The 70,983-nt window shown below is 35.1% G+C and overlaps 6 protein-coding genes across 8 annotated transcripts; 3 read left to right on the top strand and 3 right to left on the bottom strand.

Moving 5' to 3' along the window:
• Positions 1 to 1,360: 1,360 nt before the first annotated feature.
• LOC140767719 (uncharacterized) lies at positions 1,361 to 4,795 on the top strand. Of its 2 annotated transcripts, none has more exons than XM_073107736.1 (5): positions 1,361 to 1,694; positions 2,681 to 2,717; positions 2,840 to 3,076; positions 3,170 to 3,217; positions 4,052 to 4,795. In XM_073107736.1, the coding sequence occupies exons 1-5, from the start codon at positions 1,444 to 1,446 to the stop codon at positions 4,526 to 4,528; spliced, it is 1,050 nt and encodes a 349-aa protein (XP_072963837.1). In that variant the 5' UTR covers positions 1,361 to 1,443; the 3' UTR covers positions 4,529 to 4,795. The 2 variants fall into 2 exon arrangements, with proteins under 2 accessions (XP_072963837.1, XP_072963827.1); XM_073107726.1 differs by having other exon boundaries at positions 1,366 to 1,745.
• Positions 4,796 to 11,010: 6,215 nt separating this feature from the next.
• On the top strand, positions 11,011 to 12,836 carry LOC140761989 (BTB/POZ and TAZ domain-containing protein 2-like). Its single transcript, XM_073099571.1, has 5 exons — positions 11,011 to 11,241; positions 11,336 to 11,469; positions 11,562 to 11,883; positions 12,044 to 12,339; positions 12,570 to 12,836. The coding sequence occupies exons 1-5, from the start codon at positions 11,122 to 11,124 to the stop codon at positions 12,727 to 12,729; spliced, it is 1,032 nt and encodes a 343-aa protein (XP_072955672.1). The 5' UTR covers positions 11,011 to 11,121; the 3' UTR covers positions 12,730 to 12,836.
• A 5,135-nt stretch (positions 12,837 to 17,971) lies between these two features.
• Positions 17,972 to 20,626, bottom strand: LOC140765353 (3-dehydrosphinganine reductase TSC10A-like). 2 transcript variants are annotated; one of them, XR_012105175.1, is made up of 4 exons: positions 20,043 to 20,626; positions 19,327 to 19,474; positions 18,188 to 18,565; positions 17,972 to 18,014 (listed from the first exon to the last, which is right to left on the bottom strand). XR_012105175.1 is itself a non-coding variant. In XM_073104405.1 (3 exons), exons 1-3 carry the CDS (start codon positions 20,589 to 20,591, stop codon positions 18,252 to 18,254), a joined length of 1,011 nt encoding a protein of 336 aa, XP_072960506.1. In that variant the 5' UTR covers positions 20,592 to 20,626; the 3' UTR covers positions 18,131 to 18,251. The 2 variants fall into 2 exon arrangements, 1 of the variants encoding a protein (XP_072960506.1); XM_073104405.1 differs by lacking the exon at positions 17,972 to 18,014 and having other exon boundaries at positions 18,131 to 18,565.
• A 5,110-nt stretch (positions 20,627 to 25,736) lies between these two features.
• On the bottom strand, positions 25,737 to 27,561 carry LOC140760789 (BTB/POZ and TAZ domain-containing protein 1-like). Its single transcript, XM_073097803.1, has 5 exons — positions 27,321 to 27,561; positions 27,098 to 27,231; positions 26,676 to 26,997; positions 26,204 to 26,514; positions 25,737 to 26,121 (listed from the first exon to the last, which is right to left on the bottom strand). Exons 1-5 carry the CDS (start codon positions 27,456 to 27,458, stop codon positions 25,962 to 25,964), a joined length of 1,065 nt encoding a protein of 354 aa, XP_072953904.1. The 5' UTR covers positions 27,459 to 27,561; the 3' UTR covers positions 25,737 to 25,961.
• Positions 27,562 to 36,547: 8,986 nt separating this feature from the next.
• Positions 36,548 to 41,355, bottom strand: LOC140762263 (mitochondrial inner membrane protease ATP23). The gene is made up of 5 exons (XM_073100001.1): positions 41,177 to 41,355; positions 40,927 to 41,051; positions 37,686 to 37,823; positions 37,511 to 37,594; positions 36,548 to 37,029 (listed from the first exon to the last, which is right to left on the bottom strand). Exons 1-5 carry the CDS (start codon positions 41,295 to 41,297, stop codon positions 36,895 to 36,897), a joined length of 603 nt encoding a protein of 200 aa, XP_072956102.1. The 5' UTR covers positions 41,298 to 41,355; the 3' UTR covers positions 36,548 to 36,894.
• An 8,812-nt stretch (positions 41,356 to 50,167) lies between these two features.
• Positions 50,168 to 70,637, top strand: LOC140765581 (T-complex protein 1 subunit epsilon). The gene is made up of 9 exons (XM_073104740.1): positions 50,168 to 50,502; positions 51,859 to 52,177; positions 54,571 to 54,919; positions 55,223 to 55,355; positions 55,438 to 55,490; positions 60,483 to 60,585; positions 63,692 to 63,858; positions 63,930 to 64,043; positions 69,905 to 70,637. The coding sequence occupies exons 1-9, from the start codon at positions 50,304 to 50,306 to the stop codon at positions 70,073 to 70,075; spliced, it is 1,608 nt and encodes a 535-aa protein (XP_072960841.1). The 5' UTR covers positions 50,168 to 50,303; the 3' UTR covers positions 70,076 to 70,637.
• The last annotated feature ends 346 nt before the right edge of the window (positions 70,638 to 70,983 follow it).

Here is a 70,983-nt window from a genome sequence, read left to right as displayed (position 1 = left end):
AATTAATATATTTTACAACAAACGTAATAAATCTTATATGGATACTTAATTATCATAGTAGGATTATCGATTGTTGTGAATCGGGCTAAGGTTAGTTAATTTGTAGAGATGGTGGTAGCAATTTGGCAGTGGATTTAATGGAGATTATGAGATGTATAGGATGGGAGCGAAAGAGATAATAGTGATGATGATGATGATGATGTAGGATAAATTTGTGATTTAGAAAGGAAGAATGGGGAGAAGATGGTCAACCTCAGAGAAGAAGGGGGACCAATGGATGAGAAGGGAGGAGCTAATCGGTGGCTAGAGTTTGAGAGAGGAGGGAGAAGATTGGCATTCAAATGCCATTGGTCAGGCTATCGTCTCGGGTTTGGGCGTTCGAACGTCGTGTTGTTTTTATTCGAATGCCAAAACCAAAGAGCACTCAACGGGGGCAATGACGTTCGAACGCTGAGCTACCCATTCAAAAGGCCAAAATCTAAGAGCATTATTCTTCAACGGAGACTTGGTATTCAAACGACATCTAGTATCATTCAAACCCTATTACCCAAGACTGCTACAATTAAAATAGAAATCTCGATGATAACCTAGTTTGTCCCGACAAATCCAAATATCTCATATAAAGTGATCCAATCGGGCCCGGAGCACACACCACAGATTAAAGTTTGACGTCAGATAGATCAAAATTCTATCTAGATTTATTTTGTGAATCTACAACATGCGGTGTAGTCATTGAAATATCAGTAAATATACACAAAAAAAATTAGATATAAGAAAGTTTTTGTATCACTAATTTAAAATATTTGTTTTATAATTTGAATGTTACAATGTCCACTTCGTACTTTTATTTGCCAATCAACCTAATTTACTTTTAATATACAAATAAAATTAATTTCTCTTGCAAAATTGGTCACATATTCCAGTTTATTAAAGTGAGTCGCCAAATTAATTTCTTGAGAACTATTTAATAATTGATCTTAATAATTGCCATAAATTATTACTTATCTGATATCTCCCTCGCTCCCCCATCACATCACACATACCCCATCGCATCACACACACTGCATCTCTAGTTATCTTTTTTTTATATATAATTTTGATTGTTCGCACCCTACCTTTTCAATATTTAGATTTTGAGCCCCGATTTTGGACTTTGGTCTCATTTGAGTTAAATACGATCGTCCCGAATTACCTCACCCTGTTCTATCTCAAATTCTTCTCTTTATTAATCTTGGGTAAACAATTAATATGGGATTTTTTTTAGAGTAAAGTGCAAAAATTGAGGCTAGAAGTGTAATATTGAAAAGAGTAGGGTGTGAACTGTAGATTCGTAAAAGTGTAGGGTGTGAAACGTAAGTTTCCCTCTTCTGAAACCAAAGTAGAGAAGAACTACTCCTCGATCTCTTGTTAGCTTTCGTTCCATTTCTAGCATCAATCCAGGGAATGGGAGGAGTCACGTCGTCAGTGGCGGCGAAGTTGGCCTTCTTCCCGCCAAATCCGCCGTCATACGAAGTGATCGCAGAGCCATTGACCGGTCTTCTCACTCTCAGCCGCTTCCCCCACCGGGAAAACGTCGACGTGCTCCGCCTCCCAACTCGCCGCGGCAGTGAGATCGTGGCTGTCTATGTCCGCAATCCGGCGGCCGCCTCCACCCTCCTCTACTCCCACGGCAACGCCGCCGACCTCGGCCACATGTACGACCTCCTCGTCCAGCTCAGCTTCCACCTCTGCGTCAATCTTTTGGGGTAGATACGATACTGCATCTTTTTCTTTTTTCTTTTTTGTTTGTATAGATTGTCTGGCTGTGGGTCGTGATATTGTTTGATTTTAGATTTGGGTGTGCCATCGATTATTATTCTACGGTAGTTTGGATTTAAAGCTTTTGACAATTGGGGGTACCTCCACATTGCTCTCCTTCTCTTTTTGGACGAATTCCTTGAGGCTAATTTGGAGATCTTAAAAAAAAAAAGAGGGATTTTTTAAGAGGACAGGTGTCGGTGGTGTTCATTAATTTCTGATGTGGGTTCTTCTTTTGTTGGGAATTTTGTTTCTTGTTGGATCTTGAGAGAAGAGAAGGGAGATTAAATATGGGAACAAGTATAATTGACGGATTTCTTTTGTCACTGCAGTTTAGTGTTGAAAATTTTGAGTTTGGAAACTTGCTCCATATGGGTTTGTCGTAGAGTCGTAGTTATCGCCTGGGGCTGGTATTGCTCCCATTTGTAGTTCCTACTAGTGATCCTTTGGTGAGTCTTACGAATTAGAATTATTAGGGACTTGACCATTTGGGACCAGCGTGCAGCTGTAAACTGAATCACAATTGGATGTTTCACCAATCAACTAGTAAATTTTCTGTCGGATTATTCCCACTTGTCTCTATTGAAGGCTATATGAAACATCTGGTTCGTTGCTCTTCCAGTTTAGATGCCAGTAGTTTTTCTGTTCCAGTAAACTTGGCTTTGATTTAGTGGGTTTTGCTTCCATAAAACCTACTTCTTAACTGGATTTATGTAGGATGGTAATATCCGTGGCTCTTTGTGGCTCTGATAGATATATTCAGAAAAGTTGTCAGAAATACCGCAGCCTTATGTTTCTTACATCTCATTTGAATTAACTTGTCATCCCATGAATCTTATCTTATATGCTTGTAATAGTAATGAAGGCCTTCATGCTGATACAGGTATGACTACTCTGGATATGGCCAATCATCTGGAAAGGTGTGTTTGAAAGTTCGATCTGACCAGTTGATGTAACTGATTGTTCGAAGTTGCTTATTTTGCATAAACTAACATTTTCTTTGTCTGCTTTTATACTGATATATTCTTGATTTTCCTTTTAGCCAACTGAGCAGAACACATATGCTGATATAGAGGCTGCTTATAAGTGCCTCATAGAGAACTATAGGGCTAAGGAAGAAGAGATTATTTTGTATGGCCAATCTGTTGGAAGTGGACCTACTGTAGATCTGGCTACCCGCCTACCTCACTTGCGAGCAGTTGTTTTGCATAGCCCTATATCATCAGGCTTAAGGGTTATGTATCCTGTAAAACGTACATACTGGTTTGACATATACAAGGTTAATTTCTCTGTTGTTCACCTTGCTGAATTACAATCCTTTATGCTCTTGTTAACCTTTTTCTGTTTTTTTTGTCTTTCATTGTGCTTCCAGAATATTGACAAAATCCCACGCGTCAATTGTCCTGTTCTGGTAATTCATGTAAGTATTCTGATCTGAGAATTCGTAAGACTACATTTGGAAAGTGATAGTACTTGTCCTCTTTTATAAAGGTCCAACAAGTCTTTCTTATGTTCTTCCTGAAAGTTTAAAGATACTTAATCTAAGGTGACATTTCAAGAAAAATAAAGTTATTATCAATTGGTGCTACTATATATTGGATTTAGATAGATAAAGGGGTTATGTATGACCCCGTTGTTGATAAATGTAATCTATACTTGTTACATCTCTTTCTATGCAAGAGAGTAGTAATGTGCAATTGATAAATGTGGGAGATTGGTTAGTTCAGATTATATCTACAAATATGTGCCTCCAATATGGTTACGTTTTCTGTTAGATTTATCTGAAACTCTCTGACCGGGTCTACATACTCATCTAGAACTTTAGAATTTGCATGTCTGCAAATATGGAAGGCAATTCATTTTTTTCTTATTTCTCTACTTAAAAAGGATTAAGTTGGTATAGTTATGTTTAATGCTGTGCTGGATTAGTATGCCATTTTCTTTAGATGCCCCAATGTAATGAGTGGTCTGATCTATTCTTTTAAAAACTCACAAAATATATTGTACCTGAATTGTTCAGCCTTGTTATTAACTGAAAATAGTTTTCTTGAACTACTGCATTAAACATACGACATTTATGGAATCTTCATTATGATCCTATTGAATGTAGTTGATAAATAGTTGCACTGGACATATATCTGTGCTTTTAAGATGAAAGTTTCTAGGTTCCTCCGGACTCATCTTCTTTTCCATGACTTCATGTAACTTATGACTTGGTACAACTTCAGTTACTCCTTTCTATTTCATTCTGTAGGGTACATCTGATGAAGTTGTGGATTGGTCACATGGTAAGCAGCTTTGGGAACTTTGTAAGGATAAATATGAACCACTATGGCTCAAAGGAGGGAAGCACTGCAATTTAGAACTTTTCCCAGAGTACGTTAGACATCTCAAAAGGTTTATTGCTACAGTTGAGAAATCACCCTCAGACAGAAACACATGGAGACAAAATACAGATCCTCTTGAGACATCTAGGAGGAATGCCAACTGTTCTGAACCATCCAGGAAGAGCACAGATAGGAGAGACAAATCAAGGCATAATAAAGAAAAGTTAAGAAGTAATGATAGGTGTAGCAATCTGGAGAAGTTGGATGAACTAAAGATTTCATATGACCACATTGACAAGTCCAGGAGGAGTGTAGATTGCATTGGGAAGCCTAGAAAGAATATGGATCAGCTGGACCGAGGGCGAAAAAGCGTCGACCGGTTGGACAGAATATGGGCAGGGTAAACCTTTTCACTTGTAAACTTCATACATGGGCTTGCTTGTGTTAAAAAAATTTACATGTGAATTTATTTATGTTCTCCAATCCTGTAATGTATCTGTGCAAATAGAGAAGGTGACTAAATTAGTGACAAGGTGTATCTCTGTGTAGCAGTTGGATAGTGTCTTTGTTGGAGAACTTCCATGCTATTGTACAGTCTTGTTTGCTTGTATTGTTCATGACAATAATACAATCTACAGTGTATGCTTGACTACGAGCTGTATTGCTCTCAACATATGGAGCTATATCTAACTTGCAACTTGCCACATGTGTGAGCTTTATGAACCTTAGTTGCTCTGTTTCCGGTATATCCACAATGATCATCATGTGCATTATATACAGTTCAATATGGTAATGAACATTGAACAACACATTGAAATAGTCGCTTGCTGCAAAACTCTGTTGCTATCACCATGTTTTCACTCTCCCAACTGTCTGAACACTTGACTACCTGACTATATGCTAGGATTTAAAGTTTAAACAGAGTGCATTCATATTGCATGTTGTATGAAAGATGATACATCCTGTTGTAGCTTCATAAGATTGTAACATGAGCCACTTTGCCCAACAGAGATCAGGTCAGTGTGTTGTCCTTGTTCTATGACTTTTCCATTCTTTATCACTGCAACTAAGTCGGCCTTTTCGTATTGTGGAAAGCCGATAAGACATGATTTTCTCATCATATCATCGATTGATTCTTGAGCTAAATTTTCTCATGTGATGTTATGATTGTAAGGTGATAAGTTGTTTATGTATGCACAAGTAGATGGTTATATGAATTTATGTGCGTTGGCAAGCATTGCAGTTTTAACTAACTCTGTTTCTGTGGCATTCTCATTTCCATACAAGATATTCTCACGATGCAATAATGGCAGATTTGCCAGAGGCACTATGTCCATCTATATCTTCTTGAAACTCAAATGGCTCCATTGATGACCCTCTCTGAGAATAGAATGCAGTGATGGTCCTATATATTTCACCACTGCTTTACTAGCCAACTGACTTCCCTCAACCTGCACTTCATCTTCTTTGACATGTTAGGCCATTAGAACTTTCTGCGAGCCGCCATGAGTAGTAGCGACAGGCAAATCTATAGTTCTTGTCGTCGTCGAGTCATCCAATCTCAAATTGTGATGCTGGAGGATGTTTGCAATGACACTGTTGAATGCCAGACTTAAGAAGATGTAACAATAAATTTAATTCTTGACTAGATAAGTTTCATTGACATGGAGGAAGAGTATCCTGAGAGAAGTGAACCTAAACAATATGCATTTATAGGTTGAAGCTGCTCCAAAATTAACTGCTCCAATGCAGCCTAACAATCCTCTCTTCCTCTCTGGCTTGTTTCATTCTCATCAGATGATATCGAGAAGGTTTAGGAAACTACTGTTTTACTTGCTTGATCTTTCTGAATTGTTTCCTTGGAAAACTATAAAAAAAAAGTGTGTTCTTGGATGCTATACTGACTTGAAGGTGCTGAGTTTTCCTTGCTCCTAGCTCTAAAGGTGCCTGACTTGTTCTGATATCATTACCACTGATCTACTTGTAGTTTACACTCTATATTTTTAATATTTACAAATCGAACACTAAATTTTACCAAATATTTGTAAAAAAATGTGCGCTAGAATTAGATTAACATTAACGCTAACACTGTTTAGGCATATGACATAAACAAGATCTGTTATCTTCCACTGCATACTATTCCTTTTAAAATATCTACCTATCTTCTTTCTTTTATTAGGACATGAATGTGACTTTATATTTTTTCCTTGAGAGGGACCAAATTGAACCTGGCCCAAAATGAAAAATGAGTTCTTTGTCCTCAAGCCTCCTTTCTCCTCTACCTTCTACCTTCCTCTCTCCTTTCTTCTCCTCAATCCGAAATGCATCATTATTATATCTTGTGTTAGATAAGTAAGGTTTAGGTAAGAATTTTCTCCTTTTTTTTTCAGGGATAAAGAGGTTAAGTAAGATATTTCGGGTTTGGTAAGGATATTTTAGTAGTGTAGTTAACCAACATAGGAGATTTTAGTTAAATTTAGTTAATGGATCTATCAGCAATACATTTCCTATAATTTTTTTTAAAAATTATAGGGTTCACTTTTCAAACATGAAAAATATCAGGCATAAACAAAAATATGTAACGATATAGTGTGTTAAATTACAAATTTCTCTCAATTCAAAATAATAGAATTTGAACTTAAGACCTCCGCTTTAATACCATGTAAGTTGTTGATACATGGACTAAAAGATGGTAAGCACATTAGAATTGAAAGAAACCAATGTCTTAGTTGTTACTTTTGCTTGTTGGTGGGTAAACTTATATCATAACTAATGTGTCCTTTTATATATTTTTTTTCTTAATAAAAGGTAGTATATTTGACAACTTCACCTTTATGTTGGTAGGATTTACAAAGTACCAAGTTTATCGGAAAATGAATTTATCCAAATCAACTCAAACATAATGCATTGTTTGGCATGAAGAGGTGTGTGTTCTTCCATATGAAGTAATGTGTCCTTTTATTCCAAATGAAATTATACACCATTTCGTTATGGATGTTCATTTCTATAAATAGGTTTAAAGTCTACAATAGGAAATCATTGAATTGCTCTAATATATTCGTGTTCTTTCGAGTCTTTTTATTACTGCATTGATAGAGAGAGTATTATATTGACCTAGTTTGACAAAGCGCTCAAATAACAGTTTCCTTCACATGCAAAATAGTTGTTATATCCTAAGAGATTGATGGTCATTGTTCTAAAAGCAGTCGATACATAGTAAATTGCTCTTAAGAAGATCGTGATTGTTTGAATCAGATTATTACCACCGACAACTGATCATATTAGAATGCAGCGGAGAGAAAAGAACGTGAAAATTAGCTTATTTATTTAGTTAATTGTTAATAAGATCCAAAAATGTCAAGCAAATAATCTAATACAAAGGGGGAATATTTAGAATGCTAAAAATCCAAAAAAAAAAAAAGAAGTCTATATTGTCTTTTCTCTCTTAAAAAAATAACATTTAAAAGTTAATTTTCTCTCTCTCTCTTCCTTTCTCCTCTAAAAAAACTTTAATTCAAATGACAAGAAACTATTTTCTCTCTTTTGACTTTCTTGGTGGTATTGATATCATTGCTTAAATAGAGGAGCAGACCAATCATTATCTCCCATATCTTAATCGGAACCACAAGCCCATAAATGGGAAGAGACAAAGTTGATTGAAAGATGGACAGTATCCAACCTATATATCCAAATCTTTTTAAGATTTAGATGTCGGGAAAAAAAGTTGATGTACGATTTACGATTTTATCTCTTTGTTATTAGGAGAGAAATTTTCTAGAGTTGTTGACTAAACTATACCTTATTTTTTTAATTTTTCTTTTATCAAAATATATCACTCCTAAATCTAAATGCTAAAATAAGTTTATTTTATTATAGATTATTTTATTAAAAATATTGATGAGATCAGTATTTTCTTAAGTAAAATGATAATTTTATCGGTGTTTTTGAAATCCTTTATATCTCTCGGCGTAGTGAAATTCTTATGCGTTAAGTATTTTATAAAATATTTAGTAATTAAATATTCATATTAAGGTTAACGGATCAAAAACTAACTCAAGAAATATACTCGCTTATTTTATAAACCTCTATACTTTTTTGCCGTTATTTTCTAATAGCAAACTAATTTTTATGATAGAACATAAAGTATAAAATTCGAGCGATAATTAAGTACAAATTAATTATTTATTAAATTTTTTTTTGATATTATATATAATATGTAATTAATAAAAGTGCATTCTAGCAATCTATCCATCACTCTCATTGTCTCTCAACTAAATGCCTTAAAATTTGGAAGAAATTTTTTTATATTTAATTCTTTAATAGGACAAATATATTTTATTATTGTGCACTTATGTCCAAAATTATTTTATTTTTATACTTTAAAAAGTTTTAAACTAGCCCTTATAATTATATAAGGGCTAGTTTAAAACTAATCATCGTTGTGAATCTCTTTAATAGGTCAAGCATAATGAGCCTCCCACAAAAATATTTTACTTAGCTTTCCTAAGTACTATAGTTATATAAACTAAACGACTAAAAGTCATCGAAATCGGCGAGCGTAGCGGGTCGGGTCGGATCCATTGATGAGGTGTAGGCATATATGTAAACAACCCTAACTAAAAAACAAAAGAAGCATAGATAGCAAATCACATGCAAAAGCGAGACATATGAGTTTGGTGTTGGCTCTACATCAAACACACATCTCTATAGTAACAAACCTTACAAAGCCAAGCTCTTGTTTCTCCGACTAAGGTTTTCAATAGATATCTTTCTTCATCACTAGTGTAAAATTCTTAAATCAAGACTAAAAAATAAAAAATAGGTCAACTAATTAAATTTGGAGTTTAGCCTCAGACCAAACATAGCCTTAGATACTCGTTATATTAGATGGATGAGGACTAGAGTAGAGGAGAGAAGAGAAAGATGAGAGAGAGCAATTGAAATGATAGTTAATTAAAATGATGCCTTTATAAATATAAAATAATAGTCAATAAATATAGAAATATTATATAGAAGAGAATAGGAGAGGAGAGAGAAATACGTTACTTTTACTTTTATACTTGATTTGTATTAATGTGATACATTTATCTTGGTTGATTGAGCGTGATCGAAGAGATTCACAAAGATGATTTGTTGTTTGAGAAGTTAATACTTGGAAGCGAAGATGTATTGATGACGACGTTAGATTTGTTCAATTTAAGAAAAACTATGTTTCCGTCTTAACTCAGTAAAAATATTTTTCGTTCAATTTAATTTTCTAACACAATTGAAATGTTAGATTTCTTTATATTATGATTAATTTCTTAGTTGCTTCTAATTTATAGTTTTATATCTTTATAGTTAAATGACGCTTTATTTCAAACTTGATTCAAGCTTAAATCAAACTTTATTCAAGTAAAGCTTGCTAAGATTCGAAATGGCTTAAATTAATAAGGCTTAAAATTACTAATTAATCAGCTCATTTAGGCTTGTTCAGTTCGAGTTCAAAATTGGCTCGAATTAAAATAATTTTAGTTCAAGCTTAATAAAAACTTTAGGCTTGAAATAAATTTCAGTTCAAGCTTGATCAGACCCATGCTCGATCATTACACACCTATATAAAAGGGACGAGAATAAAACGACCAAAGGTTAGAGCTTTTGACCAAACTAGCCCTTCCAAACTTATTGTTTTAAGTGATCTAATATACTTAAAAATTTAAATACAAAACTAGATGAGTTAGAAAAACGTTGATTAAGATAATAATTTTTAAATATAAATTGTTTACTATGAAAAATTTTATTTTGTTCAGCGACTTTCAAAGATAAATTGCTGACCCACTTGATTGAATTAGTAATTTATATTAAGAAAATTTCTTCTCATACTTAGTAATTTTCTTAGTAAACTTTAAATTCTCATATAAGTCGATTTATATTAGATAATTTAGAAATTACTGTCCATGTCTGGTATTATACACAGATAGAAAAGAGTTGGCGGGAAACTCGAGAAACGGTTGATCGTCACCAGTCTCGGTTGTACGAACTATTTTGCAACCGTACATGGTGGCTGACAAATCTTTACAACTCACCGATCTGAATTAAGTCATAAAGGACAGGTGGGACTTAGTTGGACCACTTGCAAGATTCCGTGATGCACAACCGCCCGTTTTTCTCATGCATGTATCATGATTGGACATCAGTCGGTGTTAATTAAATTAGAATTTTCATCTTATTCGCTATTTAATCTATCTATACTAGGGGTTTTAACTCATATTAGATTATCTTATGGGTGCCAAAGTGCGAAAAAAACACCTCTTTAAATATTTCAATTACTAATGCACAAAAAAGAAAGGGGGATTTTACATATAAGTCCTTCTATTTATATAAAATTATATAATGTTTTACTTTGCGTCCGCCCTTAGATGAGACCCGTGGAGTTAGGTGAGGCCAAGTAGCAACGTAGTGCTACTATTTTCTTTTCTAATCTCTGTGATTAATCGCTAATAAAGAATAGTCTTGTATACGTAATCATAGTTAATTTATATCAAATAAATAGCTTACAATAAGGTAGAAGCAGAGAATCGAAAGAGTTCAAACACAAGTTTGGAAAGAAGAGATTAATTAATAAAAAACGATTAGGACGACAGAAAGATAATTACAAGTTGCCAAGTGTCGTGCATTGGACCATAAAGCAAGTCATTCTGACACTTCGTACTTTGTATCCGATCCTGTGAAACGCTCTTAGCTGTTGCTGAATAGACTACTTGATCCGCCACGTCCGCTGCTAAATAATATGCTTTATTTTTTTTTATTTCTTCACGGAAATAATTTATTTCCAATCCTACCCTCCAATGCCGTCCTCTCCTCTCTATATAACCACGACTCTGCCCACGATTTAAGCTCTCTCTCCCATTTCTATCATCTCCTCCTCCTCCTCCTCCTCCTCCTTCTTCTTCTTCCAGTAGAGGAAGAAGGTAGAATTATCTTATCTAGTTTGTAAGGATTAATTCATTCCAAGGGAATGAGATTGGTGATCGATAACGTCGATGATCACGGCGCGTATAACAATGCTACGCCGCCGACCGACGTTTACGTCATCACCTCCGACGGGCGGAGCATCCCGGCCCATTCTTGCGTCCTGGTAATTGGACGATTCCTTTCTCCTCTTTCAAGATCCGATCGAGAAGATGTAAAGTTATGTTTTATGTTTTATTTTATTTTATTTTTCTCTCTAGGGTTCGGCATCGCGGGTGTTGGAGCGGATGCTCGACCGGCCGCGGAGAAGCCGGGGACCGGAGAGGGAGATCCATATACTAGGCGTCCCCTACGGCGCCGTTCTCGCTTTCTTGCATTTCCTCTACTCCTCCAAGTATTGACTGCTTTATCCCGCCCTCTCCCTCTTCCTCTTCCATCCGATTCGATCAAATTAAGTCGAATTTGACAGAATGGGAATCGATACAGGACGGCGGTTTCGACGAGGGACGGGGAGGAGGCGATGGCGGAGCACGGCGTTCATCTCCTGGCGCTCTCGCACGCGCACCGCGTCGGGTGGCTGAAGGACGCCTCCGAGGCCGCGGTGGCGGCGCGGCTGACGGCGGAGAGGGTGGTGGACGCGATCAAGCTGGCGAAGCTCTGCGACGCGCCGCGGCTATACCAGAAGTGTATGCGGCTGGCCGTCAAAGATTTCGCCGCCGTGCGGGAGTCGGAGGGGTGGCGATTCCTCCGGCGCCACGATCCGGCGCTGGAGCTTGAGATCTTGCAGTTTATGGAAGAGGTTGACCAGGTTTGTTGCGATCAGATCTTTTTCTACATTAATTTTGTGAAATTAAGCGAAAGCAACCATTTATTTATTTATTTATTTATCATGATCTAAGAATAGGAGAAATAAAATAAACTCACTAAAATTAGTTAATTACTCAAACGTAAAATTTAATTTTGGGCAGAGGAAAAAGAGGTGGAAAAGAGAGAGGGGAGCCCAGGAGGCATACCAACAACTGAGCCAAGCCATGGACTGCCTGGACCACATCTTCACCCAGACCTGCACCCAAGTGGGTCCCAGCGGCACCTGCACCAATTCTCGCACGTGCCAAGGGCTGCAGCTGCTGACACGTCATTTCGCCACGTGTAACAAGAAGGGTGCCTCAGGGGGCTGCCCTCATTGTAACCAAATGGCCCAGCTGATTCGTCTCTACTCCTTCATGTGCGATCACTCGGAATCTTGCAAGGTCCCCTTATGCAAGTAAGCAAATTTCTCTTAGGGATAAAACTTTACTTACCTCAAGTATAAAATGTGGATAATTTTTTATTTCAAGATATAAATTATAATAAAAATTAGAAAGCGTATACTGAAAAAATAAAGTGGTAATTCAATGAGTCTATCTTCGCAAATTGTTCTATATGTCCTGCATGTATATTCTCTACGTTGGGTTGCCGCACCTAACATTGCCATGTTTTTTTGGGTTTTGACAGTCAATTCAAGATGGAAATACGAACGGAGGAGAAGGTAGATAGGACGTGGAGGCTTCTGGTGAAGAAAGTGATTACGGCTAAAGTGATGTCTTCTTTGGCGAAAAGGAAGAGACCGGAATATACAGCCAAGTTAAGGTCAAGCTATAGAAGAACGAGATAGATATTATACCCTATAATTCTATTTATTTATTATAACTCCTTGATTGTATATATTGAAGGATTTGGAATTACGTGCTATAAAGAAAATAATACAAAAGAAATCTGTCAGTCCCTTTTTACGTTTTTTTTATTCGCATTACTTCATAGTAGATTGAATTTCATGTGTTATGTTAAACTATCACAGACAATCTCCCTATTGAGCTACGCAGCCAGCAACTGAATTAATCCCTCTCTCTACTACTCTTTACTAAGCTTTATAGTTTATATGCCCAATTAATTTAGTTTTTCTTTTGAAGAAATACGACGCCCACCCAATTAGTCATTCTATTCAAGACGAAAGAAAATATATTTTCAATAGAGGGGTACCTTTGTATGATGAAAAGTGACATTCATTATGGGGGCGGCGGCGGATGCAGTGCTTTCGATCAAACTAACATATTTTTTATTTTTTATTTATAGAAATACACTATCTCTCAAACTTAATTACCAAATAAAATTTAATTTACTGTGATCCTACATAAAAAAAACACTGAACTTGATACGATTCGATCCATATTGACTCTATGCGTGACATTAGGTTTATGAAAATAAACTTATTTATCTAGTTAAGTAAATAGAATCAATAAAATCTATTTTTGCCAAGGTGCGTTCGAACACAAGGACCGCGTTCGAATGGGGTAGTTCGAATGCCTGCATCACGTTTGCATCGATAGAGAACGGAATTAGCGCGTTCGAACGCACCGCAGTGAAAGTGCAGGGTAAGTTAGGGATTGTTAGGAATTAGCGTATTCGAACGCACCGCGACAAAAGTGCAGGGTAAGTTAGGGATTGTTAGGGTTGTTTGGGGTGTTTTTATATTAATTATGAAGTCCTTAGAGTCAGCCTCTATATATATGTGGAGGAAACCTAATTGAGATTTTTTTTTTTTTGGATTGGAATTGGCTTTAGCCTTATCTCTTTCTCTCTTGATTCTAGCCATTTGCGCTCTCTCCCACCTCCCTTCTTTTACCGCCCAAGTCTTTGGTTGGCCTCTTTCCGTCTCTAACATCTCTCTTCCATAACAATTTCTCCCCCTTTACACCACAAATTAACCCTAGCATCCATATAGCCATTGGAGGGCTATCAAAATAGGATTTAAGCTTCAGAACCGTTGTGGACCAGAACTGACTAGAATTTTTTCACTAACAAAAATGCTAATTAGTTTAGATTATAGATAAAAATAAAGTTTCTCTCAATACGATTGAAAATGCTAAGTTAAAAAAATATACATATACAAAATGACGATCAATTAAATGTTTTAGGATAAAAAATAAAAAATACTTAATTGATCATCATTTTTATTTTATTTTTAAAAAGTATAGATCAGTTCAATATTTTTGTTAACATTAAAATAAAATTAGATTCTATTTGATAATAAATTTAAAAGATAGTCTATTTGGGTAAAAAGTTTTTGGAATGGAGCTAATTTTGTCAAAAACAGAGGGGCGGGTAACCCACACCCGACTACGACCTTCACGGACCGCAGCAAAGCACACCTGACACGACCTTCACGGACAGCAGCAACGCACACCCGACTACGACCTTCGCGGACAGCAGCAACGCCAGTTAGTTGTTATATATCCCTCTACTGGTAAACAATGCAAGTAGTTCAATTCCACTCTCAGGTTTAAGATACCACTCCCAACATCACATTACATTAAAAAGAAAAAGAAAAAAAGTATATTAGTCTTTTTTCAAGAAGATCAAGTGCGTCTAACTCCACTCTCTTCTTTTAGATGTGATAGATATGATTAGGATATTATTTAATATTAGGAGATAGCGTTTATAGAAGATTCTCTATCTACGTATGTTATTAAATTTTAGTTTAAACCAATTGTAAACTAACAAGAAATATATATGTAAATAATTAAAAAAAAATTAGGATAGAAAATTTAATTAAACTTTGATGAAGTTAACTATAAAAAAACATAAACACCTTTATTATGATATTCAACTTTAGAAGGGTATATATGTAAATAAGATATTTTTAGGACATACATGCAAAATAAATATTTTTTAAACAAAAATTATAGTTTAGAAGCAAGTAATTGCCTATTAAAGTAACACAAGTGTAGTAGGTATCTTTCCTCGTAACTAAGAGGTTATGAGATTGACTCTAACCCAAACAATTATTATAGAAAAAATTATTTGGTAGCTTGACTTAATGACTCGACTCGGCTGATTGCTTGATAATACAGTTGGTTTGAAAGAGCAGCTCTGCAACATAATAACTTGAAGCAGATCTCAGCGATGTTTAATTCGAAGCAATTATTCAACAACGCACATAACTTGAAACTTAAACTAAATAACTTATTATATTGACTAAAGCTTTATGAGCCTTAAATGCTTTTCTAAGGACGGTTAGCCCTTTGTCGATCCTCCGTCTAGCCTTCAAGCTCATTAATGATAAAAAAAAAATTAGGACTTAAGTTTTCGGTTTTCTTATCATACTGTTTAATATATCTATATAAAATAAATATAAAATGTATGGAAGAAAAGCTCTTGATCATGGGTTGGCTTCAATTAGCCTTTGGCAGGCTTGGATGACACTAGTGATCTTCAGATTCACTGGCCCCCAATGAGCCATTGATTTCATTGACCATCTCTAATCAATCAGTGAAAAACTAAGCCCCATTCACTTATTAAACTAAGCCCCACTTGATTGCATTGATTGCATTTCAGAATAAGAAAACAGTATTTATAATTTTATAAAAAATAAAATATACTTCTTTAATCTCTTTTTTTTTCACTATATATCACATTAAAGATAATCTAATTTTGCCCTGCACTAAACGAAAATAAATAATCACAGAAACTCAAATACAAAGATATACGTAGAAACTCTCTCAATAGAAAAAATAAATCACCAAGCATCAATAAATTCACTATGCAAGATACATAGTTGAACAAATATTACTAGTTATATTATGACTCCTCATAATGAGGCCTAATCCAACGAAATAAGTATAATATATGAGTATATATATGCAAAATACATAGTTGAACTTATATAATACATCATGAAGGTCTAATCTAACAAAATTAGAAATATTTTCTGTTCTCTATTACCAATTTGTTATGAATCATGCTATCAACATTCACATAATATGCTAATTTGAGTGTGAAATATATTTGACAAATACTTAAGAATGGATCATGCTATCTAATTCGCCCGAGTAGAAAATATTAGGCCATTGTTAGAAGATATTTTACTTTTATTAGATGGCGTTTCATTTAGTTCTATTCACTACATAGTTTTTCTCTTTTAGTTTTTTCATGATCTGCAGTTATATATATGCATTATATAGTGTTTTTCATTTTATTCTTTCATGATTCCTAGTTATTCTCTCTACCCTCTTCTTTTCAAATGGGTTGAAGGCAAGTTGGGGAGGGAAAAAGAGATAAAAGCCTAACATACAATAAAAAAATAATAAAGTATGTTTTTAGTGCAAATAATCCAAATTTTCTTTACGAAGAAATTTCCAAAAATTTTAAATTATGATGAGTCGTTATGATAATTACCAATTTGTCTAATTTTGTCCAATATGTCCAATTATGACCTATTCGTCAAATTCGGATATTCCTCCACTATTTTATTTATATTTTTTCATCTTGATCTTTGATTTACATGAAACTATAACAATTAAAACTCTAACTTATAAAGCTACCATTATATAAATTTTCATAATTTTCTTACATCCATATTGGTCCACAATATCTAGTTTATAACAAAATCGAGTCTGGTCGAATCACATAATGATGTCATTAGACTTGATGGATCGAGTCTATTATCTTTTAATTAATTTACGTTTATCTCTTATGTAAGCACTTAAGGCAAGTATAATTATGTCATATAAGTCACTAAGGCAAGTACAATAAAGTCATGTAAATCTCTAAAGTAAGTTCAATTAAGTTATGTAAGTCTATAATGCAAGTCTAATTAAGTCATATAAACCTACAAGATAAGTCATAGTTCAAGTCTTATAGACCTTCAGAGCTAATCCTAATATGACTCATTATACCCGATCTCTTTATATATTAAGGTTTGGCCTTCTTTATTTAATAATCCAAGTATCCAATGAAGAATTAAAAATTATATTTTAACCTTAGACTATTTTAGGAGTAAAAGTAAGATAATTTAGGAGTAGAAGTATATTTAATAATAGCCGTTTATTTTTTCAGAAGTAAATCTTAACCGTAGAACTCTTCAGAGCTTCCAAACCTTAGCCATCGTTCTCTACCAGCAGCAATCCACCACCACCCTTGGCAGTACGTCATCCTCTGACGATCGCCACTACATCGAATAATTACTGATCTGTCAAATTTTGACTTTCCTCCATTGTTTTATTTTTAACTAACTTTTCACTCTGACCTCATAATCACGTGAAACTAGATCCATAGAACTCTAACTTCCGAGGCTACCACCATAAAAAGATTACAATTTTCTTATATGCAGATTGGTCCAGGTCTAATTCGTAATGAGATAGCAAAAAACTGGGAGGAATCGTGAAGAAAAAGACTTGGATACAAAGATAGGTATTCCTACACTGCAGTAAGCACCAATTGAATGATGCATGTCCTGATGAAAGATGAAAGGCTCATCTCCCTGCAATCGTGGTTTCATGCAGATGAGTTGGAGGAAGTAAGATTCTAGTTTCTATCATTTCATACTTGTTTGAAACCCACCATTATGGAAAATAGATCAACTTCTTGATTAATGATTTGTCATATGCACAAAAGTACTAAAATTACTTCACAAGTTAGTTGTTTCAAAGTACCTCCATATATTAAATGCACTTGGCCCTCCTTTCTCTGTCGATCCAAACTACAAGAGATTTCTGGGAACTCATTCTTTACCCCAATTAACCACAAGTAATGAAGTAAGAAGTCCTACAGTAAACTCAAATTGACTAACATAAATATAACAACTCAACTAGTTACAATCAACCTAAACAATCCATGACAAAATGAAACAATGCAACGCATAAGTACGGTAGATAATAAGCTACATGGTAATCAGTACTAACATGGAAATTTAATGAAATAGCGCAAGAACCTCCATACTGGCTAATCGATTACCAACGATAAGCTCTGAGACAATACAAAGTTGTTACTGTTCTGTTGTGTCAAGGATATGAATAAACATATAAAAAGAAAAATTCACGGTAAATTAGCATGCAAGGGATATGATTACTTGCCTCTTGTCGCATATACCATGGCTTCTACATAGATCAAGAAGGCTACATCCTACAAACAAATTTGCAGGTCACAATAATCAAACTCCATGTTATGCAATTAAACTTCCCCTCGGTGCTAACTTTTTTTAGGAGCATTATCGATTTTTATAAGAACATCTCTTACAAGGTTACTTGACATGTGATCCGACAAGATATTCCAAAGAATCAGCAGGAATAACTTACACTTCTCTAAAATTCTGGTGAATGGTGGTTGTATATGCTGAAATAAATGCAGCAGACAGCTTTGCTAGTTACTTTTATGTAACTTACTGTTCTTTTTGGCATGCCATTTCTCTATAGTGTTGAACCAATTCCACTGGAAACATAGAACAATGAAGCGCACCAAACCAGCACCGAACACCTCGAGGAATGCCATGAGGTAGGATCTCTGAGGAGACAGTCCAGAAGTTGCTATAGCCAATACAGCTCCCTCAAAGTTACAAGGGACAAAAAAGTCCCCATTTTTTATTCCATTAAGAGCTATTTTAGCGACATCCTCAGGCTTCATTCCGACAGAAGATTCCGCTATTAAATTGGTAAGCTCAGGTCTTCTCTTCTTCTCTGCATTAGTAAACACAAAACCATCATGATTCGCCATGAATTCCATGCTTATATAAAGCCAACAACAAGGAAAAGATCAAGCAGGTCTTGCTCGAAATTAGAGAAACTAAAAACCTTGTCTGTTACTAAATGCGACTCCAAACACATTACGCTGCTGACTAACTCTTACTATGTAAAACATAAGCCAGACAACCAATTCGGAGCAAGAAGATAAAGATGCCTTTAAGCAAAGGTAACAGTTATGTCTTCGCTTCTGGATTAATTTGAAATTTTTTACACATGTTGTTATTCCTAATTTCCTATAGAGTGTTAAAGTCCAAATAGCTAAACTATTATTGCGTCATCCTTCAAACCTTTTAACCCATTTCTTATTTTTCAGCTCTAAAACAACTTGTCATTATCTGATGTAAACATCATCAACTTTACAAACAAACTCAGAGCAGCATTTTTCATTCTCCTTCCTTCCTTTCTTTTCTCCACACATATTCTTGTTTTCACTTTGATTAAGCACAATAAGAGTTACCAAAGTTTGACGGGTCATAGCAATTTCCAATGATATCCAGCTCTATTGCTGACAAACTAACAAGTAACAACTAATTCAATAGTTATGAGGCTCTGTTACTACCTAACAGTTTGATTACAACATTGGCTATGTTGGCAAAGCTGAAAACCTCTCAGCAATATTTTTCAAGGAAAGCAAGAAGCAAATGATTTTCACTAAAAGCTCATAATCGATGGAAGCAAAAGGAAGAGTTTCACACCCTCAGCAAAACCTGGTGTTTGTGTATCTGAGGGAAATATCAAAGACAAATGAATATTATCGGCAATCACTTCATGTTGCAAGGCCTCCGCCAGACCACGCAGAGCAAATTTGCTAGCTGAATAAGCTGTGTAACCGTAGACACCTACCTGCAATATAGAACTCATTGTCGCAAATCAGGGTCCCTATAACATGTAGAAAAGCACACGACATAGTGTGCATTTCGATTCTCACATATATTTGGAATGATGTGTTAACAGAAGCCATTAGTATGCTTAAGGTTGCAAACACCATAATGGAAATTATGGCATTGAGGCACATGTATATGATCATACAAAATCAAAGCTTTTTATCCACCTAGAGCTGCCATCACATCTGATCATACAATAGGAGAACCCAGAAGCACATGTATTCACAACACAAATGAGAAATGTAAACGATTTGAGCATTTTTACCAAAAACTCGACTTAGGAAATGCAACAGATTGAAACTTTTCACAGATTCAAAATGAAAATTACCAAACGATGGGAAGTAGTAAAACCAGATGAACTCCACAAACCAACTCCTCCAAAATGCAAAGATCCAAATTTTCCACCCAACCCAGATTTGTCAATCATAATTTAAAAGATAATCCATATCCACATTTAGATCGCCAGATTCTATGACGCCGAGGTTTAAAGAAAGAAAGAAAAAAGAAGAAGTGGAGATTTGTTATACCTGGCCAGCCTGGGAGGACATTATTGCGATCGACGCGGGCACTCCGGTCTCCCTTGCCCTCCTCTTCATGGCCGGGAGGATGGCTTTGATGAGGTGGAAGGTCCCCATGAGGTTGACATCCACCGTAAACTTTATCACTTCCAAGTCCTGGGCTTCGAGCTCCTGAGGCACGTACACTCCCTGGTTGCAGATGAGGATGTCGACGGGTCCGGCGCCGGAGAGGGCATCGGCGACGGCGGCGGGGTCTCTGACGTCCGCGGAGAGGGCAACGGCCTCGACCCCGGTGGCGACGCGGATGGCGCCGACGGCACTGGCGAGCCGACCGGCGTCGCGAGCTAGGATAGAGATGCGCGCCCCCTCGTCGGCTGCAGCACGTGCGAGGGCGAGGCCGATGCCGCTCGAGCCGCCCGTGACGAGTACGTGACGGCCCTTGAGGGGGATGCGGACGGGACGCGGGCGGACGAGGAAGGCCAGGAGGAGGAGGACGGAGAGGGGAATAGCGAGGAAGAGGAGAAAGAGTAAGTGAGAACCCATGGAGAATATATCCATAGTCCCGGGAGGTTCGCCGGATCTGCCGTCGTGGAATCAGATCGGTGCAGTTGGCGAGAGAAAGCGGTGCGAAAGAGGACAGGAGTGTCGGAGATCATATATATATGTCCACAGTCCACGAAGCAAATGGGAGTCCAAGTCAAAGGACATATAACTGATTTAAGTCTTCAGAATTTGAACCTATCCTATTTATGAGTAAGACTTCAAGAATTTGAACGGAAACGAACTCCTTCTGCCAAAGCTAAAGCTCCACTAATTCTAGTTACAGATAGTTCAAACTCTATACAACAACATCTTAACTAATGCTTTTGTTGTTGTATTATACTCTATAAGTATAGGTCAAATGTATAGTAAAAGATAGCAGTATGAAAACATCACTTACATTTCATATTCTCTATGGTATCAGAGCTCTACTGACTAATGTCATTACGTCCATCTCTGAGCAATTTCTTCATTGCTCTGCTATTTTCGTGGCCAAGGTATTTTTTGATTTCTAGATGGCTCTATTACAGCATCATCTACTATTGTTTCAACCATTGCTACTGAAGATGCTAAGGTAATATATATTTCTAATCCTGCATATGACCAATGGCTCAAGTAGGATCAACTCAAGCCTAGCCGATCATTCCCATGCCCGGGTTGTGCAACTTGGCATTCAACTTCCCAATGTCAAGAAAGATAGCTCCTCTATTATTGAAGGATTCTTTGATGAGCTTGTCTGTGCTAGACATCCTTTGAATAACGATGACGTCCAAAATTATCTTATTGCTGGACTTGGATTTGATTATGATTCTTTTGTGATCTTTGTCACTTGTATTGATCCTTTTTCCGTTGAGGAATTATAATTTCACCGTCTCACAAATGAATCTCGACTTACACATAGTAATCAAGTCTTGAATCTTGGTTCTTCTACTAACCTTGCCACCCGCAACCCTACTAATAGCAATTGAGAATGTGGCAATGGTAATCATGGTAACAATTTCAACTACAAACCACCGGGACATATATCCCATGGAGGCAATAGACTTGGAAACCAGTCCTACTATCACTATAATAGCCAAATTGATGCACATCACATTATTTGTCAAATATTTAGCTCTTTAATGATATCATCGATTTGATCTATTTTATCAATATCATTTTATCAACACCTAACAACTATAGTCCTAATCCTCAAGCTATGGTAGCTGCTATACATTAGTTCTTTGAAAATGAATGGCATACGAACACCGGAACAACGCACCATCTTACTGCATATATGAGTAATATCAAACTGAAAATTGAAGAATATTCAAGAAATGATCCGATTCAAGTCGGTAACAATGCAGGTTTGCAAATTTTTCATATTGGTTCTTATACTCTTTCTACTCCGCATAATTCTTTGTTCTTGATCAAATTCTTTTGATATATAACATTTATAAAAATCTTTTATATATTCAAAAATTTGCACAAGATAACAACATGTTCTTTGGATGTCATGGTTTCCATTTCATGATAAATGGTTACTAGAGGAATATCTTGCATCAAGGTTCACTACATGATGGTCTTTATTACTTTCCTTTTCCACATTGATAGATAAATGCTTGGGCATTCGTCGATGTTAGTGCACGTCTTTGATAGGCTCTGATACTAAATTGATAAGTTTTGATACCAAATTGATAGGATCTGGAACCAAAAGATCGACTACGGAATAATTCCCTAAGATTTGAATTTATTATAGGAAGCAGTCCGTACAATCGTGGGAAAATATTTATCAGATATTAACCTGTAGTCATAAAATTACGAAACTAATTGGGTTTGATCCGTAACTTCCTAATCTACAACTTTTGTATTTACGTCCTTCACAAATTCGAACTGTAGCAGGGACGAAAATATAAAATAACGTGAGTGATAGTGGTGGTGACGGGTGGAGTAGATGTTAGGGTTATGAATGAGTATGGAGATGATGGTAGATTGTAGAAGTGATTAAGGGAAGTAGACGAAGGGAACGAAGTGGTCGAAATCCCAAAGAAGATGGGTGACTCGACAGATGAAGGACATTAGAAGGGAGGAGAAACCTTGCCAACGGTAGATGCGGAAGGATGGTCAAGAAGGAGGAGGGAAAAGTCTTAAGAGAAGATAGGAGGCAAGGAATCAAGAATCCAATTCCATTATGAAGTTGATTGCCATCCACATATTTATAGAGGCTAGCCAACAAGTCATAAAACAATATGAAATCTTAATTCTAGAGGATTCCCGTCGATTACGTTCGAACGCGGACGTTCACAAACGCGTTCACAAGGCGTTCACAAGCGTTCGAACACGACTCCACCTGCGTTTGAACGCGACCTACAGAAATTTTATTTTAATAAAAATAAACACCTAATGCAATAAGAAAATATCTTGACTAAATATATCAGTCTTATTCATTGGTATCAAAGAGTTGGAAACTTTCAGGAAAAAACTACGAATTGGGAGGACTTGTTGACTATCCCATTGTCAATAGAGTTATTTTTAAATTTACTCTACCGGTGTCATCAAATAACAAGTTATGAGTGTATAATGAGTGTCAAATGGCCAAGAGTCATTGTTTGCCTTTCAAAACTTCTGGTTTTCAATCCTCTGAACCTTTAGATTTAATGTGTAGATCAGTATGGAGACCTTCTTTCATGTTATCCAATAATGGATCTCAATGTTATGTAAGCTTTGTCAATGATTGCACCAAATATATTTGGCTACTTCCTCTTAAACTCAAATCTGAAGTTGAACATATTTTTCATCAATTTTAATCTTTTGTAGAACTCCAAATTTTTCAAGAAAAATAAAGCTATCCAAACATAATGAGGAGATGAATATAGAAGATTTAACTAATATTTTAAAACGCATGGCATTAACAACCGAGTGGCTCCTATGGGATTTGCCATCAAGCTGTAGAGATGGGGTTATCCCTACTTGCTCAAGCTTCCTTACCTCAAAATTAAATCTCCACATTAACTTCTTTTTGGCAAGATCCCAAATGACTCATATTCATATATTTTTGGCTACTCATGTTGGCAATATCTTAGACCCTACAATAAACATAAAATATATTTTTGATCAAAGACTTGTTTGTTTATTCATTGGCTACAGTCATAAACCATTATGACTACAAGTGTCCTGATTTGACCACTAGTAGGGTATACATGTCGCTGCATGTCATTGCCAATGGGTCTCATAATATTTCACCTTCCTCAATCAATATTTCTTCACCTCCTATATCAAGTGTTATGCAAGTTGTTCCTACTTCAAGCTCTATAGGTACTCTTATGTAACTTTTCTCACCAAACCAACTTATTACTGCTTTTCCTATGGATGTTCATTGCTCACTTTTGGCATAAGATAGATTGTCTCTTCCTCTTCCTTAAGTCACCTACTTCACCTTAGTTGCCTTTGGCTCCACTTACTTCTAAAACACAAACTATTGAGCCCATCATTGTCTTATCTCTTAAACAATCAGCTCGTACTATACATGGAATGGTAACTCAATCCAAGAACAATATTCTTAAACCTCAAGTTCCAATAGATGGAACTTTTAGGTACCCTTTTCCGCATGCTTTGCTTGCTATTTCTGACCTTAATAAATCAAAAGCATCATGTTATACCAAGGTGGCAAAGCATCCTATGGCATGAAGCAGTGAACCTTAAACTTGATGCTTTACTTAGAAATGGAACTTTGTCGCTAGTGCTACTAAAATCTAATCTTAATATAATTAGTTGCAAATGGGTATTTTAATTGAAGCATCAAGCCGATGAAACTATTAAACGATATAAGACAAGACTTGTTGCCAAGGGATATCACCAACAAGGAGTCGACTATTTTGACACATTTAGGCCGGTAATTAAACCAGCTTTATTCGTTTTGTGTTTTCTGTTGATGTGACTTCTAATTGTTGCATTCGCGAGATAGATGTTCAAAACTATTTCTCTACATAATCACCTAGATAGATGTTCAAAACTATTTCTCTACATAGTCACCTATTAGAAAAAGTCTATATGTTGCAACCTCTAAGATTTTCCCATCCTCGATTAGTTTTCTAATTATATATGTCAATTGTACAAATCCCTATAGGTTTTAAACAAGCTACAAAGGGGTGGTTCTCACAACTGAGTGATCAACTTCTAGCACTTGATTTTATTGCATCTAAAGCAGATAGCTCCTTATTTATTCTTCGACGCAAGATTAATAGTTATGTCGACGACATTATTATTACTGGTTCAAATTCTTCTATGGTTTCTTCCATCATTGATTAACTTTGTCGAGATTTTGCTATGAAAAATCTAGGAGATTTAAGCTTCCCCCTTGGTCTTGAGATTCTTTGAATTAGCAATAGTCTATTTCTCTCCTAGCACAGGTACATTATTGACTACTTACACAAAAGTCAAATAGATCATGCATACTAAGCAATAATCTTCTCCTATGACTTCAAATTGTTCTCATTCAGCTCACGAAGGAGAAACCTTCGATAATCCATTTCTATATCGCAGTATTGTAGGTGACCTACAATATTTATCATTTACAAAACCTGATATAAAATACTCTGTGAGTATTCTTTCTCACTTCATACAGCATCCATTACTTCCACATTGGCAAGCAACAAAAAGAATCCTTTGATATCTTAAATTATGTATATCATTTGAACTGTTTATATCTTATTACTCTTTTTGTCACTTACAAGCTTTTACAGATAGACAAAAAGTCTACTAGCTTTTACTGCATTTATCTGGGACAGAACGGCTGCTCGTAGTTCCATTAAAGCTGAATATAAAGCACTATGATCTCTACTATCGGAATTGGGCTACCTACCTTATGTTCCACCTACACTGTGGTGTGATAACACTAGAGCAACATATTTATCCTCCAAGCATATCTAGTTAGATTTTCACTTTATCCAATCGAAAACTCTGATCCATGCCTAATGGCAACATTGTACTCCAGGCTTTTAATGACTAGAGAGTTATTTAAAACTAGTTTTTCCAAAATTATAACATAAACTCTCTATTATACTCCAATTGTCAAACCTGCAACAGAAGCTCTGTCTTTGGTGCTTATTCCAATAAAATTAGTCATAGATAGTTTAGCCATAGGGAATAGATCTGCATCTATTCTCCATAATTTCCTTTCACATATCCGGTAGAATGAATGACTCGATTAATAGAGATTAAAAATATAATACATGAACCACAAATAGGTAAATATATGAAAGCAAAACGTTACATGCAAATTTACCTTGTATAAAGAAAGAAAAAGAAATACAATGGGTGAGCTTAATAAAAGAAGCTCACTATATCACACAATATCAATCTTAAATTTTGAAAAAAGAAATACAAAAGAATATCTATCTATCTATCTATCTATCTAATTCCCCTGTATCCTCCTATCCGTGGCGGTATATCTTGCGGCCTTTTTCTGTCAGCCAGAGAAGTCATCACTCTAGCTATTATAACCTTCTTCACTAGAAGTCTCCATGTCTTGTCATCTTCTTCCTCCACCCTCACCTTCGTGTTGAATTCCCTACAAAATTATAAATATAAATTTAGTAGTTTTAAAAAGGATATATATATAATGTATGGGGGGGGAGAGAGATTTTGCTCACTTGTAGGGTGGAACCTTGCAAGACTCCGAGTGATGACAGACAGAGGAGTGGAGACGAAGGAGCTTCACCATCTGCTTGCAATGTGGGCAGCCCTCCGGTGGGGGCAACTTCTTGGAGCACGCGCCGAGATGGCGCACGAGTCTCTGCAGCACTTGGCACGTGCGGCTGTTTCCGGCAGGATTCCTACCACCGGGACGGTGGCCCACTTCCGTGCAACCGTCCGTGAAGATGTGGTGCAAGCAGTCCATGGCTTCCCCCAGCTGTCGGTACGTCTCCTGCGCTTCTCGTGCCCTCTTCCACTTGGTCCTTCTCTGCGTGCACGTATTTGGGGATCCAAAGTTAGATTAACTTAATTAAACATTGCCTTGGCTCGATCATTAGCAATTCCCTACTGTTAGACTAATCAAGGGATAAGCAATAGTTCCAATATCTCCTTTAATTTCTTTTCCCAGTCGAGATCACTGCGACATACCTGGTCAACTTCTTCCATAAACTGCAAGATCTCAAGCTCCAGCGCCGGATCGTGGCGCCGCAGGAATCGCCACCCCTCCGACTGCCTCACGGCGGCGAAGTCTTTGACGGCCAGCCGCATGCACTTCTGGTACAGCCGCGGCGCGTCGCAGAGCTTCGCCAGTTTGATCGCGTCCACCACCCTCTCGGCCGTCAGCCGCGCCGCCACAGCGGCCTCGCAGGCGTCCTTCAGCCACCCCACGCGGTGCGCGTGCGAGAGCGCCAGGAGATGCACGCCGTGCTCCGCCATCGCCTCCTCCCCGTCCCTCGACGACAACGCCGTCCTGCACCCCGTCCCAATGTTAATATTGTCAGATGACCAATTGACCCAAAATGTTTAAATTAATCATAAAGAGGGTGGAGGGGGGTAAAGAAGTCTCATACTTGGAGGAGTAGAGGAAATGCAAGAAAGCCAGAACGGAGTCGTAGGGGACGCCTAATATATGGATCTCCCTCTCCGACCTCCCGCTCCTCCGCGGCCGGTCAAGCAACCGCTCCAGCACCGGCGACGCCGAACCCTGGAGAGAAGAGAGAGATAAAAATAAATAAATAAATCTTCTTGGTCGGGATCTTGAAGGAGGGGACGGAATAGAATCGTTTCAATTACCAGGACGGAAGAATGGGCCGGGATGCTCCGGCCGTCGGAGGTGATGATGTGGACGTCGGTGGACGGCGTCGTGTTATTCTCCGCCTCGTGCCATCGCCGGACGCCATCAGAGTCGGCGTTATCGATCACTATTCTCATCCCGTTGGAATGAAAGAATTAATCCTTATCTAATAAAGGGGGCTTACTACCGTCTTATTTCCTTTGTCTTTCGTGATAGAAGAGAGAAATGAGAGAGAGCTTGAATGGTGGGTAGAGTTGTTGTTTATATAGAGAATGGGAGAGTGGGGGAGGAATTAAAATAGACCAGAAAATTGAATAATTATTGGATTTTAAAAATTAGCTGCTGACGTAGCAGATCAAGCTGCCTCGTCAGCAACAGCTAAGGGCTATTCGAGTGCACAGTTTCCATCCCTGATCCTTCCAAAGACTTAATCTATTAGATTATTAATGCGTTAGTACGTATCCGATGCTATAATATCAGCTACAGAGACGAAACAAATTAGCTTAAATTTTATTACTTATATTAATTAAATATGTATTTAGATAATGAGATATACATTATCTATGATAGATTCTCTGCTCGAACAAAGAAAATAACTCGATAGTCCGTAATCTTGTCAATCTTAACTGTGTAACAATTTCAATGCAATAAAAATGTCAATGGACTTATTCTCAAATATATATATATATATATATAAAGTACATAGATAAAATGTATTTAACTCTATTATTTTTTTTCTCATAAATATGACTAAATGGCCTCATAAAAGGAAAAATAAAATAAAGAAAAGGTCTACTCCAATCCTAAGACGCTTTCAATTACTTGGTTTGTTGGTCTCATATTGCTTCTTCCTTAATCCAACTGCTTATATACTTATCTTTTTCTTCCTCTATTCTTGCTTGATTGATTATAACAAATTCTCATCCTTTTAATTTTTAATATCTTTTCTTCTTTGAAAGCTCGTAAACGCGTTTTAAATTTCTTCCGACGATTTTTCCTACCACACTGTTTGAATTCTTTCCTAGTATTTTGAATTTAAATATCATTACATCTATAAGATTATTCTTTGCGAGAGGGCTAGTGTGTTAATTAAGTCGTTAGTCACTAATCACATGATATTAAGGGACAACATCGTGGTTGCTATTTGTGCATCACCAAACTCCTTGGGCCCCACTAAAATAATAATAATAATAATAATAATATTAATGATAAAGATTAGGAGATGTATAAATATAGCAGAATTGGCAAATATTACAATTGGATCTTTAAAATTTTGAAGGGAAATTTGTAAAAAAGCCCCCACATTATTGGCTTTATATGTTCCGAATCCCACCTTAACACCTTGTTGCTTTTTCTAACCAAAGCCCTGTCTTTTACCAAAAATATTTAAAAGTCCCTGGATTAATTTAAGCTCACATTACCAAAAATATTTTTAAAATTCTAAAAATTTAAATTTAAATAAAATAAAATTTTGTGTTCAGTCAGGCTAATGTGATTTTTAAGTAAACTTACGAGCTTTTTTTTAAAATATTTTTGATAAAAAGAAAGGGACTTTTGAATTATAAAAGAGGGATAATGTAGTGCTAGAAATTTCCTAAATTTTAAATATAATATTAGTACAGACGATCTCTATCTATCACCTAATGCTATCTATCTCTCCCTCACTCTCAATGATAATATATCCTAATCAAATTGAAAGTGTTATTAGTCTTAAAGATAAGAAATAATGAAAGTTTTGAATCAAGAGATGTTTACTGGCTATGATGCTATACTAACACTGATGGTGATATATGAATCAAATAAAACAAAAATAAAAATAAAAAGAGGGTATTTGTGATTAATAGAAAGTGACCTAAAAGGACGTATGTGGGAAAATATATTGGTTATAAAAATAAATTATAATATTTCTTGCTGATGACTTGGTAAAATTTATTATCCTCCTTCCATATGTTATAAAGTCTAATTTTTTTATAATTATTATAACCTTTCCCTTGTATCTCTGGCTGCTCCAAGTTACATCATAGTCAATAACAGCATTCAGTCTCTTTGACAAAAAAAAAAAAAAAAAAAAAAAAAAAAAAAAAAAAAAAAAAAAAAAACAGCGTTCAGTCTGAAGGACTTATAACGTTGATCAAAACATTGAGCTTAGGTAGTATGATATTTTTCAGAACCCTAATAATATGATCTAACATATATCAACTTAGAGTAGATTATTCTCCTCTTACGTTGGCTGTAAAACTAAAAACTAAACGAGCGACTCGAGCTCGGCTCAGCTCGACTAGAGCTACCCCGAGTCCGAGCCAAGTTAGAAGGCTCAAAAATAATTTCGAGCTGAGCCTAAGCTAAAGATGACTCGCTCAGGCTCGACTCAATAGGCTCAGTATAAAATGGATTTTTCAAGTCAAACCCTAAGTCCCTAGTAAGTCTGCCTCAATTCCCATCCCAAGTCTCAAAACTGCTCAAAATCCTCAAATTCTCCCTCCATCTCCCTCAGTCGCTTGAAGTCTCAAAACCAAAGTCACATAGCCTCATCCTTCTCCACCGTGGCCTGCCTTCTCCTCCTCATTCAATGAGATGGCTCCTCCTCAAGCCGCCGCCCTATGCTCCTCATCCTTCTCAAGCTGCCACCTTGTCGATTAAAATATATTTACATATTAAAATTTATTTTATTTATAGATTAGGTTTTACAGTCAATTTCAGCTTATTTCAGCTAAATAGGTTGTGGCTTAATTTGAATAAAGCTTGATAATAAGTTCAATTCAAGCTCGAGCTCGGCTCAATTCGGTTTGGCCTAGCTTGAGTTGAGCTTAGTCGAGTCTCAGCAAAATTATAAGGCTCGAAATTAATTTCGAGCCGAGCCCAAGCTAGAGTCGACTTGCTCAGTCTCGACTCATTTACACTCATACTCTTACCCTAGTAGGTTGAAAACAGCAAATTATATTTTAGTTTAGCTCGATTTTAATTTACCTTAGGTAATTCAAATTTAAGCATTTAATAACATTGTAGTCCGCACATATTGCTGCTGTCTAAGTTTTTCTATCAGAACTAATAGTAAGAATGTTAAAATTAATGCTTCACTGATGTCAATATTTTTCTGCTATACCCTAGTTGCTAAATGATTAAACTACTCTTACTATCCTTGAATTAGGTAGTAATTTTATGGAGGTAATTAATTCTTTTCATGTCCTTGTTAGCGGTTAACTAATAGTTGCAACTTGGTGTGAAATATAGAAAAGTTAAGTGCTTAAGTTTAAAGTACCTTTCTATCAAACCATGAGCAGGTAAATTTTAATTGAGATTTTTATATAATAACTACTAAAAAATTTTAAATACAATAATTGTCACTAAACTTTTCAAAATATTAAAATTACCCCTAAAATCTTCTGACTATTTTTAAATTGCTATTATGGTTCTTTTTAACATAATATTCTTAACAAATTATCATTATTTTAAAAAAAGAACACATAAAGAATTAAAATACCCATTTTTTAAGTTTAGATTGTACAATAAGATTTTTCATTGTAGTATGGTATTGGATATAATATTGGATAATTTCTAAAGTATTTTTAACAATTTATGAAACTACAAAATAAATTTTCTTGTGTAAATTATGTTTTAATCATGATTAGTTAGATTTAACGAATAACATTTTGAAAAAAAAAATTCAATGATTTCAGTGACAATTATGATATTTTAAATAATAAAATAGAATTTATATCATACAGAGCCATAGTTCAAGGAATATATAATTTAATATAAACATTAGTAGTTATGTCTTTAGAAGTTAGAGGCATTAGTTTTGGACTTTAGGAAATGGAGAACAAAATGAGAAGTGAATTCAAAACTCAATGGTGGGCTAAGATTAGCCATTGAAGTCACCAATGTAATCAAGTTTGACCCGGTTATGAACTCCATTCCAAAGTTGACTACAAGTTAGTAATCTATCCGAGTTACTAATCTTCTTCTACCTTTTATTTGACCCAATTTCTAGTTTTGACTTCTGATGTATCTGACAGTTAGATTCATTTTAGACTCTTTAGAAATTACTTTTACTATTATTTTATAATTAAAATGAATATAAAGTTGAGGGTAAAACAATTATTTTATAGACAAAAGTTGTTGAAGGTCTTAATATAATTATTCCTCTTTCTCATTTTTCTCTCTGTATATATAATATATATTGATATAAAACTAAGAGGCTATTAGTGCAGCTACATTGATACTGGATTAAAAATAATTGATTTGAACTAAGATCGCTTTTATTAAAACTTTTGACTAAATTACAATCGTAAACTGATGCGAACCGGATCAGATCAGATTACATCAAGGGGAGATTAGACTCAATGGATTGAGTCTAGTTATCTTATTTACTTATTTGATTTAGTTAGAAGGTTAAGATTTTATTTAATTAAATAAATTCAACTCTGCGCAGTTTTGAAAAAATATTTACAGAATATTCTACCGATGTCCGAATAATATCAAACCAGCTGGATAAAATCTCCAACTTCCGATTTAGGTAAAACTAGTGCCATTAGAACCCTAACTTACGAGGCTACCTCCACCTAAATTTTCATAATCATCCTATAGACGAATCATTCCAGATGTGGTCCGTAACATAAACATCACTATTAGAGATGATTAAATGGCATAATTAACTTTGCTTGTATTAAATAAATATGCACTCAAAGGTAATTTCAAGGTGGCTTAATAATAAAAGATTGTTCTGGGAGCAAAGTAATTATTGATCAAACTAGTAAAAGTTTTTAAGAGGATATATAGAAAAAATAAAGGGTCAGATTATAAAATTTTCAAATCGGAAATATAAAATATAAAATAAATAAAATACAGGGTATAATTTATAAAATTCCCTTTCTTTTAGTAAATTTACCAGTTTACCCCTCTCACGTCGAATAAATATTGTTTGCGGTTATGCCTCAGTGACGTGACACCGTTGGCCAATCACGATAAGGCCAACTGGGAGTTCCACGAAGGATCCACGTCATCTCGACGCGAGAGCCACATATTCTTTAACGAAGAAAATTAAACAAGGAAATGATTTCCACGTGTGAAACTTGTGGTTGGGCCTCGAGGGTGGGGCCCATTTGATGATGCAGGTTGGTTGGCTGTAATTTTCTCGCTCTAATGTCTAGTCTAGTATTATCACACGCTTTGCACGAGCGATTATAAAAAATGTTCTCAGGATAATTTACAAATCGCTCTCTGCTAGTTAGGGCTGTCGAAATTATCTAGCCGGCTCGCCGAGGCTTGATCAAACTCGGCTCGAAGGTGAAAAGCTGATCTATGCTTAATCTATACTGCTAGTTAGGACCGTCAAAATTATCAAGCCGGCTCGCTGAGGTTCGATCAAACTCGGCTCGAAGGTGAAAAGCCGATCTATGCTTAATCTATACAGTTTGATCAAGTTCGGCTTGATAAAACTTGAAAAAACTAATATAATATTTAATATAATAATATAAATGATTAAGATTTAGAAGCTCATAACATTAGTATATTAGTTATTATGTAATCACCATTACATCGTGCCTTACTTTAAGCTTGATTAGGCTCGATTTAATCTTGAATTGCTTATTAATTAACTTCGCTCGAATTAAAATTATATCAATTCAAACTTGATTCTATAATTAGGCTTGAAATAAATTCCAATTCAAGCATGATTAAAGCTCAACTCTATTACACCCTTCATGTAGCAATGCCTAAATTTCTATATATTGTTGTGACTAAAATCAAACTACACTCTTAAATTTTATTTGTATTATTTTGCCTCTCTGTTATTTAGATTAATATAAAATAATGAATTTTTATTTAAAATAACAAAAAAATACTAAAAAGTTTGAAAAATTATTAGAGAAAATGTTCTAAATATTAAAATATCAAAATTATTCTTCTCCTTCTTTTATTAAAAATGCACTTTTTTGGAAAGATATTTTGATACGACTACTTTGAGTGGAGGAAAGTATTTGGAGTTAAGCAAGATATCTTGAGTTGGGTAAGAATATTTTGATAATCTTTTTAGTATAGTTAAGTCTAAAAGTTTTAATGTGAACCGTATCAAATCACATTACGAGGACATTAGACTTAATTGATCGAGTCTATTTAATTTTTGATTAATTCATATTTATCTCTTATATAAGTCATTAGGGTAAGTCTAATTATGTCATGTAAGTCTGATTAAGTTATGTAAGCTACTAAGATATATATATATATATATATATATATATATATATATATATATATATATATAAAGAATTTGGATAGAGTATAAAATTTTAGATGATCTTCTATGGAGATAATGACCCAATGTCTTAGAATTATGCATATAATTTAAGTGATGGCTTGTTCTATTAAATCTCAATTTATACAACATGAGCAAGTTCTCCATGTAAGTCTTATTCTATTACCTATCCTTTTCCTTTCGTATTCTTTAGCATGAAGATATTATAAAATTTGTCTTAATATGCAAAAGAACCCAATACCTTACCTGCAAGTCTCATCTCATTTGCAATTTTTCAAACCTTAGAATGAGGTTGTTGGTATCTAGTTGTTCCCTTCTATAATATATAGATTTTTCCTAGCTAGATCTTATTAAGGCTGATTAGGATCTAATTTCTAATAACATTTCCTCTTGTTTTAGTCTTAATGTCAGTAGCATCAAGTCTGGGATCTCTAGTTACATGATCATAAATTAAAAAGGGAGGTACATAGAGAGAAGAGAAGCAACCATGATCTTAATGCAAAAGAGGTTGATGCTTGTACTGCAAGTTTAGAGATTCTTCTTAGTTTAATCTTTGTTGATAATAGCCTGTAAGACTTCCATATCTCCATGACATGGAACTCAGTCACTCGAGTTCTTAAACTTATCTAATGCTTTCAGAAGAAGATCACTGGCACTGAAGCTAAGTGGCTCAGATCTAATTACTCATGCTACCTATCTTCCTTTATTCTCCTGGAACAGGCCATGCATTATAGTTGCAGCAGAAGAATTAGATAGTTAACTTATCAAAGTAATCTTTTCCTATGTTCTTTTTCTATTTGTTCCATGAGTTGATGAAACCTTGGACCATCCACAAGTAAAGATTCAATACTTATCTTTGTAAGTTTTAAAAGAGTAGTAGAGTAGTTTGTTTATTCTCTTATCTCTTATGCTATCCTAGTAGTCAAAATAAACTTTCCTAGTTGGTTAATAAATCTCCACACTCTCTTATGTGGTGCCAGTGATCACTACTCCCATCTTTTCCAACTCCTATAGATGTGGGTCATCTCATTGCATGCAATAAAAGCATGATGTATGAAAAAGATCCTTCAGTTGCATGATGTTTTCCATGATGCAAGGTCAGCGGCTTATTCTCTATTCGTGTAGTCGTTAGGGTTTAGAGGAGGAAGAAGCTTCTCCCATTGGACATCATCTAATACAAGCAACACATTATTTAATAAAAAAAATGGCTGTTGGTGAAAAAAAAAAGGATGGAGAGAGTATAGAAGACAACAAAAAAAGAAGAATTTTCTTTTGAAAAAGTTGTCGTCATCTGTTAATAAACAGTGAAAGGAAAGAGGACGAAAAAGATCAATAAGTGAAGGAGATTAGAGTTTATAATATAGAAAAAAATTACGATGCAGTGAAAAAGAAGAAAAAAGAAAAAAGAGTTCGTAGGAAATGAAAAAACTGAAAGAGAAAAAAAAATTATATATTGAAGTTCATCAGAGCAAGATTTCTCTACAATAAAAACAACGGTTATATAATAAGAAGAGAAAGAAAGAGAGAGAGAGAGAGAGAGAGAGAGAGAGAGAGAGAGAGAGAGGAGTAAGATCAGATTGGGACATCAATAATTGATGTCCCCAGGTTAGATCTATCATGGATTTAGCCCAATTGACCTAAATTCGATTCAAATTGAGATTGGCCCACCCTACTAACCATAGGTTACCTTTCATTGATTTACAACTTATTAGTTTATGAATTTTGGTTGATAGTGTTTATAGATTAATCTTGACAATTCCTATCACCAAACTCATTTAAACTTACATAAAAATGCAATGTATGGAAGAATAAATGAGAAACTACGACATCTCATAAGAAATAATGCAACAAATTAGTAAAAAAAAAGTGTGAAATAGACTAATGAAACATTGAAATCTCATTTCCTCCTTATATAAATGCAAAAAGATATTTCATCAATTTACTGATGACTACACCAGATATGATTATATTTGTTTCTTCTTTGAGGAATCATAGGCTCTCAGAGCCATTACAATTTTCAACGAGAGTGTTGAAAATCAACTAGGTAAAAGGATCAAAATAGTAAGACCAGATTGCAGCGATGAATAGAGACATTGATATAAATAGAGTTAAATATCTATTTAGGAAGTTCTCAGACAAGTGTAGTATTAAAGCTCAATACTCTATGCCCAGCAAACCAAGTCAATATGGTGTTGTTAAAAGAAGGAATTGAATCCTAATGGACATGGTTATAAGTATGATAAGTAATTATTCATTTTCCTTGTGTATATAGAGTGCAGCCTTAAAAGATTGTTATTTATTTGTTAAACAAGGTTCTTTCTAAGGTTGTACCTAAAATTCGTTGACTTATGGACAGAAAGGAAACCTAGTTTAAACAATTTCCACACATAGGAATGTCAAGCAGAGGAAAATTTGGCCGGCGCATTGACAATGAGAAGCATTATAGGAAATGAGGGGAATGCAAAAAATTTAAAAATATATATATATTAGTAAAAATATAGAGGAAAAAGACGTACAAGCCTGGAAGGCCAAATGATTAAAAAAATTTAAACACTTGACGAAGGAGGGAATGAAGACTACCTTACATATAGACGAATAGCTATTTTACCTATGGGCTACCCTAATCCTATACATTAGGTTTTATTTAGTTTGAGGTTAAAGCCGAAACTCGATTAGTTAATCTTATTTTCTAGTTTTAATTTTTTAAAAAGTAAACTTAATTAGGTATAAAAATGATAAACAGATGTTTGATTACTGAACCAAATTATTCATAAGGTCTGCAATGACCCCGGTTTCAAGCTGGGCTTCAAGTTTGAGTTTCAAGTCGAGCTCGAGCATTGGGATTAGAGGTAATGAGATCCAAGTGCAATTAACCCTTGAGATGCCCTAGCTATCTACTCTAGCAAACAGCTGTACAAACCTTGAGAAAATGCCAACCTGCTTATGATACTTTGCTAGATTACATTACCAACATGTTCATACAGTACCTGATCATCAAATTAATGCTACTAATTAAATGTAATATAGTTTGGCATACCCATTTGCCATTACAAGAATATCTCTAATATTCCATGAGAAAAATGACCATATGAATAATGACAGTTAATATATTTTTTTTCCTTTGCAAACAAATTTATGTCAAATTGAACCTCAGGATTACTTACTCCTGCAGGTAAAACTAGAAGTAGCCATTGTAAAAGAATGGTACATATGAATGCCCCATCACTATGATGAAGTCAACCAGACATGCTAACCTGCTTCTCTGATTCTACTGGAGAAAAGGAAAAATATTCGAGCTGCCATCAGGAATGAGGACAACATCAAGGAGCCCTGTCAAATGGAAAAGTATCATTGTAGCAGACATCCCATACAGCCTCTATGGCATCCTTTGCAGCTGCATTGGAGCAGTATGGGTTGTTTTGGACTGACTTGAGAGCCCGCCTTCTCACGCATTCCTTCATATATCCAAAATGAGAGCAAAGAAGAAAGTGGAACATGATTAGAGGAAATCATTAAAAGATTGACTGGCGACTTCATTATGTTAAAGGAGAGAGATAGCCATGAAATTTTAAGTTTTAAATTGTAAATCACGAAAGAAACCAAATGAAGATGAAAAAGAAACCCCACATATGTGTTGATCTGCTTCAGTTGTTTCTTATGGGTCAGTTATGTGACGCCCCATCAAAAGGTTCAAGTCCATGAGAGTTAGCTATATAACATATATATACTATCTTAATATTCTAATATTGCATTATATGTAGAATTGTATTTTAAAGTTTAAAAATTAAGATAGCCACTCAAATTGCAGGAAGAAAACTAGATGATTAAAAAGACACATACAGGATGATTATGTACTAATACTTGCATTAAAGATTATAATTGAAATGTAGCATCCTCCAAATTGTAAGGCAAACAAAAAGAAAAAAGAACACTCACTTGCTCATGACCTCGTATTTTCATAAAGCCACGCAGTAACTCCCTCTTGTAATGGCAATCCCCACTAAGATGATTTGCACGAATCTATAAGTAAACAAGAAATTATATTAAGAGCCTACCGAAGGCAATTGATGATTCCTACATTCCAAGACAGATCACAAGTATATCTCAGTACCTCAGAGCAAGCATGATGAGCACAGTTTTTCCAATCTAAGTTCTTAGCACGACAGTCATCATAAGCATGGATTAGCTCATGAATCACTACCTGATTTATCTCATCTTGGAATGTCATGTGATTACAGCAAATTGTTACCTTGCATAGAAAAAAATACAAAAATTAGGTCTACTCAGAGGTGTAATATATTATATATGTTGAAGGTAAGGCAAACTATCTTTGCCTACAGACATAGGACTAAATTTTCAGCACATCTTGGAGCTTTTCACAAAAATATAAATTCCAATCAGAAAGAGGAAATTACTTAATAGTTTAGTGATAGCATGAACTGTTAGCAAAAAAGAAAAAATGTGACCGATCTATTTTGTTTGCAAATGACAAGAGATAAGTACAACATCCACCCTCATGAATATGAAATTGGCCCATACACCATGATTTCTTTCCCAGTGTCCTGCTTTACAAGGAATTATGAAACCAGTGACTCAAAAGGAGAACTACAATATATGAGTCTGAGATCTATATAACACAAGTTGAAAGGAATAACAAACCATTAAGCACAATATCTACCTTCTAGATAAAAATATGTATTGGTAGCCTATACAACAAGAACAGTGACAACTTGTGTGAGGACCATTTTATTACTGCATCAAAACTTTACCAAACACCAAGTACTTCATGCTTTACATTTTATCATAACTCAAGTTAGTTCCCATGAGTTCCATCTACAAAATGGGTTCCTATAAATAGGCTTGTAAAAAATAATCAAGCTCGGCACGCTAATGCTCAATCAAGCTCAAAATTGAGTTGATTCAAGCTTCATCAGCTGAATCAGAATTAAAATTATATTTAGAAATATATAATATATAAAACATATATTTAATATGAACATTTAGATCAAGATCTAAAGATTCGTAATACTAGTTATTCTAGGGCCATTTTTTTCAGCCATGTTATGACTGCAATCTGAGAAAACATTGCTACATGTGTACATTTAATCACTTTTTTGTTACTTATTTGTTTAGATTTTTTGTAATCTCTATTATTGGTAATTCAAATTATTTGCATAGGGATTGTTGAATCAAAAGCCTAATTCAACTCTGAGTCAATCCTGAATCAAGCATGATTCAATTCAAGCTCGATCTCGGCTCGATTTAGGCTTGAATTAAATAGGTTTGAATATGTAGTACAATTGATTGGATCATTTAGACTCGAGCTCGAAATTGACTCAAATTGAAATTAAATCAATTCAAGCTTGATTCTAAATTCAGGCTCGAAATTAATTTCTAATCAAGCTTGACTCAATTACACCCCTACCTATAAAGAGTAAATATCACGTGATCCAATTTGAGACTAATTTATTGAGAACTACTCCATTGGGTAGCTCAATATACAATGCTCCTTCCAATGCAACGTCTAGAGAGGATAAGATGTGCACAGCCTTACAACAATTGCAGAGAGAGTTTTAGTAAGTCAAATCGCTGCCAAGATATAAGTGGCACATTCTTGTTGAGAACTACTTTTCCCTACGAGAGTAAAATTTGGGATGAATAAACTAGTAGCATCTCACAGGAAATTAAGATATTGATAGGATGAGCCATAAGCTGATAAGCCACAAATATTTTGTTATACACCTAAAAGGTATGTTTAGTTGCAAGATGGATGCCATTTTCAACTTATCAAGTTTACAAATGAAGGCATTTCCTTTGTAAAGGAAAATAACAGGATTCATGTAAAGTGGCCATGCACTCATGTTATTGGCTTGTAGCCTCAAGGTAAATTTCTAATTGGAAAATATATTTTATGCATGGCCAAAATGTCCCAACTTAATAAATTAAATCAGTTGAATTAGCACTTAAACTTCACACCGGCAATCAAGCATGTAATGTAATTGATCCTAATGCTCCATCCCCATTCCTTTGCCTAACCACAAACATAATTAAAAAGATAGCATATTGAAACATAAGCTAAAGCCAAGTGCCGAGATAGTTTGGACTAACTACACAAATTTCATCTCACATACAATTACCGTCTATAAAAAGAAAATTTTGAAATGGAGAAAGAACAGAAGAGTTAACACATACAATGACATGACTAAATGCTCTATCAGATGCTATCAGCCAAACACCTTGATATTCCATCTAGAATCTTGAAAACCCATCCCCCAAGTATCTATAGATATATTCAGGACTCCAAACAAACACGATGATAGACCTCCATGCTCAATGTTATTGTTTCAATTTTACTTCCAGCACTCGCAAGAAGGAATTTTCCAGAGTTTCTGCCAGTTTCCATTGTTTCGAATCTAGTTCTGGCAATGTGAGGTTCAATCTTCTTTTATCATAAAGAAAATAAAAACAAGTAGAAAATATCGGAAATATAGTATAAGTATCATAAAACTTAACAGAAATTTGGGAAATATCCTTATATTCATTTAACATGACAATAATGTAATTTAGCCCTTCCGGTGGATCAGAAATTTCTGTTTGCAATTGTCACTACTGACTGCAAGATTCCGCTATAGTCATGGAAAGTTTAATAGAAAAGAAGACCAAAGGAGCAACATTAAAATAATATCAAAGCAAAAAATATGTAACACACTGTGGGTCATCATAGTCCTTGTCCCTCTCAATGTTTGTTGTTTCTACTTTATAGGCCAAAATCCGGTGGTGGTGCATAGGTCATACAAGAAATTACAAGAGGAAGAAGAGAATGGATAAGTATGTTTTAGATTAATGAATAAAAGAATAAGAGAGACAGAGCTACCAAACTGACAATTAGTTTTCCTGGACCTGGTTCGAATTGGATTTGGGTGCAGATAGCCAAATATTTGACCTACTAACTTAAAATCAAGCATTTAATCGCGGGTCTAGCCGACTCTGGCATAAAAGCCTAAAACAATCTTGCCTCGTGCATTACATGAAAGTTGCACATCAGCTTGAATGTTGAAAATTGTATCTACCTTGCATCCTTGTGTTGGTGACCCGATCTATACAAGACTACACCCATTAAATATACTCAGGGTTTCAGCATCCAATTTCCCCTAATGAACAGAATCAACATATGGTTGCGACAATCTACTCTAAACACTAAGCATTTCAATTACCATCTCTTACTAGGGATTCAGCAAATTCAGCAAATACGCTAGGCACAAAAGGAAGTGCCATCTGATAATTTCTCAACTCAAATCAAGATTTATAAATGGCAAGCAAGAAGAGGAGGAATTCGGAGGAAGTGGAAATACCCCATGCCGACTTGCATAGCCGCCCGCCGAACCCTGATCGGAGCAGTTCGCGGCGGTGATAAGCCTCGGCCAGACGGGGCAGCCGGCCTTCTCCATGTGCTCCCTCAAGAACCTCACCGTCGGATCTAGCAACCACCAACAACAACACAAGCGGGGATGATCAAGAAGAAGAGGACTAAAAAAATTTTAAAAAAACGTTGCATCTTTGAAGGTGTCGAAAATACAATGGATCGGGAAGAGGAGAGAGTACGTTTGAGGCTGTTGCGAATCCTGTCGACGCACTCGTCCTGGGACATGCCGGCGTGGGGGTTGGCCGTCTCCACGCCGGTGTGCGCGTCGTGGCATATGGGTATCGATTCCTCCTCCCCCATTGTTGCCGCTCTTGTTACCTACTTGCGGCGGGGAGGAAACAAGGGGTTTTTGAGTTCTTCGTTGTGGAGAATGCTGTGAACTATTATTATTATTATTATTATTATTATTATTATTATTATTATTATTAATATTATTATTATTATTTTGTGGATTTATTTAATACCAACTTTTGGAATGCAAATAGCTCCCAATAGGAGAGATTTAAGGTTTAATTACACTTACAAACTCCTAAACCATAGGTTAGCTTTTGGTTTGTCCATAAACATATTTATTCATGAATTAGGATTCTCTTAAATATATTTTATAATAAAATAATTATTTATGTATATTTTGGTTAAATCTTGTATAAGGTAAGTCACGTAATTAGTTATGTATAAAATTTTATCATAGATAGAAGCTGTGATGTATGTTTTTTAAGCAAAATTTTAATATAATTAGCATACTTATTTATAGTTAATAATTAAATACAAATTTTTACATAGATTTTATTCAAGCTAATATTTATATTTTACGATCAAACAATAAAATATGAGTTAAAGTTATAAATTTACTTAATTTATATTTAAGATGTGTGGATAAAGTTATCCTTAAAAAACTTTATCCATAAACCAAACGAGGCAAATACGGTATCATAGTGACCTTATAATTTTAAGATGCTATAATAAGACCTCCTAAACTAACAAAACATTATAATTTTACCTTTCGTTATAATAGTGTCCCACTTTATGATTGAAAATAGTTAATATGTGACCCACGTGATAAATTTGTGACAAATATATAATTAATTACCCTTATTCTATATTCTTTTCTTTTCTTTTCTTCTTCATCCACTCCAAGTAGTTTTCCTCTTCCTCAACCCCAATAGAAACTAAAACATAAACTCGAACATTTCTTTCTCAATCCCAACTCAAACTTAAACCTAGACTCTTCTTCCTCTTCAACCCCAATTTGAACCTAAACTTAACTCTTCTTCTTTCTCCATCCCAACATAAACTTAAACCTAAACTCATACCCTTCACATCCAACTTAAATTCTTCTTCCGCAATGGCTTCTAATGATAGTAGTATCAATAGCTACCAAACTTTATTTATAAATAATATTTTTAGAATTAGGTTTTTGAATTGTCGTTAATTTTAGTTACACTTATTTTAGTATAACAAGATGTTTCAATTTCAAAGAAATGTAGCTGTAGCCATTTTTCATCACTTCTCATAATTTCATCTAAATTTGCAGAAATATAACTCCTATGATTTTTTCTATTGGGTTGATCCTCTCCAAGGTAATAAATGTCATAAGAATATAAGTACTAAGAAAGGGAGAACGATCTTATAGAGTTGATTTAAGTGCCTACAATCAGAGAATATGAATTGAAAGAAAATCCTCTTGAGGAATAAAATTGAAAGTTACATTAGAAATATAAAAACAAAGTAATAAAAGTTTATTTATTTACTTGTTGTATGGTTATTATTTTAGATTTATTTATTTATATTTGTAAGCAACCATACACACTCCACAACTTTGTAAGCAGTAAAATGAACATAAACAAATGAGAATATATTGAGCATATTGGTTGATTGCAAACCAAGTGAACCCTACTTACTTTTGTTATAAGTTTACCAAGAATATTAGTGTTTGTAAGTCAAGCAAACATTTACCAATTTTGGTTGTAAGTTTACTGAGAATAATGCTAGTTATAAGTTGAACACATTTTAAATAGATATAAATACAAATTAAATATCGATCAGATCTTAAATAAATATAAATACATATCAGATATAAATCGGATCTTAGCGAATATAAATACGAACTGGTATAAGCTTAAATAAAAAGATAAGATGCCTTATGATACCAGGTGGGTAAATAAAGAACACAAGAAGTAACACCATGGCTAAAATTGAAGCTCATTATCAAGGAATGGAGTTAGATAGGAAAATTCATCCAAAGTTCGCAAATGATCAAAGATGAACAACCATGGCAATTAAAAGACGTTATTTCTATGAAACTTTTTTTTTTATTTCACACCCTGCATTTGTGCATTATTTTTTGGAGTTCGGACCTATCTCTGTAGAAGAAAAAAGATTTTGATGTGTACAAACACAAATAATAGGGTTAAATAAATTTATATAATCCTCTAATAACTTTATTTCGTATTACTATCTCTCACATTTTTTTACTAAGTTATGACCATTAATTCGTACAAAAAATATAAATGGTTTTTTATTTTGGCTGGCGTTTGGGTGCTTAAATGTGGATCTAGGGTTATGATTTATTTCTACGATTCGAACTTCATTGATGTCGTCTTGAGCACAGATACACATTGGGAGTGTCTTTATTTCTTGTTTTAATGTTTAAATTTTAAGAAAATAAGTTTTCTGTAAGTCATGTTCAAACGCGGGTGGAGTGCGTTCAAACGCGGTTGTGAACGTCTACATCACGTCTAGAGAGTGTGAATTGTGCGTTCGAACGCACTGTGAACGCCTGCATCGCATTCGCAAATTCAGAGAAGTGGGAAATAGGCACATTTGTAAATCTAGAGAAGAGCAAACTCGGTGCGTTCAAACGCGATCAGGCGCGTTCGAATGCGGTCAACAAAAATGTACTATCTAGGATTAATTTTGAATTGTTTGGTTAGCCTCTAAAGGATGTGGATGGCAACCAAAGAGTCATTATTGATGAATTGAGTTTTTGCCTTGCCTCATTCATCTTCTTCGCTCTCGTTCTCTCAATCCCCGGCGACGCCACTTCTAACTTCTCTCGACCGGCCAATCACCCTAGTCCCTTAGGGGTGGCCCTCTCCTCCCCTTTCTTCCAATCTATCCAACACTTGTCCTAACCCTTCCATCATCCATAACCCTTCCACTACCACTTTTCACCGATGCCACCCCATTAACGTCGGTCCACCTCCAACCACCATCACCTAGGATCTCGTGCCTCCATTCACGGATTCTGATTAGACCACCCTGATGTTTATCCACTAATCGGACGATATCTCGATATCCTTACGTTCGATTCGCCTAAAACTTGATTTTCTAGAAAGCTCTTTTCTAGAGCTACAACATATCAAAATTTCACGTCGATCCTACGGTGGCATCTTTCGAGATCTATTTATAAAATTTCGTGTCAAATCTAGTCTAGATCTGAGAATTGGAAGAGATCGAACCTTAGCCAAAAAGGAAGATCGTATCAAGCTGGTACTAGAGCCAGGTTCCTCGGACACGCGCTTCCTATGACGACAACCAGAACCATGGCTACACAGCGAGATGATGAAGAAGAGATTCTCCCAATAGAGGAGGGGGAAACGGTTGCGGGGACTTCCACCCGTGGAACCGCTCAATCTAATCGGAATACGGAAGAACCTAATATTCAAGCTGTGTTGGGGTCTCTTTCCGAACAAATGGCCATCAACAACCAGATGATGATGGAGATGATGCAGGAATTACGGGCGACGAGGGAAGCCATGGCGAACGGGAACACATTATCGACCTTACGACATGAGTCCACTTCCATGAACCCATTGCCGCCGGTTTAGAATTTGCAATCACAAGAGCCGCTGCTGCCACCACCCTATGGGCAGAGGCAAGCAAAGATGGTTCCACCAGGCCTAGTTGTAGGTGAACCCATCCGACGAGCGAACCACTATGGAGATCACCTTGGAGATCACCTTGGAGATCAAGATCCATGGGCGGGTTAATAAGATCCGGAACCATGGTGAGTTAATCAAAACCGAAGGAGGGATCATCAACCCTTCATGGTGCATCCTCCTCCGGTTAGATAAGGACTTGGACATGATCCAGAATGAGACAACGACATCCGTGGATAAATCGTGCGTCTCGAATTCCCTAAGTTCAAAGGTGGCGATCTGATCGATTGGTTGTATACGACAGAGCAATTCTTCGCATACCAAGGTACAACGGAAGAATACAAGGCGACGCTTGCGAGCTTCCACCTTGAGAATGCGGCGCTTCATTGGTTTCGAGCAGCCTATGCCAATGAGACTATCGAAACTTGAGCTGAATTTTGTACTGATATCACGTGGCAATTTGGAGCCTCGGGGTATGAAGACTTCGATGCTCTCCTCTTAAAGACGGTGCAAAAGACCATGGTTGGGGCATACAAATAAAAATTTGAGAGGATAAGTAGCAGATGTCATCCCCCATGGATGGATCAGCAACTTCGCAGCACCTTCATCTCTGGGCTACGGGGAGACATACAAGCCGACGTGAGGGCTTTAAAGCCTAGAACTTTAAGGAGGCATTCAAAGATGCGGCGCTCATGGAAAACAAACATAGGGCCATGAAGTTATACCTGAAACAAAATTGGACAAACCAAAAAAGCCACAATCAAGCTCAACTAATCATAGCGGCGGGAAATATTACTAGAGTACCAAGAAACGTTGCTGCAATGGTGCTTCCTCGAGCACCCTTGAAGCCATCCCAAAATGTGAAGTACGCACCTAGAGGTCACACCTGCTCAAGTGGAGGAACGAAGAGCCAAAAGCTTATGCTTTCGTTGTGATGAGAAGTTTGTGCTTGGGCATCGCTGTGCTAAACCGATGTGATCGGTGATGCTAATCGACGGATTGGAGGAGGTTGAGGATGAGTTTGCAGTTGAAAATGAAGGTGTGGCTGGACATCAAGGAGAAGAAGCTGAGGAGCAACCCGTGGAGGACATGACAGCTGAAATCTCCCTCCAAGCCTATTTGTGGACAGCTACGCCAAAGACTTTGCGGGTGAACGGTATAGTCAAGAAAACCACAGTGAGAATCTTGATTGACACCGAGTCTACCCACAACTTCATCGACAAGAGGCTCCTTACAGAAGGGTTTGATATGACAATTAGAGATTGTACCACATTGCTAGCGGATTTATTTGTGGAGGTGTGGAATTGAAGGTGCAAGGCCAAACTTTCACATTGGATCTTTATCCATTGGCCTTGCAAGGTGCCAACATTGTTTTGGAGACTCAATGGCTTTAAAGCTTGGGGCCCGTAACATTTGATTTTTCAAACCTCACACTGACATTTCGGAGGAATGGTCGAAGGGTGCTGCTGGATGGAAATCAACCGCAGCAAGGGTTGACATTGCAACCACTTGTGGGTTTTTCTTGTGTAGGAGACCGAGCTCTACTATTGCAAATGGTTGTTGTTGAACCAGAACATCCACCACCAAGGGAAATAGCCGCTGACATGCAAGAGCTGCTGTAGGAGTTCAAGGATCTCTTTGAGGAACTCCGAGGACTACCGCCGACTCGTCGGCATGACCATCGCATCAAGATCATTCCAGGGGCTGAACCAGCAAATGTCCGGCCCTATCGATACCCGTATATTCAGAATGAAGAGATCAGTAAATTGGTGGTGGAAATGCTCGAGCAAGGGATTATCTAATTAGATAAAATTTATGGCATCATGATCTAAAACTTTTTTTATTCGAAGTTTCTTCATAATCGAAATCTATTTGCAGTGGAACGAAGAATTCATAGTTTAAGTATGAAATTCGTAGTTTAAGTATAAAATTTTGATAGTAATAGTTTTTTAAGTAGATACTATAATTTATTACAACATTAATTAAGTTCTCTTTTTAAAATATTGATTAAGTTTTATTTATTTATTTAAACTATCTCTAATTAATCTCTTACTGTATTAATGAAAGAGCATTTAGAGAGACTTGTATAGAAAAAAAATTAGGAGATAAAAAAAAATAGCAATAGCAAAAGAAGAAAAAGAAAAATAACAAAAAAGAAGACGAAGATGAAGAAGAAGAACCGACACAAGTATAAGAAGAAGAAGAAGAAGAAAAAGAATCGACACAAGTATAAGAAGAAGAAGAAGAAGAAGAAGAAGAAGGTACAGATCATTTCTCTCTTATGTAGTCCCTTTAATATTCTATACGTACTAAATGACAAAATGGCAAACTTGGAAGAAACTAAGGAAAAAAAGCCTCATCTGCAAATCAAAAACATATGTAACTCACAAAAATGAAAACCAAGTGACTTTTTGGTGCAAAAACCCATACATTTAATATTGCAATGTATCCAAGTTTGCTAGCTAATTATACCACGAGTTCAGCAATACAATTTCTCATGTACTTTAGTAAACATAGTATGTTATTTTCTTTTTTCTCATACTAAATACAGATGAATTATGTGAGATGTTGGTTGAGTGTAATGAGCTACTAGTGTAACAACCGTTTCCTAGAAACGTGCACGCCACAAGCTCTGAAAAATTTATAGACACACGGATATATATATTAAAACCTTAGGCATGATTTTCAACCCTTTGCTAAATGAAAAAAATATGGAATAATAATTAATGAGTAAAGCGAAAATGAACACCAAAATTTTTACATAAAAAAAATCTCAGATGGGTAAAAAATCATAAATCAAACTAATCACTAATAAACGTAGCAATTTAGAAGACTGACTTATAAATAACCCATTGATTTTTATTAGTTTATCTGACACAATCTTGATCGTTAGACCTCGTGATTCACTATTTCCTATGATTAATTTCCAATCTCACTACACGTTGAGATTGATTTTTCGTCTTTGTGACCCTTAAGATGAATCCTTTCAATATAGAAGATGAGTAAAAACCTCTATTAGTAAAAAATGTTGTTTCTTCAAAAACCTCTCTTCTAATCGATAACCAACGTGCTATAGGGTTAGGGCATCCTAACTCTTATATACCTTATAAAGATAATATTAAATATAAGTTAAATTAGGTCTCACGTAATCCCAAATCTTGCAAAGGTTGGTAACCTCGTTCAAATGCAAGTTGACCCAGTTCAAATGGCCTCCAAGTGCATTCAAACAACCAGAAACACTCCTCTATATATGCAAATGCCTTCGAACTTTATAGAGTGCATTCGAACAACCAAACGTGCTTCTTTACATATGCAAATGCCTTCGAACGCGCTTCGAATACGTTGATTAAATGCTTCAAATTTTATTAACACTTGTAGATATGTCTATATACATATATAAAAATATTTAAATTTTATACACATTTACCAACACTAAAGACCTAATAAGCTCACACGGCACGTTCGACACGCACTGCTACTTGGTTGGTTATCGACAATCACATAAATCATATATCAATACTATAATTATAAACGCCGATGAGATCAATGATTTATATTTAAAATAAAATATCTAAACTCTTTAGTGATTTACAATTATCGTAAAATGCTAAATTTATTAGTTTTTCTTCTAAGCTACAAAATAGCAACTCATATGTCAAAACATGCCTTATTCGCTTGAAGCCCTCGCCACTGGGCATCCTAAAACTTAACATCGATGACTCCTATATTGGCTGGAATGTCTTGGATGGCACAAGCTTCCTTTTTTGCTCTTTAATTGGAGAGCCCCTCCTTGTTAGTAGCCGCTAAGAATGATTTTGCTCTACTTTGACGGCTGAGATCGTTGCCCTTAAGGTAGCTCTCCTCACTTTCTGTTGTTGGGCTAGCTCTTCATCCACATTGAGGCTAACTCTTTGCTCCTCATCAACATCATCAACCGAATCCATCACCCTCCTTTGGCAGTCATCACTATTGTTGAAGAAATTCACCTTCTACTTTCCTTATTCCCTAGCTCTCAAATTTTCTATAACTATCACGAGACTAATCCTTACCACCTATGTTCACTCCATAGGCTACTATTATAATTGAGCCGAGCCTTATCCAAACCCACTAGGATGCATTTTACCCTCAAACCTTAAAGTGATTTTTGCACTTGTCATAGTTAATTAAAACATTCACTGTTCTTAAAAAAAGAAGCAAAGTTATACTTTTATTTCTAGTGATTTGGCTTAATTTTATAAAAATCCTATATATTTTCAACTAAAATACTTAACCCCCTATGGTTTTAACTAAAATGCAATTGTTAATTATTTTATCATATTTGATTAAATCAGATATCAAATTTGAAGACCCTTATTAGAAGACAAAGTTGTAGAAGATTAGATAAGCTTTCCTACACATCTTAAATAATACTGATAGAATTTAAAATGACAAAAATATGATATATATATTATATCTTTGTTACCTAAAATTCGTTTAGTATTATTTTAGATGTCTTAGAAAGTTTATCCAATTCTCTACAACTTTGTTTATAATAAGGATCTTTAAATTGGGTTTGATTAAATATGATGAAAAGGATAATGATTGCACTCAAGTTTATAAAGTGCTTAAGTACTTTAAAAATATATTATGGCTTTTTTAAATTGAGCTATGTAAGGGATATTTACAAATCACACTATACATTATAGCTATTTTATTATTCACACTCCATCTTTAGGGATTTTATAAGCCGACTCCTTATTTTCTCCTATAATTCTTATTTAATACCTTGACGTTATTTTAATTAACTAACGTCAACCAAGTTACTAAAATACCCCCACCATTCCTCTCTTTTTCTATATCCCTTCTCTTTTTCTGTATCCCTCCACCATCTTCCTCACCTACCTCTTTCACCGTCGCCGTTGCCGCCATCACCTTTCCTCATCTTTTCCGCTCTCCCTCGGTTTCCTCATTTTCTTCTTCTTTAATTCTTTTTCTTCTCCTTCTTTTACTGGAAGCGAAAAAGACGATGAAAAAAAGAGAGTAATTTAAGTATTTATAGATTATTTTATATATTATAATTAAATATGTTTTTAATACCGTCTAAGTTAACCCAGTACATTAAATGATAATTATAGAGGAAAAGGAAGGATCGGATTATAAAATCATCAAAAATAAGTGTAAATTATAAATAAATAAAATACAGGGTGTGATTCGTTAAAATCTCTAAATATAATTATAAAAAAAAGGTTTGGGCAGTGGACTACTAAGGTAAATATTAGTGTATAAGGAGGCCCATCAAAACTCGCATCCGCCACCATTTATAGGCAAGAACTCTTTTCCTTGTCGAACCTACGATTCCCTCTTCTTCTTGCGGCGTTCTCTTATTTTTAACCTCTCGCTTCTTTCAAGTCCTCGGAGGAAGCAGGGAAGAAAGAAGAAGGCGGCAATGGCGTTAGCGTTCGACGAGTTCGGGAGACCGTTCATAATACTTAAGGAGCAGGAGCAGAAGAGTCGGCTAAGAGGATTGGACGCGCAGAAGGCCAATATCGCTGCGGGGAAGGCCGTGGCTCGGATCCTTCGCACCTCCCTCGGCCCAAAGGGCATGGATAAGATTCTCCAAAGCCCCGATGGGGATGTTACTATCTGTTAGTATCCTTGATTACTTTCGATTTCCTGTGATTTTGGTTTATTTGGTTTTGTTTTGCTCTTCTGCGACTTGGGTTTGGTAAAAATTCGATTTTTGTGAAGCAAAGGTGGGATCTTGGTTTGGTTTTGGTGATGTTTGGAGGTTGCATTAGTGGGCATGAATAAGATACTTCAGAGAGGATGTCACCTTTAGTTAGTTCCCCGATTCCTTTCCTATTTATTGCGCTTTTTCTTTTCTTATTCCAGTTGAGTTTGATGGGAATTTGGGTATCGTGAAGGAAAGGTTGGGTTTTGGTGATGTTTGATAAGTTAGAGAAAATGCGGTATTCGTCGTTGTTGATTTCCTTTTTCTATTTTTTTTTTCCTAGTGAAATAGATTGGTGGCACCAAGGGCGTGAAGAAGAGCTTCACAGCGCTGATGGGGATGTCTCCCTCTGTTACTATTCTGACGATTCTATTTGTTCTGTTTGGGGAGTTGGATGTAGTTAAGGAAAGGTTGGATTTTGGGTTGTTCTTCTGTTATGTTTGTTTGCTTTCAGCAATGGGGTTTTCCTGTTTGTTGAGTACAGGGCGGATTTGAAATATTGGATTTTAAGTGTGATCTGACTTGTTCAGTAGGTTATGGTGGATATATGTATCTGAGGAATTATTAGAATTGCTGTGGGTATGTGGGTATTATTTATTTCCAGTTTCATCAAGGCCGTAAAATGTTTTTTCTTTCTGGATTCAGCTCAGTCGTTATTTGGATGTGGTAATTGGAAGCTTGAATTTTGGGTTAATTTTGGTGAGTCTTCCTTGGTTTGTAGAAATGGGGTTTTGGCTTTTTTTTTTTTCCTTCTTTTTTGATGGTTTAACAAAGAAGAAGAGGTGAGTTAGGTATCAGGTAGATGGTGTCGTTTTGGGATTTGAGGATGATCCGACTTATTTAGTAGGTCATGGCAATGGTGGATAAGTCTATCTGAGATATTCATAATAGTATGCATATGTGGGTTATGCTTGTTCCCAATTGCAGTTGGTCATAATTAGTAGTGAAGTTCATAATTAGTTTTATTTGTTTGTTTGTTATTTTATGGGGAATGAAAAGAGGTATACAGTGCAAAACAGGTTATATGTATAGGAGTTATGAACTAACCTGTTTATGCCCTAATTTCATGTAAATCTGATATATTTTGCGGATTTTATTATTTCTTATGCTGTTGATATCTTCTCTTTAGCTCCTCCATGATATTTTTATCCAGAAATAGAAGGGTGAGAGATCAAAAGTAACTGTTTATGCTGGCTATAGAGCTTTCGAATAAAAGCTATCACAAGTTTCAAAATTTTAAATTTAGTGCTCATTTTTCTTATGTTTGTAGCAAATGATGGTGCAACAATCTTGGAGCAAATGGACATCGACAATCAGATTGCTAAGCTGATGGTGGAGTTATCTCGTAGTCAAGACTATGAAATAGGTGATGGTACCACAGGAGTTGTAGTTATGGCTGGTGCACTTCTAGAACAGGCTGAGAAGCTTCTGGAACGTGGTATTCATCCTATTAGGATTGCTGAAGGTTATGAGATGGCCTCCAGGATTGCTGTCGAGCATCTTGAACGCATTTCTCAAAAGTTTGAATTTAGTGCAACTAATATAGAGCCTTTGGTGCAGACTTGTATGACAACATTGTCCTCAAAGATGTAAGTTTGCTTATAACTACTTCCATTTTTTTTGTGTGTGTGGAAAATAGGCATCACCTTCCCATCTTCATTATAAATTCCTTCTGGTTATTTGAATAACCCATCATGTTTCCTTTAGTTTTTTTTTTTTTTTTTTTTTGGTGGTTAGTCAAAGATGAAAATCTTAGTAGCATCTCCAGGACTCAAAAGTAATTGTGAATTTAGCTCTGGAATCAATAGTTATTTGCTGTTTTATGTCACAATGGTATCTTAGAATTTTATTTATCCCTTTTATACATGATCAACTGGATCTGTAATTAGTTTGATGGTCTTCCTTTTATGGGAGTTTGATGTGATTAGAGAACTTAAGAAAAATTTTTAGCATCTAAGTACTTGTATTGACAAGTTCTATAATTAAGAAAAGGTTATATATCTTATATAAGAAAAACCACAAGAACTAATAAAATGCCAAATCATGGGACTTATGTCGTGGAATGGCAAACTCAGCTAAAATAATAACAATGTAGATGTGTTGAGCTAGATTTAGAAGTACTAGTAGGGTGAAGTTGCTATAGTTATAAGGTGGTCATTTCGGAATATTGCTACAGAGTAATTTTCATGAAAAGTAAATTTTCTTCATAAATAGTGCTGTTTAATCTGCAAGCGCAAAATCTGCATCTGTTGAATTCTATCAACAGGTCAGAAAGCTTATATATAGCTTTTTTATTTCTTTTTTTTTTAATTTTCTCATTCACAAAATCTCATAAAATGTATTCTAGTATAATGTTGATGCCACGCATGAAAGAGAGAAGAAAGTATGAGGTACACAATATATCTTTTGTTTATCTATTGGATTCCTCAAATATAATTTAAATATCTATCTATATGATGAGTATTATATATTTAATAAAGATCATGAGGATGTCATGGAATAATGAAAGACTTTCTAATATATATATATATATATATATATATATATATATATATATTATTTCTATGATGAATTTAAAAATCTTTTCTTGTGAGAGCTATGTGGGTCAGTTAGGGTAGAGGAAAACTCATTTTCTTCTTCAAGTCTTGCCTCTTGCTTTCCTCTCTCCTGCAGGCCTTTAGTTGTGCTTTCGTTTCATTGAATTCAGGATAATAGAAACTTAGAAAGTCCCCCTAGCTGGTCCTTAATAAGAAACTTCAACACTATTTAGGGTTTCAAGATTGTTGAGCCTATATAAACTTTAAAGTAATGGCAATCTTTTCTCATGACCTTTGTAGCTTTTACTCAACTATAAACTACTTGAACATATTATCCAGTCAAGAGGTGAATTAGATAACTCTGCATCCATCTAACTAAATAAAAATTATACATACTATTATGTGCCCTTTGGGATTGGCAAGGCAAGTCCTCTTAGTGAGTATTGGAATCAGGATCGGTCATCTGAAAAAATAATATATATCAGCCGTACATCGGTTGATATGGTATTAAAAAATAAAAGTTACTCACGTCTGAAGCCTAAACTAAAGAAAGTGAGCGAGTTGGATCTCGTAAAATTTATGCTCATAAATTGCTATTACAAAAGTGAGATGAAGAGTATATCTCTCTCTCTCTCTCTCTCTCTCTTCATTGTTATTCTACAGCAGTAAGAAAATTGTAATGAAATAGTGGAAGATAAAGAGAGAGAAGAGAAATTAAAAAAGAAACACTCCCACAAGTTCACCAGAATACAGAGCAATCGGATATGCTATGTCAAGCGTGAGGGGTGGGGGGAGATTGTGTGTGTGAGAGAGAGAGAGTAAAGAAGGCAGCTGGGATATCAATTAATATATCCCCCAGGTTAGGTACATTTAGATCAGATCCGAATCTTTAAAAATAAAAACTCATTTAGGCCAATACAACTAATCCTTGATCCATTTGATATGGTCGAAACTGGTTGATACCAGTCTGGTTGCTTCCAAAATTACAAATCACTAAAACTAGGCAGATTTCATCCATTGTTTACATCTCTTTGAGTCATTGGATTAGCCTATCTTGCCAGCCAAACTCTAGTGGAACTTTAGAAGAAATTGTGATTTATCAACTTTTGTACATCTAGACTTTGAATTACAAATCTTAACTCATTCCTCTTAGATATGATAATTTTATGTAGTTAGTCTGGGCAAACTATCTAACTTTTGATTTCATAAGATTCTTTTCATATGTATAAACAAACTGTAAACTTTGTACTTTGAAGCAAATTTTATACGTAAAACATGAGGTAAGTTAATTGCTCATTAGAAAATCTAATGTTCTATAACTTATTTTTTGTTTACAGTTTCTAAGAGGCTCTTTTGTGGACATAAAAGAAATGTAATTCAGTTACCTGTTACATCTATCCTATAATCTGCTTACTTAATTGTTATTCACCATGTTTGTCCTGCAGTGTTAATCGCTGTAAGAGAATGTTAGCTGAGATTGCTGTTAAGGCAGTTCTAGCAGTTGCAGATTTAGAGAGGAAAGATGTAAATCTGGATTTGATCAAAGTAGAAGGGAAGGTTGGAGGAAAGCTGGAGGATACTGAGCTTATCTATGGAATTGTTGTTGACAAGGATATGAGCCATCCTCAGATGCCGAAGAGAATAGAAGATGCAAAAATTGCTATTCTCACTTGCCCGTTTGAGCCACCGAAGCCAAAGACAAAGCATAAGGTCGACATTGACACTGTGGAGAAGTTCCAAACTTTGCGCCATCAAGAGCAGAAGTACTTTGATGATATGGTTCAGAAATGCAAGGTAAAAATATTTGATGACACAGTTTTTCTGTTTAACAAAAGAACCATCTCTCTGTTGACTTGGTTCTTCCAGAGCAAACATTTGAATTCCATGGTAATGTTAGTTAAGTCTGTTCTTGAAATTTTACTAATTAACTTATTCTGTTTGCATACAGTCAACCTGATCTTTTATGACTAATTTCTTCAGCTGTTTCTGAAATTTTGTATGTTAAATGACTCGTAGAGTGGTTAAATTCTTGTAGGACGATGTGATGCTAAATCATCATCATTTTTGCTATCTTACTCCCCTTCAAATTCCGTGTAGGATGTGGGCACGACTCTAGTGATCTGTCAATGGGGTTTTGATGATGAAGCAAATCATTTGTTGATGCATAGGAATCTGCCGGCTGTTAGATGGGTTGGTGGTGTTGAGCTCGAGCTGATCGCAATTGCTACAGGTGTGGCTCATACTTAGTTTTCTTTTTTTGGCAGTGAAAGAATTTGGAAGGCCAAACATCTTACATATAGTTATATCTGCAGGTGGAAGAATAGTTCCGAGATTTCAAGAGTTGTCACCAGAAAAGCTAGGGAAGGTATGTCAGCCATAGTTCATGATTAAAAGGATAAATGTCAGCTTGAAATAAAGCAGCTATGATTTTGGTCTGAGTTCCTTTATACTGATAAGCCAAATTTCAAGAGCTTCCAGAAAAAAATCGAGGAACATAGTATCTCATTTTCATATTATTAGCCATCTATTATTGAGATGAAACTCGATACAAAATTAGAAGGTTCTCAGTTGGTAAATTTACACATTAAAAATTATGTATAATCTCTCTACTTGATCTTAATATTATTGAGTAGATTAAGGTATGAGGTTTTAGGCAAAGCTTATCTGGACCCGCTAGAATTGACGTTAAAGGCTTGCTTCTACTTTTTGGATTTCTTATCCCTTCCATTAGGTAATGACTTGGCACACATAGGAGTTAGGCATTGTGATTGAATTGAAATACATTATTTGTTTCTTGCCTTGTTGTATTCAACAGTTGAACTCAGTTATGATTTTGTGGTTCTTCCTTGAGGTTCAGGGAATTATCTGAACATTTCTGACGTAACTAATATTTACAATGCCTTCCATGTCGTATTTTTAGTTCTTTCTCTCATTTTGAGAGAAATGTAATTCCTAAATCATGTGATGCTGGAGTGGAAAAACACATCGAAATAGACATGCAATGCTAGTTGAAAGCTCATAGAATTAGTAAAACTTATAGAAAAGAAAGGGGTTCATGGTGATTGGAGAAAATGCACTGCATATCTTTTGAAAAGGAGTTTAACAGGCTTTCTTTGATCTAACCAATAGAGAGAAATGGACCTGATTCACCCTACATGACATTGCTCTCTGCAAATGTGTTTCCTTTCGTTCCTTTTGGTTGCTTATTAGGAATAGAAATTGGTTTATTAGTAGTCTTAAGAGCCTAATGGGGCCTACGTTTGTCTCTTTTTTTTTCTTAAGATGATAAATGTTTAAGTTGGAGTGCTTCTAATCCACGGTTTGGAGCAACATGTTTTTCTTTTCCTTCTGAAGAATACCGACTTTAGTGGGAACCAGCCTGAATTAGGCAACAGACTGATATTGGACTAGGCTATGCCCATGAATCACTCATGGCAGTCCTATTTTGGGTCATTTCAAGTTGTTTCAAATCAATGTTATTTGAAATGTTTCAAGACAATCCAATACAGCGAACTTGGGCAAGGAATAAAGACTTGAATAGGGAGAATTATGAGGGAGAAAGGAAAGACTGCAGAAGCAAGCTTGCTTTGGGCCAGCCAAGTCATGGGTAACAATGGTATGGATGGATTAAGGGCCTTGCATCACACAAGGCAGCTGAATTGACAATATGAACAAACTAGTGCAACGATGATTCTTAGGGGTGTGGTGGTTCAAGGAAAGAGATAATGATAAAGGGCGAATCCCTAACATCACACCTAGAGAAATTGACAAATGGTTGGTAGAGAAATCAATAGTTGTACATGTATTGCAATGATGCAGTTCTTACTGAATAGGTGGTTCTTACTGATTGTTAGAGGAAGAGGGCAGATAAAGATGGGAAAGCCTTAACTTCAAATCTTTAAATGCAAGGGGAAGTGCCTAATGTTGGTTAGAGAATAGATTTGGGGGGGGGGGACATCAAGTTATCTCACCATGCTACAGTTGGGGGGTATGATATCAATTCTCAACTGTTTTGGTTAAAGATCTAGGGATCGTCAATGACATTTAATAGCAACAATTCTTATGTGGGAGGTGGCTGCATATGTCCTCTTGCTAACTATATAGCGCAGTAAAATGAGTATGTAGTAATGGATGAGGAGCCCCAAAAAGGAATAAGAAAAATGAAGTTGAAAAACTTATTTAAGACCTGCTTATGTCTGAACTATGACATAGTTACCATGGTTTGAAGTTTCCATCTCAATTTTGGTCCTGGGAGAAAAGGAAACATGTTAGAGACCTGATTGTTGTAGTTTTGGTCTATTTGTAACATACAAGACTCAAAATATCTAAACAGTACTGAAAAGTTGAGAACAGAAGTTAAATAAAATAATGAAAACATTATAAAGACTCATATAGCATGATGTTAAGATATTGCTAGTATAAGGCCAATATGCTGAGATGAGAAGAGGAAAGCTGTGTTCATAAGGAGAGAGAGATGTGTTTGCAGTATCAAGTTATTTGCATTTGTGTTGAGGACGAGATTGTAGATTCTACTCTATGATTGTCAAGTATTATAATTAGTGATTTCTCATAAATTCTGAAATTGTTCTTGAATTATTCTCATCCTTTATGAAGGGTGTTAATGTTTAAAATAAAAAATATATGTAGGTTCCGTAAAGCTTTATCTATATGCAGATTTGAGTATGCATAGATTCTCTTTTTTGTTTTGTCTCCTTGTCATATCTTGAAGATTAGGTAGTCTAATTTCTTTCACACTGTGATGAAGATATAATTTGACTTAAAATCTTTTTTGTTATTGGTGTCAAATTTAATGCCTCATTCTATCTATAAATGACCACCATTCAGCTGAACTGTTATGGGATATAGCTTCAGCAACATTAATAGTACGAAATTGGCTAGCTATAAATTTATATTTCTCCATCTGAAATATAGTATTGAATATATTTTGAAAGAAATTGATTATTTTGAAACTTGAAATAAATAATAATAAAATTATTTAATTGAATAATAACTCATTTCTCTATCATAAAAGATTTGTTTATGAATATCATGTTCTAGTTTGCTAATTATTTTTCTAACTCCTAGCAAGACTTCAATATCATTATTGATATTTGTAAAGAATTGAAATCTTAGATTAAGAAAATATCTCGTAGAAATTTGTAAGTATTCAAATTTCAAAATATTTTAATAAAAGTAAATTAATGAACTAATACTTACTAGCAGCGTGTACATCTCTTTGTAGTTATTTATTCCATCAATTGAAAAATATAATTAACACTTTTAAAATAAGCAGTATTCACAAACTTTAAAAATATTGTCTCTATGCCTGAGTATACTAGAAAATTAATTATATTTTTTTGTTCTATGTAGTCTATCCATTACACATCAGTGTATAATCAAATTCATCATAATATTTTTAAAAGTCTCAATTTAATTGTGAAGCTAATTTACCTTTGAGTCAAAATATTTAGCACCAATATTTTTTGAACTAGGAAACGGGATATCATACCCTATTAATTGTGTATAGCTTTCACTACGGTGTGATAATAAAAGCTATCAACTACATTGAAAGGAATATTATTATAGAAGAAAAAAATTTAGAAATAATCCTACTAATATATTTCTTTATATATTTTATTCCTTTGAGAGTTGTCTTAGTAGTAGTTTGTGTACGACCTATTTTTTTTTCTAATGATACGTATTTATTGGCCTAATATTTTCAGACTCCACTGTAATGCTCGTAACACTAGGAATTTTAGAACTATTGCTCTCGTGTTCTCTTTCTCCCTGTGTATGAACTGATTTAGATTTTTGAAAGCTACCACCGTTGCTTCTTCTCATCTTCTCACCTCTTTATGTATTTCTGTTTTCTTTCATTACCATCTCTTTTTATCATCCTCCCCACTCTGCTCACTACTATCATCACTAATGTTTTAATAGTTATGTATTAATTTTTGATGAATCATTGAGTCTCTTCTTTGTACCGTTTGTTTATCCTTATTTTTACTTATTAGATGGGCCTTTGTCTTTTATCTTTCAAACTAACTTGAATGCAAGCTGCTATATTTACTTGTCTTCCAATCAAATATTCTTTCAAACAGTTGACACCATCACTCATTTCTTTTCCACACCAGTTGGATTAGACACGCTATTTGTCTTAGCTAACACAGATGCAATGGTGCCAACCAATGTTGGTATCTTATGACTTTTCTTTTGGAAGCATTTTAATTTTAATGTAAATACCTAAAGAGAGATCAAATTAAAAATATAATTCAGCAAAAATTTAATTTAATCTCAAATTCAGCAAATATTTAATCTCAATTTCAGCAAATTTTTATTCACAATTTCAGCAAATTAAATAATTTAGTAAATATTTAATCTCAAATTCAGCAAATTAAATAACTCAACAAATATTTAATCTCAATTTCAGCAAATTAATTAATTCAGCAAATATTTAATCTCAATTTCAGCTAATTAAATAATTCAGAAGATATTTAATTATAATTTCAGAAAATTAAATAATTTAGCAAAGAACAATTTGGATTCCGAAAAGTTATTACGTGAAAAAAAAATCGATAAGCAAGAGAGAATAAAAAGAAGAGATTAGACAGAATAAAACCAAAAGAAAAAAAACTTCCACTGAATTTCACTGAAAAGAACTTAGAGAGAGAGTGAAAGAAAATAAAAAAGTGAAAAATTATAGTGCAGTGAGGAAGAAAAAGAGAGTGAAAGGAATTAAAAAACTGAGAGAAATATAGAAATAAAATTAAAAAATTATATGTCAGAGTTTGTCGGAGTTTGCTGGAGTTAAATCTGCGTTGCCTGGGATTGCCAGAGCTAAGATCTCTCTGTTAGAAATAATGATTATGGTAAGAAGAGAAATGGAGAAAGAGAGTGAGAAGAAAAGAGTGAAAGAGAGAAAGAGAGAGTTTTGAGTCCCCGGGTCAGATTCATTATGGATCTGGCCTAGTTTAACCAAAACCCGCCAATCCAGCGAATCATTGAACCCCTGGTAGTATTGTTTGGGTCAGAAGTTGTCCATTTTCCTAAAAGGATTTAGTAATGAAGAGTCGAGTTAGTAGGTTTAGGTCAATTGATTTGAAGAATACTCAAAGTTGCTTCAGAAAATATTTGTCGATGTTTTATTATCTGTCATTAATTAAATTGTATAGCTGTTCATTGGTGCTTCGGCAAAATTGCCTAACTTTATCACATGAGATATTTCGTATTTTAGTTACCATAATAACTTAAGCATTGATGTGGTTCAAGATAGCTTCTTATTTTTTATGCACAAACGATACCATATACTTGGTACTTTTCTGAAGAGACTTGTCCTTTGTTTGCTGTTCTTAACCAGGCTGGATTAGTTCGAGAGAAGTCTTTTGGAACCACAAAAGATCGAATGTTGTACATTGAACAGTGTGCAAATTCCAGGGCCGTGACAATTTTTATCCGTGGTGGTATGTTCACATGGTCTATTCCTTTGCTTAACTGTTATCCCATCCAATGTCTGCCTTCTGCTTGTGTATTTATGTTACAGAGTACTGTATTGCGAAATTATAATGTCTCTCAGTTGGTGATTGTGTACTGTATAATGTATTTTATGCTCTAAGCCGAAAGCTACAAGTGCTTATTCAGGTTTAGTTATCCTAATTCAGTGAGATCTAGCCTTCCTTTTTCCTTTAAATTAAAAGGTTCGGCTAATGTTGGGAAAGGTAAAGCTAATTTTTCCTCTCTTGTGAAAACTTTATACATTATCAGACCTATTTATCTTCTCTAACTAGTCCGATTTACAGAAAGCACAAAAACTGAACTCTATTTAGTATTTACTAGTCCATTTTGGTATGTCTTTGCATCTGATCTACATTTATAAGTGGTTTTGTTTTGTATTCTATTGTTATAGTAGGCTAGCTAATTTGACAGTCTTATTGGTGATTCAGAATTTGGAACTTGAGTATATGTCCCATTGTCTTTGGGATATTCTCATAATCCTAGTGACAAACTTTACATTATATATGGCTTCGTCGTACTTTACACTTCTACGGTTACATTACTTGAACTACACTGCAGTATCACTTACTACTTTTAATCCTTTTCTTGTTACAAAATGCCTCCTGAACTATGGATCTCTATTGATATACTCCTTTGTTATTTTGTTCTGAGTATCTTTAATGATTTTGTTGATGTGGCACACATTTATCTTTAGACTTTTTATGTACTAAACAACTCTAGAATGGGGGAAAATTTTCTCTTCTTATCTTCCCCACCTTGACTTTTCTTCTACATATGGAGAGGGTGAGAGGCTCTATGTTTTTCCTCTCAGTTCTTTTTTTTCTTCCTCCCTCCCTCTTCTCTCTCTCACCCCCTCCTTCCTCCCTCTCTTCCCTCCCGCCTTCCCTTCTACTTTGGATTAGTAGAACCCACCTCCTTTTATCTTCCCTCTTTTATACATCCTCACATTTGATCCAACATTATCCTTCTACCATTAGAAATGTGGAGAAGTTCTCTATATTTTTCCTCCATCACTTTTTACATTCCTCTTCCACTCCCCCATCTCTCAGACAAGCAAATCCACTTCCTATCATCCTTCCTCATATAACACTTATCTCAAACAGTAGCTCGACAATTCTTCTTCCATTAAGAGGGTGAGGATCTCAAATTTTCCCTCCTTCCTTACCTCTCACTCTCTTCCTTCCCCCTTCCATCTCTCCTTAGGTAAACAAAGATGACTCTTCTTCCCTTTTAGAAAAGGTCATATCTAATGAAGGGTGTAACAGTAACCATGTCACTAATTTCTCTATAGGAGAAATTCTTCCATGTGTTGCTGGATCCTGTCGCGAGTTAATGCATTCGGCCATTGGCATTGCAGTAGCAGTCACAATCAATCACTTGTCTTAATCAGTTGAATTTTGCGTGTTTGCATTAAATATCCTAAATTTTGAATATAGTCCTATCCAATATAGGTTTGTAGAAACTATATCAAATTACTTCATAAAATATCCGAAAAGTAATATACTATTATTATGACCTTAAGTAGATTGAATGCTAAACTTGCAATGCTGGTGCTCAATGTAAATTGGCTTTCTACTCTCTGGTGCTATTTGAAATGTAATATTTACTTAGTGAATGGATGATTAAACAGCCCATAAAATCCACTAGTGAAATATTTGCGATATTCAGATATTAAGATGTTAAGACTTAAGATTTGCCAAGATAACACTGGTTGGCACACTAAGATGGCATATGAAATTATAAATATGTACAGATACATCTGGATGAAACAATTGAGTCATTTAGGAATGCTAAGAATATGGTGCATAACTAGTTACCAGGTTCTTGGTGAAATTTCCAAGCTTGCTTATGGGATCTAATTCATATAAAATGGAGAGAACAACAAGTCTGAAGTAAAGTTAGCCAATTAGTATATTGGTATTGGGGGATGCATATATCAAATGTTGCTGCTTAGTTTGCCTGAAATGGGAACTGGACAATGCTGGGAATCTGCAGGTGCAAAAGGAGGTGCTTCCTTATTCAGTACGCAAAAGGAGCAATATTCCTGGTTTGATAGGCTGTAAAAGAACATCTATTTGAAAATTAGATACAATGGATGTATTCTGGAAGGATTATAGTCCCTTGAAGTATGATTTAGTTTTGGTCTTTTACTATTCTTGGTTGGTTTATTGTTGTCTTTAAGTTACATGACTTAGATTTTAGGACATAATGGTTTGGATTTGACTTAATGGTGTCAAAATCCATTTTCATAATCTTGATTCAACCGCATGCAAAAAAAAGTGGAGAAGGTTGAGGGATGGTTCAATTCCTGTAAAGAGTCATACAAAGTCTGCTTTGGCCTTCTTTATCCTTTGAATTTCTACCTTAGTTGCTTCTTGTTTACTGCAAACTTAAGTGAACGGACCACAGATACTGCTGACTTCCTTCTATTTGAGGTGCACTATAACTACAACCCTTTCTGAGTTGTTAATATTATTTTCCTTGCAATTAGATTCCTCAGAAAATAGTTGAACCATCTTGAGTACCTTTTATTTTCGTACTTGCATCACTGTCATGTGTTATTTGGATCTACCTATTAAAACTCTGTCAAGCTGAGGAGATTGATCAGCGGAGAGGCATTTGAAATTTCTATTGAATTAATAAAAATCTTTTCTGACATGCCGCATTCAGAACTTTGGGAGGTATTGTTATGAGAAATTGTGGTTCAATAAATGTACAACAACTAATAGCTCTGTTGAGAGCAATTTGGTGATCTTATTTTCTGTTCTTTTTACTGGCCTCACCTTCTATAAACCTTGACATCGATCATACCATCTTTTATGCTTTTTCTATGTTTAGATGCACAATTCGTATGTACTCACTTCAGGTTCTATGAGCATGCTTCCTAATGTAAAACACCATAGTGACCATACAATCTTTCAATGTAAGGATGTTGGTGCATCTGATCTGAAGTATGCTTGTGATTCTCAAATTCTCCCATCTTGCTTTTCAAACAACTTTTTCAAGGAGGTAAGATCTAATGCTACTAACCATGATAAAACTGTGATGTTGAAGGTAACAAAATGATGATTGAGGAGACTAAGCGGAGCCTTCATGATGCACTTTGTGTGGCAAGGAATTTGATTCGTCACAATTCTATAGTCTATGGTGGTGGCTCAGCTGAGATTTCTTGCTCACTTGCTGTTGAAGCTGCTGCAGATAGATACCCTGGAGTTGAGCAGGTAATATTTAGGCAACTTATCATATGTTGTTTAAAAGTGGTTGACTAAACTTTCTTCTTTCCTGCATGCAGTATGCTATCAGATCCTTTGCTGAGGCTTTAGATTCAGTCCCAATGGCTTTAGCAGAGAACAGTGGATTGTCACCTATTGATACACTCACTGCAGTCAAATCTGAACAAATTAAGGTACATTCTACATAAGTTTGTAGTAGCTTCTTACTGTGTAAATGCTGCTGGTTTGACTAGCTGTGCTTTTAATCGCTTGTTCAGAGGATTCTTTTTTTCATTGCTTCTATTTCTGATATTTGGGCAGTTTTGGCTTTTATTTTCCTTTGCAAAAGTAACCAAACTTGCTGGACCTTAATACCCTTGTAATGTGATTAATAATTGAGAGAGAGAGGAATGGGTTATTGGACAAGTGTATTTAGTGCAAGTTTGCAACACATTGTAGAAGTAACAATAGCTGGGCAGCTAATTATTTTTCTTATACTGTTTCATGCCTTAAGCTTTTGCTTCATTTTCCTCCTCTCAGCAACCTATGTAAAGAACCTTTCTAGTATTGGTCACTATGGCTGCTAAGGACTTTTAGTACAATATTCTTGATTGATTTCTTAAATATATGGATTTGTTATCTGAAAATTGTTAATTTGTTCCCAAAAGGTGTGTTTTATAAAAGAAAAAACCAAAATCACATTGTTAAGAATTGTGATCATCCTTATACTATAAAGCATGGATACGGATACGGATACGGATATGGGATACGAATACGATACTATACGATATGGATATTGGGATACGGCAAATTCTCAAAAAATAGGATACGATACGTCTAGGATACGGCAATTAAAAAATTATATAAAAATATTATATTCTAATGACAATCTATACATATATATGTACAAAAAGAAATTTATATTTTTAATAACAACATATACATAATATTGCATCTAATATTTCAATACATCTATGATGCAAATTTAGTATGAATGCAATGTTTTAGAGAACAATCGACCCAAACAAGTAACTAAAATAAAATATAGTAAGCAATAACCGATAAGAAGTTAATTGATTAAAAGGATCACTACTAGATGGAAGGAGAGAAAACCACTCAGATACGGCAGTAGCTTCCTTAACTCTCAAATAGGTACGTTGATAGTAGAAAGACCTAAAATATGGTGTAAGGAAAGACTTTAGAGTTTAAGTTTACCAATAAATGAAATAGTAGTGCTTTTACTTTGAAAACTAAGTCCTCTTCACGTCTGGGCACCCAAAGATTCTCTTTCACTACTGGAATCTTTTGGACAGCAGCAATAACCAACGAAAAAGTAGAGGTTGAAGAAGAAGAGAGGTTTAGAAAGGAAGTAGAAGAGATTAGAGAAGAATCTTAAGACAGAGTAGGAGAAAGGGAGAGAAAGAAAGAGAGAGAAGAAGAAGACCACAGGGGAGAAAGTGAGAGATCTCAAATAAATCTTATTCCAACTTGTCCTTGTTTCTCATGCAATAACCCTTAAATAGATTTACAACTTTAATTCTAGCTGATTCTAATAGAAACTTATTTCTTAATAGGACTCTAATTGATCATCTTACCTAAATTGATTAATCCAATTTAGGTAATAAATCAATGTGGACATCCCCCACATATAAGCTTACCATAACTATCAATTGAGATTCTAATAGGAATTCATTTCCTAATAGGATCCTAATTGATTAAACCTTACCTAAATTAACTAACCCAATTTAGGTAATAACTCAATACGGACATCCCCCGCATATAGGTTATCATATCTGTCAATTGACTAATTCAATTGATTATTTGAAATAAAAAATCAATAATTAGACCAAAATTAGACTCAAGTAATTCTATTTTGGTCAAATTGAAGATGATGCCCACATCAATCTATTATCTACATAAGCATTTAATAGCAAAAATGAAGGTAATAGATATCAAAGACAATTAGACAAAGAATACATCAACATTTAACAAATAATGCACTAAAATGAGAATAGTAGATATTATTGCATTCCATATGAGCAACTCATAGACTCATAGGTCATTGCACTAAAGTTTATAAAGTATCCACTAACATTTCACAATTTGTATGACACCAAAATGAGAGTAGTCATAAGTCAGTAGTGTAATTGACAATGACATTAATTATTCATTTCCATCTAAGTTATTCTCCTCGTTGCCTTCATCAGTGAATACAATAGCTTCCAAATCAGGTTCATCAAACGAGAGGTCAGCAACTTCAGGAATACCCGCTCCATTGAATGAATTAAATGAATCTCCTACAACATTCCACATTTTGGTCTCCCCCTTCACATACTCAGTCGATATTTTAGAGAGAAGATGGAGATTGTTATGGACAAAAACTAAATCTTTTGCTCATTATGGAGTGATCTTGTTTCTTTTCATTGAGTGAATAAATGAATATGTGTTCCAATTCCTCTCACAATATGATGATGAACACGGTTGCCCAAGTAATTTAAGTGCTAAATTCTGAAGTTTAGATGCAAAAGCACCATGAATGATCCACCACTTCTTCGGATCAAGAATATCTCTATCTTCAATAGAGTCATGGTTATCAAAACCCTCTGTTGTAGTTGAAAAATTGGCATACTCATTATTTATAATTCTCCTCTCTTCTTCGTATGGAAAGAACCTCTTCAAACACTTCTTCGTTTGAATACTGAGCCTCTATAAGCATCTCTACTGACTTACAAACAGGGGCATTATCATGGTTATCAAAACCCTCTGTTGTAGTTGAAAAATTGGCATACTCATTATTTATAATTCTCCTCTCTTCTTCGTATGGAAAGAACCTCTTCAAACACTTTTTCGTTTGAATACTGAGCCTCTATAAGCATCTCTACTGACTTACAAACAGGGGCATTATCAGCAATGACTTGCACCATATTTTGTGCTCTAACATCTTCAATTACTTTACTGATCAAGCTAGATATAAAGAATTTATCTTTGCACTCCCCCTCACAGTTTACAGCTCTCAAAAATATGGGATCACTCTTAGTCACTACCAAAAAATTGATAAGAGGTTTATTTTGTGCATCTGTCCGGCCATTACACACAATGCTAACCCCTTTTTCCCTTCATGTGTCCTTAATGGATTATAATAACCTTTCAATGTTTGCCCTTTCTTGTTGCAGAAGTGTGGTTCTCGATATATTATATCTAGGAGACAAATAACCTGCTATTTGACTGTTAGTTGCAACAGTATAAGGCTTAACATAATATGGGTTCCTAGCAAGATGAAAAGGTAACCCAGCAAAGTAAAATATTCTAGCAATTTCACTGTGTAATTAATTACGAGAAGCCATATTAAATTACTTCTCAAGAGCTGTTTCTCCAAACCTTCTCTTCTTTGATCCATAGGGCATGTTAGAAGAAGTTGCAAGGGGCATACTAGAAGTTCCATGTTGAGTTGACATTAGCAATGGTACTGACTTTGGCATGGAGTTTATTTTTAACTCAGTTTGCTCCATTATCCTTTTCATCTCCATAATATGCTGACTATTTACTTTAGGGTATAGTTTGATTCCACATTCTCTAATTCTCATCACATGAGTCTTTACTCTATAATAAGATCCTTTAATTGCACTGAATCCTCATATTCCCTCCTCCTCCTATTTTTTCTAATTTTGTTATATATTTCAAAAGCAGAACATTCTCATCTACCGCCATACTACTAGTACTAGAACTCATACTTTCAATAGCCATTCATCTGTGATAAAAATAAAACAGAGAAATTCTAAGTTCTTACATTGTACTAATCTAACTGTTAGTATTAGTTATAACTGCCATACTAATATTTAAGAAGATGAATTCACGTCATTCAAATCAACTATAACAAGCTAATCTAGGAGTTTAATAAAGCAATAAATCTGAAAATTCAGAATTGTAATACTTAAGCAACTAGAGAGGGTTTAAAGCAATAAATCTTTGAAAATTCAGACATGCAATACTTAAGTGATCATATAGAATTAATTAAACTGTAAATAAGGCAAAGAAGAAAAGGAAAAAAAATCAGAGAAGAAATCTGCACAATTTCAAAGAAAAAAAATTTAGAGAAGGGAGAAAAAAAACTGAGAAAAGTAAAGGAATAAAAAAAGAAAAAAAAATGAGGAAAGTAACTTAAAACAGAATGTAAGAAGGGGAAAGTGGAAGAAATCAAATGGAAAATTGAGAGAAGAAATCGAGGAAAAACTGAGAAGAAATTGAAGGAAAAAAGAGCTAGTTCGTCGTGGTCGAGAGAGGGAGTAGCGTCGTCGAGAGAGGAAGGGGAGCGGCGTCACCGAGAGAGAGAGAGAGAGAGAGAGAGAGAGAGAGAGAGAGAGAGAGAGAGAGAGGAGGGAGCGAGAGAGAGAGAGAGAGAGAGAGAGAGAGAGAGAGAGAGAGAGGGAGAGAGAGAGAGAGGGAGGGAGGGAGGGAGGGAGGGAGGGAGGGAGAGAGAGAGAGAGCGGGGGGCACGGGAAGGGGAGAACAAATTTAATTAAACGCAAAACGTATTCAGCCGTATCCACCCCGTATTGGAAAAAAAATTTAATTATTTAAATTTAGGATACTCCGAAAATGTATCGGATACGGATACTCCACCCAAAATGGAGTATCGGTGCTTCCCAGTCCTTGTATAACAAGGTCGTACTTTTTAAAAATAAATCTAGACCAATGACCGTGGATGAGTAACATATTATTTGGAGTTAATCAACAATTTTTTTTTGTAATTGACACTTTAAGCACACAATCTACTCCCAAGAGTTTAAAATCTGTAGACAAAGTGTGGGATCCACAGTTTAAGAGGAATATTCTTACTCACATGTGCAGATTCCACACATATATGAGCAAATTTGCATTGTTGTGTGGATTTAGACTGTTTTGTGCAGATTAGCACTATTATATGAGGATTATGGCAGACAGTATCTATTAAAGCCAATCAATATATGCAAATCATGTAAGTTATGAGCATTGGAGATTAAAAATATAATTATTAATTTTTCTTTTTCTCAGAAAGTGTCCCATAAAGAAAATATTCTTTGATCACCCTCAGATCTTTAATTTGCAATATTTCTTCATTTCCGACATCTTGTCTTGTTGATAATTTCATCTTCATATTCTCCCTTTTCTATTTTTTTATGAGAAAGCTTACTCCATAAGAAGATACAGTGGAGGAACATCATCTTTTTTCTCATCATTACATCATTTTCCACATGAGATAAAAAGCTCCTCCTCCATTGAAGTTGAGAGAAGGGTAGGATGACAGAGCGTAGCTATGATGGACAATACTAGAGAAGGGTTGTTGGGAAGAGGAAGAAGATAATATTATAGAAGGGAAAAATCGAACAATTGTAAGAAAAAGAATTAAGTACTTAACTCATCATTTGACAAGTTAGGCCTTAAATGTGTTTGTACTTTAGCATATTTCTTTCTTAATCACCAGACCACAAGGGTATTATGGTTAAGTAAAAGATAATTGGTCTCCCTTGTAGGTGCAAAAGAAAATTGTGTGGTTTCCTAAAAGAAGATTTGCTTTGCCTTTTGATGCAAATTACCCTGATATTTGTGTAAAGTTGTCTAAAAGTTTCTAATATGCAATCTGGATTTTTGCCCTTCCATATGTTATATTTAAATTTTTGGTACTGAAATTTATTCTGTACTCTAGTGGTTTTGTCATCCTTTATTTTTGTGATATTATCTTATTTAAGGTGTGAACACGGTTGGATACATAAAAATATATTGGCTGACATAGCTTACTGCCACTCTAGTGTGCGGGGTCTTGCAGGCAGAGCATCTAAACAGATGTTTAAGAATCATTTGGTTTTGCTCTTTTCTTTAATATTTTTCAGTCTATATTTAGATTCATAATATCTGCACTTTGATTACATATCAAGGTTTTCCAGTTGGTTTGCATCCAATTACCATTGGTTCATGCCAAATCTGATAAATTTGCTAGTTTCTGTTCATATGATCCTTGTGGAATATATATATCATGAACTTGATATGATTTTGTTAATTGTTTGACTGGTTGATGCAGGAGAACAATCCATTCTGTGGCATCGATTGCAATGATGTTGGGACAAATGACATGAAAGAGCAGAATGTTTTCGAGACCCTCATTGGGAAAAAGCAGCAAGTTATGTTGGCAACGCAGGTTGTAAAAATGATCCTAAAGATCGACGACGTGATCACACCATCTGAGTATTGATTGATTTGATTTGAGAAGAATTTTGTATGGATAGCTATACTTCTATTTACAGCGTGTCATAGTTCTTCATTAAACATATCGACCAGCGTCCTCAGCATCTTGCCTTTTTTAGCGTCAAGTGACCCGTCTTACTGCTTATCAAACTTCAGATTTACTCTTGGACTTGTAAATCTCTCTCATGTATCATGAGTCCTGCTGGATGTGGTGGAATCGAAATTGTTACTGCATTTTCTTATGAACTGATGCTACAAGTGATTGTGATCTTCTCTACCTGGAGAGATCTTTCTTTCAGAAATGGACCAGAGGGACAAGTTAATTACTGGCTCTCTAAGTTTTGTAGGAATTTGCTACATATTTTAGTAGTTGGATGCTTTAAATGCATGGCTTCCAGCATTTTAGAATTAAGCTGCTACCTTCCTTTTGTTTTTGGAACTTAAGTTTTGCCTTCTGAACAACTTCAGGTATCATGAGAATGTTTCCTAACACATATACACATATATAACCTCTTATTTGTAGTGATACAAGAATGTTTTGAGGGATGTAATGATAAGATGATATTATAATCTTAATTTATTGGAGGATAAAATTGAAGTTTTGACTAATCTGCTGTTCCTTCCAAGATTTGTTACTCCCTATTATAGTCTTTTAAACTATTTCACAGTTGTTGCCAAGTTTCTCCCTACTATACTCATATATTTATATATATATTTGGATTCAAATTTAAGAACATTGATAAGATATGATCTCTTTTAAGCATTTAACCATGTAGTTTAATCAGACCCATTAAGTTCAAATCTCAAAAGATATTGCTATTAACTTAGGACTATAAAAACACTTTCACCAAAGCAACTCTATCTACTTTATTAGTTAATAGCTTGAAAACTATAACAAAATTATAATATTTTTAC

Source organism: Typha angustifolia, chromosome 1, assembly GCF_048772165.1.
Source record: "Typha angustifolia cultivar Huaian chromosome 1, ASM4877216v1, whole genome shotgun sequence".
Taxonomy (NCBI): domain Eukaryota; kingdom Viridiplantae; phylum Streptophyta; class Magnoliopsida; order Poales; family Typhaceae; genus Typha; species Typha angustifolia.
This window is presented reverse-complemented; position numbering and strand designations above follow the sequence as displayed.

What these genes read in the sequence shown, in the direction of transcription:
- LOC140767719 (XM_073107726.1), top strand. Translation starts at nt 1,444, where the DNA reads ATGGGAGGAGTCACGTCGTCAGTGGCGGCGAAGTTGGCCTTCTTCCCG. An exon ending in CTCTGCGTCAATCTTTTGGG is followed by an intron (nt 1,746 to 2,680) that starts GTAGATACGATA and finishes ATGCTGATACAG; the next exon opens with GTATGACTACTCTGGATATG. An exon ending in ATGGCCAATCATCTGGAAAG is followed by an intron (nt 2,718 to 2,839) that starts GTGTGTTTGAAA and finishes TTTTCCTTTTAG; the next exon opens with CCAACTGAGCAGAACACATA.
- LOC140761989 (XM_073099571.1), top strand. Translation starts at nt 11,122, where the DNA reads ATGAGATTGGTGATCGATAACGTCGATGATCACGGCGCGTATAACAAT. An exon ending in TTATGGAAGAGGTTGACCAG is followed by an intron (nt 11,884 to 12,043) that starts GTTTGTTGCGAT and finishes AATTTTGGGCAG; the next exon opens with AGGAAAAAGAGGTGGAAAAG. An exon ending in TGCAAGGTCCCCTTATGCAA is followed by an intron (nt 12,340 to 12,569) that starts GTAAGCAAATTT and finishes GGGTTTTGACAG; the next exon opens with TCAATTCAAGATGGAAATAC.
- LOC140765353 (XM_073104405.1), bottom strand. Translation starts at nt 20,591, where the DNA reads ATGGATATATTCTCCATGGGTTCTCACTTACTCTTTCTCCTCTTCCTC. An exon ending in TGTCCTCCCAGGCTGGCCAG is followed by an intron (nt 19,475 to 20,042) that starts GTATAACAAATC and finishes TCTATATTGCAG; the next exon opens with GTAGGTGTCTACGGTTACAC. An exon ending in AACACCAGGTTTTGCTGAGG is followed by an intron (nt 18,566 to 19,326) that starts GTGTGAAACTCT and finishes TTACTAATGCAG; the next exon opens with AGAAGAAGAGAAGACCTGAG.
- LOC140760789 (XM_073097803.1), bottom strand. Translation starts at nt 27,458, where the DNA reads ATGAGAATAGTGATCGATAACGCCGACTCTGATGGCGTCCGGCGATGG. An exon ending in CATTTCCTCTACTCCTCCAA is followed by an intron (nt 26,998 to 27,097) that starts GTATGAGACTTC and finishes GACGGGGTGCAG; the next exon opens with GACGGCGTTGTCGTCGAGGG. An exon ending in TTATGGAAGAAGTTGACCAG is followed by an intron (nt 26,515 to 26,675) that starts GTATGTCGCAGT and finishes ACGTGCACGCAG; the next exon opens with AGAAGGACCAAGTGGAAGAG.
- LOC140762263 (XM_073100001.1), bottom strand. Translation starts at nt 41,297, where the DNA reads ATGGGGGAGGAGGAATCGATACCCATATGCCACGACGCGCACACCGGC. An exon ending in GCTATGCAAGTCGGCATGGG is followed by an intron (nt 37,824 to 40,926) that starts GTATTTCCACTT and finishes TTTCTATGCAAG; the next exon opens with GTAACAATTTGCTGTAATCA. An exon ending in CTCATCATGCTTGCTCTGAG is followed by an intron (nt 37,595 to 37,685) that starts GTACTGAGATAT and finishes GTTTACTTATAG; the next exon opens with ATTCGTGCAAATCATCTTAG.
- LOC140765581 (XM_073104740.1), top strand. Translation starts at nt 50,304, where the DNA reads ATGGCGTTAGCGTTCGACGAGTTCGGGAGACCGTTCATAATACTTAAG. An exon ending in CGATGGGGATGTTACTATCT is followed by an intron (nt 50,503 to 51,858) that starts GTTAGTATCCTT and finishes TTATGTTTGTAG; the next exon opens with CAAATGATGGTGCAACAATC. An exon ending in ACAACATTGTCCTCAAAGAT is followed by an intron (nt 52,178 to 54,570) that starts GTAAGTTTGCTT and finishes TTTGTCCTGCAG; the next exon opens with TGTTAATCGCTGTAAGAGAA.